Below are 72,089 nucleotides of genomic sequence, written 5' to 3' on the forward strand. Positions count from 1 at the left end.
GGTGTAAAAGTATACACTTATAAACATGACTCTGAATTGATCATAGATTAATGACCCTGCCATTGAAAATACCTACAAAAGAAATAAAATGAGAAGGCAATTGATAAAACACAGAAATATGTTTAACTCTGCAGGTAATGTTTGATAAAGAATTCAAATGATGTTATCACAACAGATTGTTGCTGTATGACAAATTGGAGACAATCCACCCAGTGCTTTCTTAACCTATGGTGGACAGTTGAGGGGCTAGGGTGCTAATTGGCTCATAGACTGTATTGAATGCCTCTGAAAGATCCTGTGATGAAGGCAGATTTTGATGCCAAAGGGTGTAAAAGGTTCCTCTGCGTGATACCCGTCCAGACCCTCTCTCTACTTTGAGAAATAATGCATACATGAGTATGACACCATCTGGAGACCTGTTCATGGCCAAATGTAGCAGTTTGTTCTTAAATCCTGGTTGGGCTGGGACAAAGGCATTCATAAGTGATGCGCAGTGAGTAAATAGCATGATGGTGGGCTCTGACCTAGGTAAATTCATCTCTGAATCTTGAACTTTTATTTAGAAAATAATTGGTAGCAGGCCTTTTGCCCAGTGAAAGAAAACACCAAAAGTATGTTTATTCTGCAAGCAGCACATTCACTATAAAAAGTGGAAATGGTGAAGGCCAATTGGGACCAACATGCTTTGGTTCATGGCATTCTTTTGTGATGAAGAAGGAAAGCACAAGGGTTCCCCCTCACTGCTTTAAAGATTTGTCTCATCGCATCCAGGCGCTGGCACTGCGACCAGTGGGGCATATTAGCAAGGCAGGCGTTATGAAATTATCGCCCTATTAGCAAGCTGTCGCTAACATCAGTTAGCAACAGCTTTTAGGTGATAGCAAGCGGTTTGGGGCCTGCATGTCAGCGATATTTATCGCTAATGACATGCAAAGTGGGCGTACTCAACCTGTTAGCGACTGAAAGCAGTCGCTAACAACGCTATCGCCTATTATCAACGCAGGCATAGCGATGTAAAAATTCGTGCTAAGCGCGAATATCGCTGAAAACTAACGCCTGCTCAGACCACTTCTTAACCTGTATATCCAATGGGAGGTGGATATACAGGTTAATGCCTGAATATCGCTGGTCACGCATTAAGCCGCTATCGCTGGATATTTTAACGCATTTGAGATAAGCGTTGCTAATAGCACGTTATCTCTGCGATAAAATCTGGTGATGCACGGCGATGGAAAAATTGTCGCTAAGCTTATTTAGCGATAAATATCGCTAGTTGTTGATAATATGCCCCAGTGTTCTTTCTTTCCCCTCACTACCCATAACCTCCCGCCCATTCATTTATCCCCTACTGCTTGCTCCCTGATCATTTGCTCCCCCATGGCTTCACAATCCATCTCACCATATATGCAGAAATGTCTCAGACATCAGGCTCATAGGGAAGATAGCACATTTTACCATATGTTTCTCAGTTAAATGTGAAAAACCATTTAGGGAGCTTTGCGAGCATGAAGCAGATGTGTGGACTGTAACAGCTCTAGAACGGCACTGCATGGGTTAAGGGACAACATTTGTTGTTGTCTTTACTGTCCAAGGGTTAATGGAGAATAATGTAGCACTGCACCTGCCTTCAAGCCTGCCTGTTACTCTATGACGGCTCTCTGGTGCATTGCAATAAGGAAATCACGTATGTCAGGAGGTTGCTTTTCAGTTTCACTTGTCTGAAAATGACACCTTGCTGTGTAGGAGCACAGTGGTGTGCTTCTTATTCCTGTTAGCAAATTGTCACCTGTCAGCCTCTGCATGGTATTCCCCAAACGTTTTGCCTTCGCCCCCTGACTTTTGCTACACTCGTTTTTGTCGGCCTTTAGCACTGTGTGTTAACCTGTACTAAAGTGTAGAAAAATGAAGATAAGCACCAGAAAAGAGGAAAGAGGAAGGAGAGGAAACATGAGTCCCGCCAGGATTCATGCATGAATTCTGCACTTTTTATGAACTGCACAGTTCAATAAAGCTGCTCCAAATGCCATCAAAAAATTCTTATCTGTCCCTCAGGATGCCAATTCCAGACTTGACAGAGAAATACGAATTTCGACTATACCGCAGTTGATAAACATTATCATGGAACTCTAGGTAGATGGTGATTGCAGAAAAATAGGTTTTTTTACTTGCCATTACAAGGAATCCCAAAACTAACCAAATCACTTACTGGGTGGAGTGCCAGATTTTTAAGACCCACCTTATCTGGTAATGTCACAGTTGTGTGCTGCTTTAGCCGCCCAGAATCTCACTTTCTTTGTTTATCGCTACTTTACTTGGATTTAATGAGGATCAAGCAATTTAGAAATGAAGAAACATCTGCATTTGAGTATTTGAGTAGCCAGCATTTAAAATGTTTTAACCAAGCCTCTTGTCCTTTACCGTAAGGAGCATTGTATAACCAAAGTAGGAGCACTCTGAACTTGACTCCTACTTGGAAGGAACTTAGCATCAGGAGAAATAATATGCTCCCAGTTTGGCACTCTCCTTTAACCATGTGGTCTATACCTAATTGGCACATTTAATTTTCATGTGGCTCACTAGTAAATGGTACTACACGTACTCGGGGCACGTAAATTGAATGCTACTAGTGGGCCTGCTGTGGCAGCAAATAATGGACGGAATGCTGAATGAATCAAACATTCACCCCTGGTTAAGAGTTATGGGTTAAATCCATTGTTCTTTCGCTCAGTACACCACCCTAGTGTGGTCCCAGCCATATGCAAATCAGTCTTAACCCTGCTTCCCATGGGAACAGTCCAGCCCAAATCGACAGCCCTGGTCCTCCCTTGACCGGACACATGCATCCTGGGATCGTTTTTGGGGAACACCCCTCATCAGCCAGGCTAGCTTGAATCCAGTGGCACAGCGATCAAGGAACCCACGTCTGGGCATACCCATCCCACTTAGGGTGAAAAGTGCTGCGGCAACAAATGATGGCGGAATGCTGAATAAATGAAACATTCATCCCCAGTCAAGAGATCTGGGTTAAATCTATTCTTTTGCTCGCCACGCCACCCTAGTTTGGACCCAGCCATATGCAAATCAGCTTTGATCTTGCTCCTCATGAGGACAGTCCAGCCCAAACTTCCAAGCCAGACCCTCCTTGGACCAGAAATAAACATCCTGGGACCGGTTTCAGGGTAACACCCCGCATCAGCTAGGCTAGCTTTAATCCAGTGGCACAGCAAGCAAGGGGCACACGTCCGGGCATATGCATTCCACTTAGGATGAAAAGTGCTGTGGCAACAAATGGTGAACGGAATACTGAATAAATGAAACATTCACCCCCAGTCAAGAGATCTGGGTTAAATCCATTGTTCTTTTGCTCACTAAGCCACCCCAGGTTGGACCCAACCATATGCAAATAAGTCTTGCCTCTGCTCTTCATGGGAACAGTTCAGCTCAAAATGCCAAGTAAGGTCCTCCTTGGACCGAAAACAAGCATACTGGGGCCGTTTTCAGGGTAACACCCCTCATCAACCAGGCTAGGTTGAATCCAGTGGCACAGAGAGCAAGAGACTCACGTTTGGGCAGACCCTTTCCACTTAGGGCAATAGGTGTTGTGGCAAAAAAATGGTGGACGGAATGCTGAACAAATCAAACATTCACCCCCAGTCAAGAGATCTGGGTTAAATCCATTGTTCTTTTGCTCACTACGCCACCCCATGTTGGACCCAACCATATGCAAATAAGTCTTGCCTCTGCTCTTCATGGGAACAGTTCAGCTCAAAATGCCAAGTAAGGTCCTCCTTGGACCGAAAACAAGCATACTGGGGCCGTTTTCAGGGTAACACCCCTCATCAACCAGGCTAGGTTGAATCCAGTGGCACAGAGAGCAAGAGACTCACGTTTGGGCAGACCCTTTCCAATTAAGGCGAAAGGTGCTGTGGCAAAAAATGGTGGACGAAATGCTGAACAAATCAAACATTCCCCCCCAGTCAAGAGACCTGGGCCTGCAGCACTCATTGTGCCCCATCTAAAGTAGTATTTTAAAAAAGTGTCTCAGGCCTGCCAATGCAGTTTGTGTGTGCAGTTTTAAACTGTCATTTTGACCCGGCAAAATAAACTTTTTGTCATGCCTAAACCTTCCTCTTTAGTACTCATTTGTCACATTTAAGGTAGGCCCTCAAGGCTGATAGGTCAGGGTGCATTGTATCAAAGACTTAGGAAAGGTGTACTTTCGTTTTACATGTCCTGGCAGTGAAAACCTCCTAAAGTCCTCGTTAATGAGGACGTTGGATTCCATGTTTCCAGTTTTAAAAATGTTTCCTAACCAACTGTGCCTCTTTGCCAATGTTCTTGGTTACATCAGTGTGAATGGCTCTGCTGTTGGAGTTTGTGTGTTACTACCTGTTAGAAATTGAGTTTCTGGTAGGCTAGGGTATGCACCCAAACCAGGCAGAACCCACCACTCTAATCAGAGCAAGTAAGTTACACACCAAAGTAAACCTGTGCTCATCCCTTTGGTAGCTTGGCAAGAGCAGTTAGGCTTATCCCAGGGGCAATGTGTAAAGCGCTTGCTTAACATACTCATACCAGTGATCAAATAAATACACAGCATAAGAGACACAACCGGATTATATAAAATATTTTATATATATATATAATACATAACACATAGACACAAAAATATTGCGCAGATTAAGCAATTTCTGAGTTAGTACTCGTTATACTTACCAAACAAGAATCAGAATGACATGCATAGTAACATCAGGACATAAAATGCGACAGTTGGGTTAAAGCAGAAAACACCATGCACCATGAGTACTGTGAATACCATGCAGGTCCTGAATTGGTTCTTATCCTGAATAAAAAGAGTCCAAACAATATACTGTAGACATAAGGACTGGAAATGCAGTTGTTTAGTTGGAGCAAAACATATGAATAACTAAAGTATCACCATAGTACATAAATCTCTGTATTATCACTAGAAACAGCTACCACAATGAGCCCATATTAGCGAGGTAATGGTAGGTTCTTGTGGACCTTGTGGCACCTTGGCATTTAATTATAACACGTGAGGCACTGGAACACCTTTGTGCCTTTTCCACAATATGCAGTAATGGGAGTATCTAGGTTAGGGGCCCCCGACGAGGACTCATCCATCAGGCAAGAACCATGGCACCAGTAAATGTGAGTGCCCCCCCCCCCGCATTTGAGATACCTTAAATGTCACTGCCAGTACCTGGCAATGCATAGATGCCGAGATGTCGACGGGCCTCGACCGCTTGGCAGCAGCAGGAGTTGTGCTCTGGAGCGGCTCCAAGAAAGGGGTGAGTCAGCAACCCTGTTGGCGATAGTGGGGCACTCCGCTGGCAATTCACGCAGTCTTGAGAAGGCGTGCCACGCACACTACACTGGTGGGTATCCCAGGCATGGACACCCATGGAGAGCTCTGTGGTTGCAGTGGTGCGTCAATTTGGGACACTTCAACATGCACTTGGAGATTAGAGACAGCAGTGCTCTGCACACACAAAAAGTTGAAAGTGCTCACCACATGTTTGGCCAAGGTAACATGCTCTCCAAGCGCAAGGGCCTTCCAAGTGGGAAATTGGTTGCCTAAAATAGCACTCCCTGGAGAACACTTGAGCACAAGAGGTACAGTAGACAGGCCGGCCAGCATGGCAGGGTGTCGGTTAACCAAGTGGCAGTTTTCCTTGAAGCCCAGCAGGCCATCGATCAGCATAACTAAGCAAGCAACTCTGATGGCGTTTCTCCTGGTAGCAACACAGTGTTTTTGCAGGCTAGAGTCAGGGAACAGCTAGCAGCAGGGCAACAAAACAGAAAAGCACTCCAGTGAGTCTGTTGCATCACCAAGCATATAGCAGGCAGAAGGGCAACAACAGAAGAGCAGTCCTGATGAGCCCTTTATGCAGCGCAGCAATTACTCTGACAGAGATTTAGTCCTGTTTCCGAAAGTGCTCTGCCATATGGGGTCAGACCCCCTGTACTTATACCCTGGTTCCCTGCTCTAGAAGGGAGAAGTTTCCTGCAAAGCCTGTGAAGTTGCAGGAGTTTCCCTTCTCTGCTGCCTTGGCTACAGACAACAGTAGGGGGGGGTACAAAAACCCTTTGTTTGCTGGCACGACACAGCCTATACAAATGTAACTGTGGCCGCCTCCCTCTTTCCCAGCCCAGGAAGATTGTCAGTATGCATATGCCTCTCTTGTCACACACAGGCTTTCCTGTGTTGTGGCTGTCTGGGAAGTTTGTACAAAGTTTAGCTGCCACTTTGCCCTAGATGCTGATTTAAGTCAGGCTGCAAAGCACATATAGTAATAAGTACAGGGACATGCTCACTTTCTAAAAGTGGCATTTCTAAAATGGTAATTAAAAAATCCACCTACACCAGAAAGCATGATTTTTCACTACCATTCTAAAATGTACAAAGCATGGCAATGCTACTCCTTTCAGATCAGTAATTACCACTTGTAAGGGGATTCCCAATGTTAGCCTATGGAAGGAGCAGGCATCACAGTATTAAGAAACGACAAAGGGGGTGTTTATCACCACCAGGACATGCCACACAATGAAGGGACATGCCCAAACTTTTACTTACACAGGACCCTGTCCATAGGCCTACCTAGGACTTACCTTAGGGATGACCTATATGTAGTAAAAGGGGAGTTTAAGGCTTGAAAAGTAATTTGAAATGCCAGGTCAAGGTGGCAGTAAGCTGTGCAAGCCCGCACTGCAGTGGCATGTCTGAGACAGGTTTGTAAGGCTAACTCTGTGGGTGGCGCAAGCAGCGCTGTAGGCCCACGTGTAGCATTTAATTTACATGCCCTGGGTGTATGGGATATCACTGTACAAGGAATTTACATGTAAATTAGATTTGCCAAACAGGTGTAAGCCAATAATACCATGTATTAGGGGGAAACCACATGCACTTTAGCACTGATTAGCAGTGGTAAAGTGCTCAGATTCCTAAAGGAAACAAAAAGAGGGTCAGAAAAATACAGGATGAAGGCACACTGTTAGGGCAAAACTCTGCAAAAAGGACCAAGACCAACACTGCCAGACACAAATGAGGCTTAGGCGTGGCAAGGATGGGCCATCCTGATAGGATGACTGTGAAGGGGCTGAACTCTGCCCCACTAACAGTTCAAAAGGCATTGCCTCCACACATGCAAAAAGAGCCAGACTCCAGACCAGTCATGCCTTTTGTCACCCCAGAAAGTTTGGAGCCTTGACCAGTGAAAGAAAAAAAACTTTCCCGAACCAGTGTTAGGGGTAGGATAGGGAGTCCATCCACACAAATGTTGGCACCAGTTATAACTATTGGACTTCAAGAGACACTTCTGGACCTGTGGAAGGATCAGAAGGACTACCCTACTGCCAGAGGACTGTGTGCCTGCTTGAAGAACTGCCTAGCTGTCTGAAGAAGGAAGACTGGACCAGCTTGCATTGCTCCCAGGCTACACAGAATGATTCCAACGGTCAGTTTGTTGACCTCCTGTGTGAGCTACTGGGACATAATACGCTTCAGATGATTCCCTGTAGCCGATCAGCTGACCAGATGCAACTGGACCTGCTGGGACCTGTCTGAGCTGTGCTGCTGACCTTTTCTGTATTGAGTCCAGATCCCCAAGAGGTGCCCCCCCCACCCAGGTCCTAGGTCCTTAGCTGACATCAGTGGAAGCACCTCCAAGAAGAAAATGTGAATTTCCAGAAGATTGCATACCTCTCAATCATGAATGGGTCTGTTTGTGCTGATACTCTGTCGCCTGTGACAACCACCAATGTGAAGATCCAGTGGGACCTGCTCTTCACTCTGACAGCAACCATCCATGATAACCAGCGACATGAGATCTGCACTTTATGCTACAGAAATGACAGTCAATGACAGCTGCAAACGTGAAGTTCCAGTGACAATCAGATCTTCACACTCCAGCAACGACCACCCGCAAAAGCTCAACGTGCTCATCGCGTGGCAAGCCTCCTCCAATGCAAATGGAACACTTCCAGCTGGAATTGAGAATGTAACTTATCAGCTGCACTAATCTAGTCTCTGTATCTGACCTGTGCTCCATTGCAGTCACCATAAACATGTGACTTTCCCTCAGTCTAATGTGACCAGATTACTCAATTTGTGCTTTTAGCCCCTATTTTCACTGAAACATTTAATAATGAATATCTCTGGTTCTACTGATTGGATAATTATTGTTCTGGTATAATTGTTTATTAAAATGTACATTATTTTTCAAAATTGGTTTGGGATTTGTTGTGTTCTCACTTTATTGCTATTTGTGTGCTTCATAAATACTTAACACATTGCCTCTAAGCTAAGCCTCTCTCTTTTTGTCACATTTTGTGCCAAGCTACCAGAGGGTTAAGCACAGGTTGATTTAGTGGATTTTGCCACTCAACCTGACAAGGATTGTGGTTGTTGCCTGAGTGTGCCTTACACATCCTCTCAACCAAAACATAAATATGCTCCAGCTCATAAAAGTATACCTCAATTTATGTTATATTTTACAGATGTATAGACAGAACATTTCTGCCCCTTGTGGCATAAACATGCATGTCAACAGATTCTGCAGCCGGCTGTTCACGTGAGCAAACATATGTCTCCTCCCTACCGAGCTCGACTGCACAGTGAAATATTATTCCAGTCTAGCTACCGCCTCCAGATATTCGTCAGATTCTGCATCTGTGGACAAGTTACATACGAGCAACTGCTCAAAGATGGTTTGCATTTCAATTTCTCAGATAGTGCTCCAATAAACTTCTTTTCCATTATGGTTTGAATTTAAAATTAAAATTGCACGCTGGAAGAAGCAAAATGTATTAGCACCACCTCAATGCACCTGGAGACTGGCTCCCAGAACTGGCATCAAGAACAGCTCATCAAGGTCTGGGTGAGTTTGCTTGCACTCCTGCTGTGCTGGCCTTGCACCGTGCATTGATTTTTGACACGGCAACCACAGGACCACTATTCGCACACGTCCTAACACTTACCTGATGGAAGCCTTAGAACGACTATGCACTCACAGCTTTGAGATACTCACCACTTCGGGTGATGACCAAACGAAGCACCTATATTGTGTGTCAGCCTGACCTGTAAATACCTGTGATCGGCAAAGCATGAAAGATCGAGAGGTCAATCTTTGAAGTTTACTCACCCTGACCTGCTCCCCTTTATAATATACACATTAGGTAGTGTCCGATCGCCCTTTTTCTATGTTTCAGCGTTTACCGCACAGTCATTACCACAACATGCATTTACAACAACGTCTTTACACTTCATGTGATATTACCACGTATGGCATTAAAGCGAATAAGCCTTTACAACAAATCCTTACCATGCATGCATTTACCACGCAGATATGTGTAAATAAATAGGTAAGTATTGTGGTACGTATATTGAAGGAGTATATGGGCGTTTGAAGGGCTGTGTATTAATTCTCAATTCTTCTTCTTAATACTTGGGTATTAAATTATCTCCTAGTGTTAATAGTAATATGATAATAACAAAAACTATAACAATTGTTATAATTAATATTTATTTATTCATTAAGTTATGAAGAGTTATGGGATGCATGGTATAAAGGAGTTTTGGGGGAAGTGTATTACAACTCTAGTATTAATCTAAACTATGGGCCCGATTATGATGTTGGGCAGACCGCCACCGACAAGCCATGGTCTGCTTGACATCCAGAGTATTGGTCTGACTGCCGGATTACAAGTCGGCTGTCTGACCGATTTGGTCAGGGGAAAGACCGCCACCTACTACAGCCTCAAGGGCCATCGGGGCAGTCAGACCATAATCCCTACAATGGGGGCAGTGACTGTGCAGGCACCTCCGTTGGGATAACAATGTCCATATCCCTCTGCCTTTACATGGTGGTCCAAGCGCCATGCTAAGGCAGATGCAAAGGGACTTTGGGTACCCCTAGCATGGCTCCCGTCCCCTGTGGGCCTCTGCGATAGGGCCCAGGGGGCACATGTTGTGCCCCCCTAATATCTAGACACCTTGTGCCAGGCACCACATGGTGCCTGGCACACGGTGCATGGCTGTTCAAAAACACCCCTTTTTCCATTGCGGCCTGTGCTGCGGCCTGTTTCTGGCCTGCAGCACAAGCCACAATGAAAAAAGGGATGTTTACGACTGCCTGCCCGGCGGTTGTATTGTAGATGTGTTGTCGGGGCAGCTGCCTCCTTGTCGGACGGTTTCGTACCCGACACGATGGCAGTCGGATAAAGCCCGATATTTTTAAAAGTAAAACATTTTCTTTTTATGTGATTATAAAGGTCAGCAAATGATTTTAGGAATGGGATGTAAGGGATGTAGTAGTTTTAGGGTGGGAAGTGCATTAATACTCAGTTATTACTTTGAATACCTAAGTATTAGCCTCTATTACTTTTCTAAAAGTTGCACATTTACTTTATATGTCCCTTCCAACAGACCTTCGATATATGTGCTGACTGTGCGCATTTTTGCTACTTATTTAATTTTTTGTCATTAATTCTATATACTATACAGACCAGAGTGACACATATATTTTCACCCACCAGGAGATAGTTTTATTAACTTTTTTTCTTCTCTCAATTTACGTTTTTACTCTGTCCCTCTCTCCCCACATAGAAGGTAGTACCTATCGTGCTGTAGAACACCCATGCAACTTTCCTGCAAGAGAGTTGTAGCCCACATTGCAGCTCCAGTATAAGGAGGGGACCCTATGATGAAGCATGTAAACCTAGCGTGAGTAAGGGGTTCTCGTCCTAACACAGTAGTGCTCTCTTGGTTCCTTCCCTTTCCACCCACGTACATTGTGTGTGTTCATCATGTTTCCAAATATGCCTTTTTTTATTGCGGCTTGTGCTGCAGCCCTTTTCTGGGCCGCAGCACAAACCTCAATGCAAAAAGGCATGTTTCCGGCTGCCTACATGACGGTCAGACCATGATTTGGAGGTCAGGACTGCTGCCTATTTGTTGGACGGTCCAGAAACTATGTCAATCGGACTCGTCCGACTGGAATCATAATCAGGGCCATAATCCTCAAATAAGGATGTTTGTTGGATTTTATGCCAAAATGCGCAAGAAAAGTGGAAAAAACATTCTTGAATTTGGGTAGTGGCATACTCTTTAGTAATGGTATTAATCATTGATATTTCAAAGTTAATAATCACTTTTGTAGGGCTTTTATTTAAGTTTTTGGATTTTATCACTGACAAAAATTGTTGAGAATTGTTTGTCTGGGAGTAAATTGTATGCCAAAGGTTCAGTTGTGTTATTAATTTTGGCATGAATTGTGTATATTTGGGCAAATGGATGGGGTGGGGATTTAAAAATACCAAGTCTAGAAAGTGGTGTGTATGACTGAGCAAGTGAACATGCAACCAACGAAAATGCATGCAGGTGATACCCACTACTGTTGACTACCCGAGGTTTGAATAAAACCCATCAGACCGCCCATTTGGCGGAGATTCATCATTTAGGGCTTGGTACATATTCAAACCTCTACCTGGCCATTTTAGTGCCAGGGTAGCATGGAACCCCTATGTACAATGTTCCTCACTATAATGGTGTTGGTAAAGTGCAGTGCTCAAATAATAATGGTGAGTAAAATTGACTACTGAGCCTTCAGGAAATTTCAGAGTGAAGGACAGAGTGTCAAAGCTTAAAAATACGCCCTGTAGTTGAAGATGGATACTACTCAGTGGCGCTACGCAAGGTGGTCGACATGTTTCTGCCTACTGGGGAACGACCCCGGCTTTCTTCAGGACCTTTTGATGTAAACTTGCTACTGCGAACAAACATTGATATGTGATTGTGAGGAATAATGAAAAATAGTGCTTATAAAAAGTCACATAGCTACCAGGAACTTCACATTTCCAACGATCACTGGAAGATGAGAGACAGGACTTCTTCCTATCGTGAGACAAAAGTTCACACAGTCAAACAGGATCAGGTCATCTCCATGCACCTGTATGATTCCATATGCACCACTCAAATAAACACACAAGCATGAACAAATTAAATTCCGATTAACTAGAACCAATTGTATCCCGCTTTACTAAGATAAATAGGCATATTAACCGCATCACTCAGAGGCATTTCCCCTAGTGATACTCACCCAGCTTTGTGTGGGTGACGACCCCACCTCACCCGGCAACCGCTCGGGGGAATGAGGCCCCGCTCTATAATGTAGACAAAGGACACAGTAAGTGAAAAACATCTTCTGTGTCCAGCCAAATAGCGCTACATAACAACCCAACAAACATGCGACAAAAACACAGAAATCAGCCCACTAAGTTGTTAGCTCTGAGTTGAGTAATCAGGTCACAAGGGACCCCAGGCACCAAAGAAAGGAACTCTACTGATTAAAAATGCCCAATAGTATATCTCAGGTAACTCACATTGGAGTATGGGGGCATCTTTTATTGGAAAAACAAGTAGTGACTATCAAGTATGAGCTCTATCTGTACAGCAACCTACTTCTTACCTGTCCGTCGGTACCCCTGATGTTGAACGAGCGGAAGTGGAGGTGTGTCTCCTGCCGCCCGCCTTCATTTTATAGGGGAAGTGCGTGTTAATTAGTCACCCGGGGACTCAATTGAGCGCTCACAACGGCACGCTCGTGATGGCCAAATTGAATAGTTCTCGAAGTTTTAAGGAGAGCGCCTCATCGCCACCTCTTCGCCGGTGGGGAGAATACTGTCTCACCCGCCGAGCACGACTGCGCATGCGCAAGGCCGAAATCACTACTCGGCCGAGTCTGCGCACTGCACGCGGGGCAACCTGTAATTAAAACAGAAGCTCACGCGAAGAACACGCTAGCAATCATCAAGGTATAAACGCTGGGCAGAAATTGTCTGAACCGAGGTACATTTGTCAAGGTGACAGAGCCAAAAGATATTTAAAGGCTATGGATGCCATAATGGATCAATTGGGAAACCGAACAAAAACAACATTTTGTGTACACAGAGCAACCCATAAGTGGTGTTTAGGACGGACTGGTTGGAGATCAAAACAGCTGTAAACATTTTTCACAATGTGATGGAAAGTTGACAGAAGGCCAGGAAAAGGTGGACTGGACTGTGTAGGGTATCATCGCATGTAGGTTGGGTGAGCTACATATGCATGCGAGGGTGCGCACACAACAAAACAATGACCCGCAGCCATACAAGCTGCACTAGAAACTCAAGAAACAAACAGTGTGGAGGGTCAAGGGGATAGTTTACCGACCTGTCTACTCATTCCCCAGAATACGAATATATAACAACCATAGAGTAGACCAAGTCTAGAAAGTGGTGTGTATGACTGAGCAAGTGAACATGCAACCAACGAAAATGCATGCAGGTGATACCCACTACTGTTGACTACCCGAGGTTTGAATAAAACCCATCAGACCGCCCATTTGGCGGAGATTCATCATTTAGGGCTTGGTACATATTCAAACCTCTACCTGGCCATTTTAGTGCCAGGGTAGCATGGAACCCCTATGTACAATGTTCCTCACTATAATGGTGTTGGTAAAGTGCAGTGCTCAAATAATAATGGTGAGTAAAATTGACTACTGAGCCTTCAGGAAATTTCAGAGTGAAGGACAGAGTGTCAAAGCTTAAAAATACGCCCTGTAGTTGAAGATGGATACTACTCAGTGGCGCTACGCAAGGTGGTCGACATGTTTCTGCCTACTGGGGAACGACCCCGGCTTTCTTCAGGACCTTTTGATGTAAACTTGCTGGTGGCCCATAGGAATGAATGTCAATTACCGGTAAAAGGGGGAATACATTGAAGGGTGGCAGGGTGTCACTTTGACACCGTGTTGCACCCCTCAATTGTGTATGGGTGTACATATTTCAGACATACATGCCCTAAGGGCATGTATGTCTGCAACATGGCACTGAAGCAATTTGCATAAAATTGCTTTTTGTTTTTTTTTCTTTATTTACCACCAACTTGTAGTAAATAACGAATCTCAAAAAGGTGAAAGCACTCATTTGAGTGCTCCCTACATTGCTAATTCGGTAATTTACTGATTCGATATTTTAAGGAATAGGTAATTTACAGATTCCTTAAAATACTGAATCGGTAAATTACAGAATTAGCAATTTGGGCACCTACATCTCAGTAGCCTAATTCCAGTCGGGAATGGCCGAAATTCAGTAATTTCGGCCGTTACCGACCGGAATTAGGCTTCCTACATCTGGCCCTTAGTTAGTTGTGAGATTCATTGTAATGACAAATAAAAAAAATCGATTTTTCAGTAATCAGAATCTACCTAGAGTTCCATGAAAATGTTTAAACATTGTGGTCTAGTCGAAATTCGTAAATCACTGTCATGTCTGGAATTGGCATCTTAAGTGACATTTAAGAATTTCTGAATACTTTGATGGCATTAGGAGCAGCGTTGTTGAACTGTGTAGTTCATAAAAAGTGCAGAATGCATGCATGAATCCTGACAGGACTTTTGTTCCAACTCCTCCTCCTTACTCTTTTCAGGTGTTTATCGCATTTTTCTTTCAAATCATTATCTTATATATCAACTTTTTCCGATTTTATCTTATTCCTGTGCTTTTTTATGTTGTCATTCTCAAAACTGTTATAATGTTCCACAAGTCTCTCTGGAGGCGGCCGGGCAATTCATGTCTAATGACCACCCCCACGTACACCCACCATCCAGTCACATTATTCACTCCAGAAGATGCTGAAGAATCTTCGTCTAGTTTTTTGGTGTAAAAGTATACACTTATAAACATGACTCTGAATTGATCATAGATTAATGACCCTGCCATTGAAAATACCTACAAAAGAAATAAAATGAGAAGGCAATTGATAAAACACAGAAATATGTTTAACTCTGCAGGTAATGTTTGATAAAGAATTCAAATGATGTTATCACAACAGATTGTTGCTGTATGACAAATTGGAGACAATCCACCCAGTGCTTTCTTAACCTATGGTGGACAGTTGAGGGGCTAGGGTGCTAATTGGCTCATAGACTGTATTGAATGCCTCTGAAAGATCCTGTGATGAAGGCAGATTTTGATGCCAAAGGGTGTAAAAGGTTCCTCTGCGTGATACCCGTCCAGACCCTCTCTCTACTTTGAGAAATAATGCATACATGAGTATGACACCATCTGGAGACCTGTTCATGGCCAAATGTAGCAGTTTGTTCTTAAATCCTGGTTGGGCTGGGACAAAGGCATTCATAAGTGATGCGCAGTGAGTAAATAGCATGATGGTGGGCTCTGACCTAGGTAAATTCATCTCTGAATCTTGAACTTTTATTTAGAAAATAATTGGTAGCAGGCCTTTTGCCCAGTGAAAGAAAACACCAAAAGTATGTTTATTCTGCAAGCAGCACATTCACTATAAAAAGTGGAAATGGTGAAGGCCAATTGGGACCAACATGCTTTGGTTCATGGCATTCTTTTGTGATGAAGAAGGAAAGCACAAGGGTTCCCCCTCACTGCTTTAAAGATTTGTCTCATCGCATCCAGGCGCTGGCACTGCGACCAGTGGGGCATATTAGCAAGGCAGGCGTTATGAAATTATCGCCCTATTAGCAAGCTGTCGCTAACATCAGTTAGCAACAGCTTTTAGGTGATAGCAAGCGGTTTGGGGCCTGCATGTCAGCGATATTTATCGCTAATGACATGCAAAGTGGGCGTACTCAACCTGTTAGCGACTGAAAGCAGTCGCTAACAACGCTATCGCCTATTATCAACGCAGGCATAGCGATGTAAAAATTCGTGCTAAGCGCGAATATCGCTGAAAACTAACGCCTGCTCAGACCACTTCTTAACCTGTATATCCAATGGGAGGTGGATATACAGGTTAATGCCTGAATATCGCTGGTCACGCATTAAGCCGCTATCGCTGGATATTTTAACGCATTTGAGATAAACGTTGCTAATAGCACGTTATCTCTGCGATAAAATCTGGTGATGCACGGCGATGGAAAAATTGTCGCTAAGCTTATTTAGCGATAAATATCGCTAGTTGTTGATAATATGCCCCAGTGTTCTTTCTTTCCCCTCACTACCCATAACCTCCCGCCCATTCATTTATCCCCTACTGCTTGCTCCCTGATCATTTGCTCCCCCATGGCTTCACAATCCATCTCACCATATATGCAGAAATGTCTCAGACATCAGGCTCATAGGGAAGATAGCACATTTTACCATATGTTTCTCAGTTAAATGTGAAAAACCATTTAGGGAGCTTTGCGAGCATGAAGCAGATGTGTGGACTGTAACAGCTCTAGAACGGCACTGCATGGGTTAAGGGACAACATTTGTTGTTGTCTTTACTGTCCAAGGGTTAATGGAGAATAATGTAGCACTGCACCTGCCTTCAAGCCTGCCTGTTACTCTATGACGGCTCTCTGGTGCATTGCAATAAGGAAATCACGTATGTCAGGAGGTTGCTTTTCAGTTTCACTTGTCTGAAAATGACACCTTGCTGTGTAGGAGCACAGTGGTGTGCTTCTTATTCCTGTTAGCAAATTGTCACCTGTCAGCCTCTGCATGGTATTCCCCAAACGTTTTGCCTTCGCCCCCTGACTTTTGCTACACTCGTTTTTGTCGGCCTTTAGCACTGTGTGTTAACCTGTACTAAAGTGTAGAAAAATGAAGATAAGCACCAGAAAAGAGGAAAGAGGAAGGAGAGGAAACATGAGTCCCGCCAGGATTCATGCATGAATTCTGCACTTTTTATGAACTGCACAGTTCAATAAAGCTGCTCCAAATGCCATCAAAAAATTCTTATCTGTCCCTCAGGATGCCAATTCCAGACTTGACAGAGAAATACGAATTTCGACTATACCGCAGTTGATAAACATTATCATGGAACTCTAGGTAGATGGTGATTGCAGAAAAATAGGTTTTTTTACTTGCCATTACAAGGAATCCCAAAACTAACCAAATCACTTACTGGGTGGAGTGCCAGATTTTTAAGACCCACCTTATCTGGTAATGTCACAGTTGTGTGCTGCTTTAGCCGCCCAGAATCTCACTTTCTTTGTTTATCGCTACTTTACTTGGATTTAATGAGGATCAAGCAATTTAGAAATGAAGAAACATCTGCATTTGAGTATTTGAGTAGCCAGCATTTAAAATGTTTTAACCAAGCCTCTTGTCCTTTACCGTAAGGAGCATTGTATAACCAAAGTAGGAGCACTCTGAACTTGACTCCTACTTGGAAGGAACTTAGCATCAGGAGAAATAATATGCTCCCAGTTTGGCACTCTCCTTTAACCATGTGGTCTATACCTAATTGGCACATTTAATTTTCATGTGGCTCACTAGTAAATGGTACTACACGTACTCGGGGCACGTAAATTGAATGCTACTAGTGGGCCTGCTGTGGCAGCAAATAATGGACGGAATGCTGAATGAATCAAACATTCACCCCTGGTTAAGAGTTATGGGTTAAATCCATTGTTCTTTCGCTCAGTACACCACCCTAGTGTGGTCCCAGCCATATGCAAATCAGTCTTAACCCTGCTTCCCATGGGAACAGTCCAGCCCAAATCGACAGCCCTGGTCCTCCCTTGACCGGACACATGCATCCTGGGATCGTTTTTGGGGAACACCCCTCATCAGCCAGGCTAGCTTGAATCCAGTGGCACAGCGATCAAGGAACCCACGTCTGGGCATACCCATCCCACTTAGGGTGAAAAGTGCTGCGGCAACAAATGATGGCGGAATGCTGAATAAATGAAACATTCATCCCCAGTCAAGAGATCTGGGTTAAATCTATTCTTTTGCTCGCCACGCCACCCTAGTTTGGACCCAGCCATATGCAAATCAGCTTTGATCTTGCTCCTCATGAGGACAGTCCAGCCCAAACTTCCAAGCCAGACCCTCCTTGGACCAGAAATAAACATCCTGGGACCGGTTTCAGGGTAACACCCCGCATCAGCTAGGCTAGCTTTAATCCAGTGGCACAGCAAGCAAGGGGCACACGTCCGGGCATATGCATTCCACTTAGGATGAAAAGTGCTGTGGCAACAAATGGTGAACGGAATACTGAATAAATGAAACATTCACCCCCAGTCAAGAGATCTGGGTTAAATCCATTGTTCTTTTGCTCACTAAGCCACCCCAGGTTGGACCCAACCATATGCAAATAAGTCTTGCCTCTGCTCTTCATGGGAACAGTTCAGCTCAAAATGCCAAGTAAGGTCCTCCTTGGACCGAAAACAAGCATACTGGGGCCGTTTTCAGGGTAACACCCCTCATCAACCAGGCTAGGTTGAATCCAGTGGCACAGAGAGCAAGAGACTCACGTTTGGGCAGACCCTTTCCACTTAGGGCAATAGGTGTTGTGGCAAAAAAATGGTGGACGGAATGCTGAACAAATCAAACATTCACCCCCAGTCAAGAGATCTGGGTTAAATCCATTGTTCTTTTGCTCACTACGCCACCCCATGTTGGACCCAACCATATGCAAATAAGTCTTGCCTCTGCTCTTCATGGGAACAGTTCAGCTCAAAATGCCAAGTAAGGTCCTCCTTGGACCGAAAACAAGCATACTGGGGCCGTTTTCAGGGTAACACCCCTCATCAACCAGGCTAGGTTGAATCCAGTGGCACAGAGAGCAAGAGACTCACGTTTGGGCAGACCCTTTCCAATTAAGGCGAAAGGTGCTGTGGCAAAAAATGGTGGACGAAATGCTGAACAAATCAAACATTCCCCCCCAGTCAAGAGACCTGGGCCTGCAGCACTCATTGTGCCCCATCTAAAGTAGTATTTTAAAAAAGTGTCTCAGGCCTGCCAATGCAGTTTGTGTGTGCAGTTTTAAACTGTCATTTTGACCCGGCAAAATAAACTTTTTGTCATGCCTAAACCTTCCTCTTTAGTACTCATTTGTCACATTTAAGGTAGGCCCTCAAGGCTGATAGGTCAGGGTGCATTGTATCAAAGACTTAGGAAAGGTGTACTTTCGTTTTACATGTCCTGGCAGTGAAAACCTCCTAAAGTCCTCGTTAATGAGGACGTTGGATTCCATGTTTCCAGTTTTAAAAATGTTTCCTAACCAACTGTGCCTCTTTGCCAATGTTCTTGGTTACATCAGTGTGAATGGCTCTGCTGTTGGAGTTTGTGTGTTACTACCTGTTAGAAATTGAGTTTCTGGTAGGCTAGGGTATGCACCCAAACCAGGCAGAACCCACCACTCTAATCAGAGCAAGTAAGTTACACACCAAAGTAAACCTGTGCTCATCCCTTTGGTAGCTTGGCAAGAGCAGTTAGGCTTATCCCAGGGGCAATGTGTAAAGCGCTTGCTTAACATACTCATACCAGTGATCAAATAAATACACAGCATAAGAGACACAACCGGATTATATAAAATATTTTATATATATATATAATACATAACACATAGACACAAAAATACTGCGCAGATTAAGCAATTTCTGAGTTAGTACTCGTTATACTTACCAAACAAGAATCAGAATGACATGCATAGTAACATCAGGACATAAAATGCGACAGTTGGGTTAAAGCAGAAAACACCATGCACCATGAGTACTGTGAATACCATGCAGGTCCTGAATTGGTTCTTATCCTGAATAAAAAGAGTCCAAACAATATACTGTAGACATAAGGACTGGAAATGCAGTTGTTTAGTTGGAGCAAAACATATGAATAACTAAAGTATCACCATAGTACATAAATCTCTGTATTATCACTAGAAACAGCTACCACAATGAGCCCATATTAGCGAGGTAATGGTAGGTTCTTGTGGACCTTGTGGCACCTTGGCATTTAATTATAACACGTGAGGCACTGGAACACCTTTGTGCCTTTTCCACAATATGCAGTAATGGGAGTATCTAGGTTAGGGGCCCCCGACGAGGACTCATCCATCAGGCAAGAACCATGGCACCAGTAAATGTGAGTGCCCCCCCCCCCGCATTTGAGATACCTTAAATGTCACTGCCAGTACCTGGCAATGCATAGATGCCGAGATGTCGACGGGCCTCGACCGCTTGGCAGCAGCAGGAGTTGTGCTCTGGAGCGGCTCCAAGAAAGGGGTGAGTCAGCAACCCTGTTGGCGATAGTGGGGCACTCCGCTGGCAATTCACGCAGTCTTGAGAAGGCGTGCCACGCACACTACACTGGTGGGTATCCCAGGCATGGACACCCATGGAGAGCTCTGTGGTTGCAGTGGTGCGTCAATTTGGGACACTTCAACATGCACTTGGAGATTAGAGACAGCAGTGCTCTGCACACACAAAAAGTTGAAAGTGCTCACCACATGTTTGGCCAAGGTAACATGCTCTCCAAGCGCAAGGGCCTTCCAAGTGGGAAATTGGTTGCCTAAAATAGCACTCCCTGGAGAACACTTGAGCACAAGAGGTACAGTAGACAGGCCGGCCAGCATGGCAGGGTGTCGGTTAACCAAGTGGCAGTTTTCCTTGAAGCCCAGCAGGCCATCGATCAGCATAACTAAGCAAGCAACTCTGATGGCGTTTCTCCTGGTAGCAACACAGTGTTTTTGCAGGCTAGAGTCAGGGAACAGCTAGCAGCAGGGCAACAAAACAGAAAAGCACTCCAGTGAGTCTGTTGCATCACCAAGCATATAGCAGGCAGAAGGGCAACAACAGAAGAGCAGTCCTGATGAGCCCTTTATGCAGCGCAGCAATTACTCTGACAGAGATTTAGTCCTGTTTCCGAAAGTGCTCTGCCATATGGGGTCAGACCCCCTGTACTTATACCCTGGTTCCCTGCTCTAGAAGGGAGAAGTTTCCTGCAAAGCCTGTGAAGTTGCAGGAGTTTCCCTTCTCTGCTGCCTTGGCTACAGACAACAGTAGGGGGGGGTACAAAAACCCTTTGTTTGCTGGCACGACACAGCCTATACAAATGTAACTGTGGCCGCCTCCCTCTTTCCCAGCCCAGGAAGATTGTCAGTATGCATATGCCTCTCTTGTCACACACAGGCTTTCCTGTGTTGTGGCTGTCTGGGAAGTTTGTACAAAGTTTAGCTGCCACTTTGCCCTAGATGCTGATTTAAGTCAGGCTGCAAAGCACATATAGTAATAAGTACAGGGACATGCTCACTTTCTAAAAGTGGCATTTCTAAAATGGTAATTAAAAAATCCACCTACACCAGAAAGCATGATTTTTCACTACCATTCTAAAATGTACAAAGCATGGCAATGCTACTCCTTTCAGATCAGTAATTACCACTTGTAAGGGGATTCCCAATGTTAGCCTATGGAAGGAGCAGGCATCACAGTATTAAGAAACGACAAAGGGGGTGTTTATCACCACCAGGACATGCCACACAATGAAGGGACATGCCCAAACTTTTACTTACACAGGACCCTGTCCATAGGCCTACCTAGGACTTACCTTAGGGATGACCTATATGTAGTAAAAGGGGAGTTTAAGGCTTGAAAAGTAATTTGAAATGCCAGGTCAAGGTGGCAGTAAGCTGTGCAAGCCCGCACTGCAGTGGCATGTCTGAGACAGGTTTGTAAGGCTAACTCTGTGGGTGGCGCAAGCAGCGCTGTAGGCCCACGTGTAGCATTTAATTTACATGCCCTGGGTGTATGGGATATCACTGTACAAGGAATTTACATGTAAATTAGATTTGCCAAACAGGTGTAAGCCAATAATACCATGTATTAGGGGGAAACCACATGCACTTTAGCACTGATTAGCAGTGGTAAAGTGCTCAGATTCCTAAAGGAAACAAAAAGAGGGTCAGAAAAATACAGGATGAAGGCACACTGTTAGGGCAAAACTCTGCAAAAAGGACCAAGACCAACACTGCCAGACACAAATGAGGCTTAGGCGTGGCAAGGATGGGCCATCCTGATAGGATGACTGTGAAGGGGCTGAACTCTGCCCCACTAACAGTTCAAAAGGCATTGCCTCCACACATGCAAAAAGAGCCAGACTCCAGACCAGTCATGCCTTTTGTCACCCCAGAAAGTTTGGAGCCTTGACCAGTGAAAGAAAAAAAACTTTCCCGAACCAGTGTTAGGGGTAGGATAGGGAGTCCATCCACACAAATGTTGGCACCAGTTATAACTATTGGACTTCAAGAGACACTTCTGGACCTGTGGAAGGATCAGAAGGACTACCCTACTGCCAGAGGACTGTGTGCCTGCTTGAAGAACTGCCTAGCTGTCTGAAGAAGGAAGACTGGACCAGCTTGCATTGCTCCCAGGCTACACAGAATGATTCCAACGGTCAGTTTGTTGACCTCCTGTGTGAGCTACTGGGACATAATACGCTTCAGATGATTCCCTGTAGCCGATCAGCTGACCAGATGCAACTGGACCTGCTGGGACCTGTCTGAGCTGTGCTGCTGACCTTTTCTGTATTGAGTCCAGATCCCCAAGAGGTGCCCCCCCCACCCAGGTCCTAGGTCCTTAGCTGACATCAGTGGAAGCACCTCCAAGAAGAAAATGTGAATTTCCAGAAGATTGCATACCTCTCAATCATGAATGGGTCTGTTTGTGCTGATACTCTGTCGCCTGTGACAACCACCAATGTGAAGATCCAGTGGGACCTGCTCTTCACTCTGACAGCAACCATCCATGATAACCAGCGACATGAGATCTGCACTTTATGCTACAGAAATGACAGTCAATGACAGCTGCAAACGTGAAGTTCCAGTGACAATCAGATCTTCACACTCCAGCAACGACCACCCGCAAAAGCTCAACGTGCTCATCGCGTGGCAAGCCTCCTCCAATGCAAATGGAACACTTCCAGCTGGAATTGAGAATGTAACTTATCAGCTGCACTAATCTAGTCTCTGTATCTGACCTGTGCTCCATTGCAGTCACCATAAACATGTGACTTTCCCTCAGTCTAATGTGACCAGATTACTCAATTTGTGCTTTTAGCCCCTATTTTCACTGAAACATTTAATAATGAATATCTCTGGTTCTACTGATTGGATAATTATTGTTCTGGTATAATTGTTTATTAAAATGTACATTATTTTTCAAAATTGGTTTGGGATTTGTTGTGTTCTCACTTTATTGCTATTTGTGTGCTTCATAAATACTTAACACATTGCCTCTAAGCTAAGCCTCTCTCTTTTTGTCACATTTTGTGCCAAGCTACCAGAGGGTTAAGCACAGGTTGATTTAGTGGATTTTGCCACTCAACCTGACAAGGATTGTGGTTGTTGCCTGAGTGTGCCTTACACATCCTCTCAACCAAAACATAAATATGCTCCAGCTCATAAAAGTATACCTCAATTTATGTTATATTTTACAGATGTATAGACAGAACATTTCTGCCCCTTGTGGCATAAACATGCATGTCAACAGATTCTGCAGCCGGCTGTTCACGTGAGCAAACATATGTCTCCTCCCTACCGAGCTCGACTGCACAGTGAAATATTATTCCAGTCTAGCTACCGCCTCCAGATATTCGTCAGATTCTGCATCTGTGGACAAGTTACATACGAGCAACTGCTCAAAGATGGTTTGCATTTCAATTTCTCAGATAGTGCTCCAATAAACTTCTTTTCCATTATGGTTTGAATTTAAAATTAAAATTGCACGCTGGAAGAAGCAAAATGTATTAGCACCACCTCAATGCACCTGGAGACTGGCTCCCAGAACTGGCATCAAGAACAGCTCATCAAGGTCTGGGTGAGTTTGCTTGCACTCCTGCTGTGCTGGCCTTGCACCGTGCATTGATTTTTGACACGGCAACCACAGGACCACTATTCGCACACGTCCTAACACTTACCTGATGGAAGCCTTAGAACGACTATGCACTCACAGCTTTGAGATACTCACCACTTCGGGTGATGACCAAACGAAGCACCTATATTGTGTGTCAGCCTGACCTGTAAATACCTGTGATCGGCAAAGCATGAAAGATCGAGAGGTCAATCTTTGAAGTTTACTCACCCTGACCTGCTCCCCTTTATAATATACACATTAGGTAGTGTCCGATCGCCCTTTTTCTATGTTTCAGCGTTTACCGCACAGTCATTACCACAACATGCATTTACAACAACGTCTTTACACTTCATGTGATATTACCACGTATGGCATTAAAGCGAATAAGCCTTTACAACAAATCCTTACCATGCATGCATTTACCACGCAGATATGTGTAAATAAATAGGTAAGTATTGTGGTACGTATATTGAAGGAGTATATGGGCGTTTGAAGGGCTGTGTATTAATTCTCAATTCTTCTTCTTAATACTTGGGTATTAAATTATCTCCTAGTGTTAATAGTAATATGATAATAACAAAAACTATAACAATTGTTATAATTAATATTTATTTATTCATTAAGTTATGAAGAGTTATGGGATGCATGGTATAAAGGAGTTTTGGGGGAAGTGTATTACAACTCTAGTATTAATCTAAACTATGGGCCCGATTATGATGTTGGGCAGACCGCCACCGACAAGCCATGGTCTGCTTGACATCCAGAGTATTGGTCTGACTGCCGGATTACAAGTCGGCTGTCTGACCGATTTGGTCAGGGGAAAGACCGCCACCTACTACAGCCTCAAGGGCCATCGGGGCAGTCAGACCATAATCCCTACAATGGGGGCAGTGACTGTGCAGGCACCTCCGTTGGGATAACAATGTCCATATCCCTCTGCCTTTACATGGTGGTCCAAGCGCCATGCTAAGGCAGATGCAAAGGGACTTTGGGTACCCCTAGCATGGCTCCCGTCCCCTGTGGGCCTCTGCGATAGGGCCCAGGGGGCACATGTTGTGCCCCCCTAATATCTAGACACCTTGTGCCAGGCACCACATGGTGCCTGGCACACGGTGCATGGCTGTTCAAAAACACCCCTTTTTCCATTGCGGCCTGTGCTGCGGCCTGTTTCTGGCCTGCAGCACAAGCCACAATGAAAAAAGGGATGTTTACGACTGCCTGCCCGGCGGTTGTATTGTAGATGTGTTGTCGGGGCAGCTGCCTCCTTGTCGGACGGTTTCGTACCCGACACGATGGCAGTCGGATAAAGCCCGATATTTTTAAAAGTAAAACATTTTCTTTTTATGTGATTATAAAGGTCAGCAAATGATTTTAGGAATGGGATGTAAGGGATGTAGTAGTTTTAGGGTGGGAAGTGCATTAATACTCAGTTATTACTTTGAATACCTAAGTATTAGCCTCTATTACTTTTCTAAAAGTTGCACATTTACTTTATATGTCCCTTCCAACAGACCTTCGATATATGTGCTGACTGTGCGCATTTTTGCTACTTATTTAATTTTTTGTCATTAATTCTATATACTATACAGACCAGAGTGACACATATATTTTCACCCACCAGGAGATAGTTTTATTAACTTTTTTTCTTCTCTCAATTTACGTTTTTACTCTGTCCCTCTCTCCCCACATAGAAGGTAGTACCTATCGTGCTGTAGAACACCCATGCAACTTTCCTGCAAGAGAGTTGTAGCCCACATTGCAGCTCCAGTATAAGGAGGGGACCCTATGATGAAGCATGTAAACCTAGCGTGAGTAAGGGGTTCTCGTCCTAACACAGTAGTGCTCTCTTGGTTCCTTCCCTTTCCACCCACGTACATTGTGTGTGTTCATCATGTTTCCAAATATGCCTTTTTTTATTGCGGCTTGTGCTGCAGCCCTTTTCTGGGCCGCAGCACAAACCTCAATGCAAAAAGGCATGTTTCCGGCTGCCTACATGACGGTCAGACCATGATTTGGAGGTCTGGACTGCTGCCTATTTGTTGGACGGTCCAGAAACTATGTCAATCGGACTCGTCCGACTGGAATCATAATCAGGGCCATAATCCTCAAATAAGGATGTTTGTTGGATTTTATGCCAAAATGCGCAAGAAAAGTGGAAAAAACATTCTTGAATTTGGGTAGTGGCATACTCTTTAGTAATGGTATTAATCATTGATATTTCAAAGTTAATAATCACTTTTGTAGGGCTTTTATTTAAGTTTTTGGATTTTATCACTGACAAAAATTGTTGAGAATTGTTTGTCTGGGAGTAAATTGTATGCCAAAGGTTCAGTTGTGTTATTAATTTTGGCATGAATTGTGTATATTTGGGCAAATGGATGGGGTGGGGATTTAAAAATACCAAGTCTAGAAAGTGGTGTGTATGACTGAGCAAGTGAACATGCAACCAACGAAAATGCATGCAGGTGATACCCACTACTGTTGACTACCCGAGGTTTGAATAAAACCCATCAGACCGCCCATTTGGCGGAGATTCATCATTTAGGGCTTGGTACATATTCAAACCTCTACCTGGCCATTTTAGTGCCAGGGTAGCATGGAACCCCTATGTACAATGTTCCTCACTATAATGGTGTTGGTAAAGTGCAGTGCTCAAATAATAATGGTGAGTAAAATTGACTACTGAGCCTTCAGGAAATTTCAGAGTGAAGGACAGAGTGTCAAAGCTTAAAAATACGCCCTGTAGTTGAAGATGGATACTACTCAGTGGCGCTACGCAAGGTGGTCGACATGTTTCTGCCTACTGGGGAACGACCCCGGCTTTCTTCAGGACCTTTTGATGTAAACTTGCTACTGCGAACAAACATTGATATGTGATTGTGAGGAATAATGAAAAATAGTGCTTATAAAAAGTCACATAGCTACCAGGAACTTCACATTTCCAACGTTCACTGGAAGATGAGAGACAGGACTTCTTCCTATCGTGAGACAAAAGTTCACACAGTCAAACAGGATCAGGTCATCTCCATGCACCTGTATGATTCCATATGCACCACTCAAATAAACACACAAGCATGAACAAATTAAATTCCGATTAACTAGAACCAATTGTATCCCGCTTTACTAAGATAAATAGGCATATTAACCGCATCACTCAGAGGCATTTCCCCTAGTGATACTCACCCAGCTTTGTGTGGGTGACGACCCCACCTCACCCGGCAACCGCTCGGGGGAATGAGGCCCCGCTCTATAATGTAGACAAAGGACACAGTAAGTGAAAAACATCTTCTGTGTCCAGCCAAATAGCGCTACATAACAACCCAACAAACATGCGACAAAAACACAGAAATCAGCCCACTAAGTTGTTAGCTCTGAGTTGAGTAATCAGGTCACAAGGGACCCCAGGCACCAAAGAAAGGAACTCTACTGATTAAAAATGCCCAATAGTATATCTCAGGTAACTCACATTGGAGTATGGGGGCATCTTTTATTGGAAAAACAAGTAGTGACTATCAAGTATGAGCTCTATCTGTACAGCAACCTACTTCTTACCTGTCCGTCGGTACCCCTGATGTTGAACGAGCGGAAGTGGAGGTGTGTCTCCTGCCGCCCGCCTTCATTTTATAGGGGAAGTGCGTGTTAATTAGTCACCCGGGGACTCAATTGAGCGCTCACAACGGCACGCTCGTGATGGCCAAATTGAATAGTTCTCGAAGTTTTAAGGAGAGCGCCTCATCGCCACCTCTTCGCCGGTGGGGAGAATACTGTCTCACCCGCCGAGCACGACTGCGCATGCGCAAGGCCGAAATCACTACTCGGCCGAGTCTGCGCACTGCACGCGGGGCAACCTGTAATTAAAACAGAAGCTCACGCGAAGAACACGCTAGCAATCATCAAGGTATAAACGCTGGGCAGAAATTGTCTGAACCGAGGTACATTTGTCAAGGTGACAGAGCCAAAAGATATTTAAAGGCTATGGATGCCATAATGGATCAATTGGGAAACCGAACAAAAACAACATTTTGTGTACACAGAGCAACCCATAAGTGGTGTTTAGGACGGACTGGTTGGAGATCAAAACAGCTGTAAACATTTTTCACAATGTGATGGAAAGTTGACAGAAGGCCAGGAAAAGGTGGACTGGACTGTGTAGGGTATCATCGCATGTAGGTTGGGTGAGCTACATATGCATGCGAGGGTGCGCACACAACAAAACAATGACCCGCAGCCATACAAGCTGCACTAGAAACTCAAGAAACAAACAGTGTGGAGGGTCAAGGGGATAGTTTACCGACCTGTCTACTCATTCCCCAGAATACGAATATATAACAACCATAGAGTAGACCAAGTCTAGAAAGTGGTGTGTATGACTGAGCAAGTGAACATGCAACCAACGAAAATGCATGCAGGTGATACCCACTACTGTTGACTACCCGAGGTTTGAATAAAACCCATCAGACCGCCCATTTGGCGGAGATTCATCATTTAGGGCTTGGTACATATTCAAACCTCTACCTGGCCATTTTAGTGCCAGGGTAGCATGGAACCCCTATGTACAATGTTCCTCACTATAATGGTGTTGGTAAAGTGCAGTGCTCAAATAATAATGGTGAGTAAAATTGACTACTGAGCCTTCAGGAAATTTCAGAGTGAAGGACAGAGTGTCAAAGCTTAAAAATACGCCCTGTAGTTGAAGATGGATACTACTCAGTGGCGCTACGCAAGGTGGTCGACATGTTTCTGCCTACTGGGGAACGACCCCGGCTTTCTTCAGGACCTTTTGATGTAAACTTGCTACTGCGAACAAACATTGATATGTGATTGTGAGGAATAATGAAAAATAGTGCTTATAAAAAGTCACATAGCTACCAGGAACTTCACATTTCCAACGTTCACTGGAAGATGAGAGACAGGACTTCTTCCTATCGTGAGACAAAAGTTCACACAGTCAAACAGGATCAGGTCATCTCCATGCACCTGTATGATTCCATATGCACCACTCAAATAAACACACAAGCATGAACAAATTAAATTCCGATTAACTAGAACCAATTGTATCCCGCTTTACTAAGATAAATAGGCATATTAACCGCATCACTCAGAGGCATTTCCCCTAGTGATACTCACCCAGCTTTGTGTGGGTGACGACCCCACCTCACCCGGCAACCGCTCGGGGGAATGAGGCCCCGCTTTATAATGTAGACAAAGGACACAGTAAGTGAAAAACATCTTCTGTGTCCAGCCAAATAGCGCTACATAACAACCCAACAAACATGCGACAAAAACACAGAAATCAGCCCACTAAGTTGTTAGCTCTGAGTTGAGTAATCAGGTCACAAGGGACCCCAGGCACCAAAGGAACTCTACTGATTAAAAATGCCCAAGAGTATATCTCAGGTAACTCACATTGGAGTATGGGGGCATCTTTTATTGGAAAAACAAGTAGTGACTATCAAGTATGAGCTCTATCTGTACAGCAACCTACTTCTTACCTGTCCGTCGGTACCCCTGATGTTGAACGAGCGGAAGTGGAGGTGTGTCTCCTGCCGCCCGCCTTCATTTTATAGGGGAAGTGCGTGTTAATTAGTCACCCGGGGACTCAATTGAGCGCTCACAACGGCACGCTCGTGATGGCCAAATTGAATAGTTCTCGAAGTTTTAAGGAGAGCGCCTCATCGCCACCTCTTCGCCGGTGGGGAGAATACTGTCTCACCCGCCGAGCACGACTGCGCATGCGCAAGGCCGAAATCACTACTCGGCCGAGTCTGCGCACTGCACGCGGGGCAACCTGTAATTAAAACAGAAGCTCACGCGAAGAACACGCTAGCAATCATCAAGGTATAAACGCTGGGCAGAAATTGTCTGAACCGAGGTACATTTGTCAAGGTGACAGAGCCAAAAGATATTTAAAGGCTATGGATGCCATAATGGATCAATTGGGAAACCGAACAAAAACAACATTTTGTGTACACAGAGCAACCCATAAGTGGTGTTTAGGACGGACTGGTTGGAGATCAAAACAGCTGTAAACATTTTTCACAATGTGATGGAAAGTTGACAGAAGGCCAGGAAAAGGTGGACTGGACTGTGTAGGGTATCATCGCATGTAGGTTGGGTGAGCTACATATGCATGCGAGGGTGCGCACACATCAAAACAATGACCCGCAGCCATACAAGCTGCACTAGAAACTCAAGAAACAAACAGTGTGGAGGGTCAAGGGGATAGTTTACCGACCTGTCTACTCATTCCCCAGAATACGAATATATAACAACCATAGAGTAGACCAAGTCTAGAAAGTGGTGTGTATGACTGAGCAAGTGAACATGCAACCAACGAAAATGCATGCAGGTGATACCCACTACTGTTGACTACCCGAGGTTTGAATAAAACCCATCAGACCGCCCATTTGGCGGAGATTCATCATATAGGGCTTGGTACATATTCAAACCTCTACCTGGCCATTTTAGTGCCAGGGTAGCATGGAACCCCTATGTACAATGTTCCTCACTATAATGGTGTTGGTAAAGTGCAGTGCTCAAATAATAATGGTGAGTAAAATTGACTACTGAGCCTTCAGGAAATTTCAGAGTGAAGGACAGAGTGTCAAAGCTTAAAAATACGCCCTGTAGTTGAAGATGGATACTACTCAGTGGCGCTACGCAAGGTGGTCGACATGTTTCTGCCTACTGGGGAACGACCCCGGCTTTCTTCAGGACCTTTTGATGTAAACTTGCTACTGCGAACAAACATTGATATGTGATTGTGAGGAATAATGAAAAATAGTGCTTATAAAAAGTCACATAGCTACCAGGAACTTCACATTTCCAACGTTCACTGGAAGATGAGAGACAGGACTTCTTCCTATCGTGAGACAAAAGTTCACACAGTCAAACAGGATCAGGTCATCTCCATGCACCTGTATGATTCCATATGCACCACTCAAATAAACACACAAGCATGAACAAATTAAATTCCGATTAACTAGAACCAATTGTATCCCGCTTTACTAAGATAAATAGGCATATTAACCGCATCACTCAGAGGCATTTCCCCTAGTGATACTCACCCAGCTTTGTGTGGGTGACGACCCCACCTCACCCGGCAACCGCTCGGGGGAATGAGGCCCCGCTCTATAATGTAGACAAAGGACACAGTAAGTGAAAAACATCTTCTGTGTCCAGCCAAATAGCGCTACATAACAACCCAACAAACATGCGACAAAAACACAGAAATCAGCCCACTAAGTTGTTAGCTCTGAGTTGAGTAATCAGGTCACAAGGGACCCCAGGCACCAAAGGAACTCTACTGATTAAAAATGCCCAATAGTATATCTCAGGTAACTCACATTGGAGTATGGGGGCATCTTTTATTGGAAAAACAAGTAGTGACTATCAAGTATGAGCTCTATCTGTACAGCAACCTACTTCTTACCTGTCCGTCGGTACCCCTGATGTTGAACGAGCGGAAGTGGAGGTGTGTCTCCTGCCGCCCGCCTTCATTTTATAGGGGAAGTGCGTGTTAATTAGTCACCCGGGGACTCAATTGAGCGCTCACAACGGCACGCTCGTGATGGCCAAATTGAATAGTTCTCGAAGTTTTAAGGAGAGCGCCTCATCGCCACCTCTTCGCCGGTGGGGAGAATACTGTCTCACCCGCCGAGCACGACTGCGCATGCGCAAGGCCGAAATCACTACTCGGCCGAGTCTGCGCACTGCACGCGGGGCAACCTGTAATTAAAACAGAAGCTCACGCGAAGAACACGCTAGCAATCATCAAGGTATAAACGCTGGGCAGAAATTGTCTGAACCGAGGTACATTTGTCAAGGTGACAGAGCCAAAAGATATTTACAGGCTATGGATGCCATAATGGATCAATTGGGAAACCGAACAAAAACAACATTTTGTGTACACAGAGCAACCCATAAGTGGTGTTTAGGACGGACTGGTTGGAGATCAAAACAGCTGTAAACATTTTTCACAATGTGATGGAAAGTTGACAGAAGGCCAGGAAAAGGTGGACTGGACTGTGTAGGGTATCATCGCATGTAGGTTGGGTGAGCTACATATGCATGCGAGGGTGCGCACACATCAAAACAATGACCCGCAGCCATACAAGCTGCACTAGAAACTCAAGAAACAAACAGTGTGGAGGGTCAAGGGGATAGTTTACCGACCTGTCTACTCATTCCCCAGAATACGAATATATAACAACCATAGAGTAGACCAAGTCTAGAAAGTGGTGTGTATGACTGAGCAAGTGAACATGCAACCAACGAAAATGCATGCAGGTGATACCCACTACTGTTGACTACCCGAGGTTTGAATAAAACCCATCAGACCGCCCATTTGGCGGAGATTCATCATTTAGGGCTTGGTACATATTCAAACCTCTACCTGGCCATTTTAGTGCCAGGGTAGCATGGAACCCCTATGTACAATGTTCCTCACTATAATGGTGTTGGTAAAGTGCAGTGCTCAAATAATAATGGTGAGTAAAATTGACTACTGAGCCTTCAGGAAATTTCAGAGTGAAATGTTGCATGTTCACTTGCTCAGTCATACACACCACTTTCTAGACTTGGTCTACTCTATGGTTGTTATATATTCGTATTCTGGGGAATGAGTAGACAGGTCGGTAAACTATCCCCTTGACCCTCCACACTGTTTGTTTCTTGAGTTTCTAGTGCAGCTTGTATGGCTGCGGGTCATTGTTTTGATGTGTGCGCACCCTCGCATGCATATGTAGCTCACCCAACCTACATGCGATGATACCCTACACAGTCCAGTCCACCTTTTCCTGGCCTTCTGTCAACTTTCCATCACATTGTGAAAAATGTTTACAGCTGTTTTGATCTCCGACCAGTCCGTCCTAAACACCACTTATGGGTTGCTCTGTGTACACAAAATGTTGTTTTTGTTCGGTTTCCCAATTGATCCATTATGGCATCCATAGCCTTTAAATATCTTTTGGCTCTGTCACCTTGACAAATGTACCTCGGTTCAGACAATTTCTGCCCAGCGTTTATACCTTGATGATTGCTAGCGTGTTCTTCGCGTGAGCTTCTGTTTTAATTACAGGTTGCCCCGCGTGCAGTGCGCAGACTCGGCCGAGTAGTGATTTCGGCCTTGCGCATGCGCAGTCGTGCTCGGCGGGTGAGACAGTATTCTCCCCACCGGCGAAGAGGTGGCGATGAGGCGCTCTCCTTAAAACTTCGAGAACTATTCAATTTGGCCATCACAAGCGTGCCGTTGTGAGCGCTCAATTGAGTCCCCGGGTGACTAATTAACACGCACTTCCCCTATAAAATGAAGGCGGGCGGCAGGAGACACACCTCCACTTCCGCTCGTTCAACATCAGGGGTACCGACGGACAGGTAAGAAGTAGGTTGCTGTACAGATAGAGCTCATACTTGATAGTCACTACTTGTTTTTCCAATAAAAGATGCCCCCATACTCCAATGTGAGTTACCTGAGATATACTATTGGGCATTTTTAATCAGTAGAGTTCCTTTGGTGCCTGGGGTCCCTTGTGACCTGATTACTCAACTCAGAGCTAACAACTTAGTGGGCTGATTTCTGTGTTTTTGTCGCATGTTTGTTGGGTTGTTATGTAGCGCTATTTGGCTGGACACAGAAGATGTTTTTCACTTACTGTGTCCTTTGTCTACATTATAGAGCGGGGCCTCATTCCCCCGAGCGGTTGCCGGGTGAGGTGGGGTCGTCACCCACACAAAGCTGGGTGAGTATCACTAGGGGAAATGCCTCTGAGTGATGCGGTTAATATGCCTATTTATCTTAGTAAAGCGGGATACAATTGGTTCTAGTTAATCGGAATTTAATTTGTTCATGCTTGTGTGTTTATTTGAGTGGTGCATATGGAATCATACAGGTGCATGGAGATGACCTGATCCTGTTTGACTGTGTGAACTTTTGTCTCACGATAGGAAGAAGTCCTGTCTCTCATCTTCCAGTGAACGTTGGAAATGTGAAGTTCCTGGTAGCTATGTGACTTTTTATAAGCACTATTTTTCATTATTCCTCACAATCACATATCAGTGTTTGTTCGCAGTAGCAAGTTTACATCAAAAGGTCCTGAAGAAAGCCGGGGTCGTTCCCCAGTAGGCAGAAACATGTCGACCACCTTGCGTAGCGCCACTGAGTAGTATCCATCTTCAACTACAGGGCGTATTTTTAAGCTTTGACACTCTGTCCTTCACTCTGAAATTTCCTGAAGGCTCAGTAGTCAATTTTACTCACCATTATTATTTGAGCACTGCACTTTACCAACACCATTATAGTGAGGAACATTGTACATAGGGGTTCCATGCTACCCTGGCACTAAAATGGCCAGGTAGAGGTTTGAATATGTACCAAGCCCTAAATGATGAATCTCCGCCAAATGGGCGGTCTGATGGGTTTTATTCAAACCTCGGGTAGTCAACAGTAGTGGGTATCACCTGCATGCATTTTCGTTGGTTGCATGTTCACTTGCTCAGTCATACACACCACTTTCTAGACTTGGTCTACTCTATGGTTGTTATATATTCGTATTCTGGGGAATGAGTAGACAGGTCGGTAAACTATCCCCTTGACCCTCCACACTGTTTGTTTCTTGAGTTTCTAGTGCAGCTTGTATGGCTGCGGGTCATTGTTTTGATGTGTGCGCACCCTCGCATGCATATGTAGCTCACCCAACCTACATGCGATGATACCCTACACAGTCCAGTCCACCTTTTCCTGGCCTTCTGTCAACTTTCCATCACATTGTGAAAAATGTTTACAGCTGTTTTGATCTCCAACCAGTCCGTCCTAAACACCACTTATGGGTTGCTCTGTGTACACAAAATGTTGTTTTTGTTCGGTTTCCCAATTGATCCATTATGGCATCCATAGCCTTTAAATATCTTTTGGCTCTGTCACCTTGACAAATGTACCTCGGTTCAGACAATTTCTGCCCAGCGTTTATACCTTGATGATTGCTAGCGTGTTCTTCGCGTGAGCTTCTGTTTTAATTACAGGTTGCCCCGCGTGCAGTGGGCAGACTCGGCCGAGTAGTGATTTCGGCCTTGCGCATGCGCAGTCGTGCTCGGCGGGTGAGACAGTATTCTCCCCACCGGCGAAGAGGTGGCGATGAGGCGCTCTCCTTAAAACTTCGAGAACTATTCAATTTGGCCATCACGAGCGTGCCGTTGTGAGCGCTCAATTGAGTCCCCGGGTGACTAATTAACACGCACTTCCCCTATAAAATGAAGGCGGGCGGCAGGAGACACACCTCCACTTCCGCTCGTTCAACATCAGGGGTACCGACGGACAGGTAAGAAGTAGGTTGCTGTACAGATAGAGCTCATACTTGATAGTCACTACTTGTTTTTCCAATAAAAGATGCCCCCATACTCCAATGTGAGTTACCTGAGATATACTATTGGGCATTTTTAATCAGTAGAGTTCCTTTGGTGCCTGGGGTCCCTTGTGACCTGATTACTCAACTCAGAGCTAACAACTTAGTGGGCTGATTTCTGTGTTTTTGTCGCATGTTTGTTGGGTTGTTATGTAGCGCTATTTGGCTGGACACAGAAGATGTTTTTCACTTACTGTGTCCTTTGTCTACATTATAGAGCGGGGCCTCATTCCCCCGAGCGGTTGCCGGGTGAGGTGGGGTCGTCACCCACACAAAGCTGGGTGAGTATCACTAGGGGAAATGCCTCTGAGTGATGCGGTTAATATGCCTATTTATCTTAGTAAAGCGGGATACAATTGGTTCTAGTTAATCGGAATTTAATTTGTTCATGCTTGTGTGTTTATTTGAGTGGTGCATATGGAATCATACAGGTGCATGGAGATGACCTGATCCTGTTTGACTGTGTGAACTTTTGTCTCACGATAGGAAGAAGTCCTGTCTCTCATCTTCCAGTGAACTTTGGAAATGTGAAGTTCCTGGTAGCTATGTGACTTTTTATAAGCACTATTTTTCATTATTCCTCACAATCACATATCAATGTTTGTTCGCAGTAGCAAGTTTACATCAAAAGGTCCTGAAGAAAGCCGGGGTCGTTCCCCAGTAGGCAGAAACATGTCGACCACCTTGCGTAGCGCCACTGAGTAGTATCCATCTTCAACTACAGGGCGTATTTTTAAGCTTTGACACTCTGTCCTTCACTCTGAAATTTCCTGAAGGCTCAGTAGTCAATTTTACTCACCATTATTATTTGAGCACTGCACTTTACCAACACCATTATAGTGAGGAACATTGTACATAGGGGTTCCATGCTACCCTGGCACTAAAATGGCCAGGTAGAGGTTTGAATATGTACCAAGCCCTAAATGATGAATCTCCGCCAAATGGGCGGTCTGATGGGTTTTATTCAAACCTCGGGTAGTCAACAGTAGTGGGTATCACCTGCATGCATTTTCGTTGGTTGCATGTTCACTTGCTCAGTCATACACACCACTTTCTAGACTTGGTCTACTCTATGGTTGTTATATATTCGTATTCTGGGGAATGAGTAGACAGGTCGGTAAACTATCCCCTTGACCCTCCACACTGTTTGTTTCTTGAGTTTCTAGTGCAGCTTGTATGGCTGCGGGTCATTGTTTTGATGTGTGCGCACCCTCGCATGCATATGTAGCTCACCCAACCTACATGCGATGATACCCTACACAGTCCAGTCCACCTTTTCCTGGCCTTCTGTCAACTTTCCATCACATTGTGAAAAATGTTTACAGCTGTTTTGATCTCCAACCAGTCCGTCCTAAACACCACTTATGGGTTGCTCTGTGTACACAAAATGTTGTTTTTGTTCGGTTTCCCGATTGATCCATTATGGCATCTATAGCCTTTAAATATCTTTTGGCTCTGTCACCTTGACAAATGTACCTCGGTTCAGACAATTTCTGCCCAGCGTTTATACCTTGATGATTGCTAGCGTGTTCTTCGCGTGAGCTTCTGTTTTAATTACAGGTTGCCCCGCGTGCAGTGCGCAGACTCGGCCGAGTAGTGATTTCGGCCTTGCGCATGCGCAGTCGTGCTCGGCGGGTGAGACAGTATTCTCCCCACCGGCGAAGAGGTGGCGATGAGGCGCTCTCCTTAAAACTTCGAGAACTATTCAATTTGGCCATCACGAGCGTGCCGTTGTGAGCGCTCAATTGAGTCCCCGGGTGACTAATTAACACGCACTTCCCCTATAAAATGAAGGCGGGCGGCAGGAGACACACCTCCACTTCCGCTCGTTCAACATCAGGGGTACCGACGGACAGGTAAGAAGTAGGTTGCTGTACAGATAGAGCTCATACTTGATAGTCACTACTTGTTTTTCCAATAAAAGATGCCCCCATACTCCAATGTGAGTTACCTGAGATATACTATTGGGCATTTTTAATCAGTAGAGTTCCTTTGGTGCCTGGGGTCCCTTGTGACCTGATTACTCAACTCAGAGCTAACAACTTAGTGGGCTGATTTCTGTGTTTTTGTCGCATGTTTGTTGGGTTGTTATGTAGCGCTATTTGGCTGGACACAGAAGATGTTTTTCACTTACTGTGTCCTTTGTCTACATTATAGAGCGGGGCCTCATTCCCCCGAGCGGTTGCCGGGTGAGGTGGGGTCGTCACCCACACAAAGCTGGGTGAGTATCACTAGGGGAAATGCCTCTGAGTGATGCGGTTAATATGCCTATTTATCTTAGTAAAGCGGGATACAATTGGTTCTAGTTAATCGGAATTTAATTTGTTCATGCTTGTGTGTTTATTTGAGTGGTGCATATGGAATCATACAGGTGCATGGAGATGACCTGATCCTGTTTGACTGTGTGAACTTTTGTCTCACGATAGGAAGAAGTCCTGTCTCTCATCTTCCAGTGAACGTTGGAAATGTGAAGTTCCTGGTAGCTATGTGACTTTTTATAAGCACTATTTTTCATTATTCCTCACAATCAAATATCAATGTTTGTTCGCAGTAGCAAGTTTACATCAAAAGGTCCTGAAGAAAGCCGGGGTCGTTCCCCAGTAGGCAGAAACATGTCGACCACCTTGCGTAGCGCCACTGAGTAGTATCCATCTTCAACTACAGGGCGTATTTTTAAGCTTTGACACTCTGTCCTTCACTCTGAAATTTCCTGAAGGCTCAGTAGTCAATTTTACTCACCATTATTATTTGAGCACTGCACTTTACCAACACCATTATAGTGAGGAACATTGTACATAGGGGTTCCATGCTACCCTGGCACTAAAATGGCCAGGTAGAGGTTTGAATATGTACCAAGCCCTAAATGATGAATCTCCGCCAAATGGGCGGTCTGATGGGTTTTATTCAAACCTCGGGTAGTCAACAGTAGTGGGTATCACCTGCATGCATTTTCGTTGGTTGCATGTTCACTTGCTCAGTCATACACACCACTTTCTAGACTTGGTCTACTCTATGGTTGTTATATATTCGTATTCTGGGGAATGAGTAGACAGGTCGGTAAACTATCCCCTTGACCCTCCACACTGTTTGTTTCTTGATTTAAAAATACCACCCATCATCAAAATATCACTGTTGTTAGCAGGTAATGGGTTGTTGAAAAAATTGTATTCTTTTGTTAGGGTTTTCGTTATCATGCAGTAGGAAAGTTTCATAAGTGAAAGTAATTATAAGTTCTTGGGGAATGTTAATATGAAAAAGGTCTGCGGGGGTCACATGTTTGGAATTACCTGCCTGTTTTCACCTCTGGATCATCCTTCTAAGGTACAGTATTGCAGGCATGCTACCATGGATGAGAATGTTTCGTGACACCTCCCTCAAGACTGCACCACAGGGTTCATTGTAGTTGAAGCAAGATTTTTTATTTGTTGGACGTTCTCTCTTACTACTATTTTCATTGCAGAGGCAGAGGGGTTATGTTCAAAGGTGCTCAACACAGTCAGATAGAATAACTGCTCTGCCTGTGCAAGGGGAGGGCACATTTTCAACACACCTCCAATGACTCCCAGGCTCAGTCAATGTATACTTACAATAAAGGTTGCAACTATATTTTAGCAGTTGGTTGCCCCTTCCGGATTTCACATACACAGCTTGTCTAGCTGTGGCCAGTTCTGGAAATGCTGATGACAAAAAGGAAAGAGAATGTGTTTTTGCAATATTTACATTTGTTGGTAATTCTTTTATGGCTATATGGAAAGAAAGACAACTTCTCTGTTTAATTTTGGATAGCAATCGAGAAATGGAACATGATAGAAACTGAGTTTGAAATTGTAAAATGACATTGCTACTTTTTACATTACGTCCTAGAAAAAAATGTTTTTTTTTAGATAAGGATAAATGGAAAGGTAAGATTAAGTTACTGGCAGTATAGTTTGTAATGTTTAAAAGTAGGTTTGGGCTTTCTGTTTGTTGCCTTTAAATATTGTTGGTTTTCTATTTCTGAAGACAAAAAGCAAGACAGAAAAGGATAAGCTACAGTGTTTTTTACATTCTTTATACTTTTTTTCACACTGTGTTTATGTCTGTTTGGGAAAAGAGACAAAATGTTTGGGTAATTTTAGCTTAGCAAGATAGAAAAAGAACAGTTTTCAAACATGGTTAACAATTGGAAATTGCTTTGTAACTTTCTACATTGCAACCCAGAAATAAATGCTGTTTGTTACTGTTAGAGGAGTGGAAAGGTGAGATTTGTTTACATGAAGTGTAGTCTGTTTTGGTACTTTTCTAGAAAGTCTTTGATGTCCAAATTCGGTTAGGGCTAACTGTTTTTCACCGTTCAATGTTCTTGGTTTTCTACATGTGGGGAGAAAAAGAAAGTGAAAAAAGGATATGCTACTGTGTTTTTTTACATCGTTTTAAATTTTCTCCACTCTGTATTTATGCTTGTGTGCTAAAAAAGTAAAAATGTTTGCTTAATTTTGCCTACCAAGAGAGAAAAAGAACGTTTACAAATCATCGTGAAAATGTGAAATTGCATTGATAATTTTAAAATGCAATGTGGAAATAAAATATTCTTTTTTTTTTTGTAAATCTTTTTATTATTATAACACAAGAGGAAAATACACATAGACATAACGGGTGTCAATGAATGAAGTACAGCACAGTTGTGGACGGACAAATTAAGGTACGAAATAATTTACAGTCATAAGCAACAGAAAATCAAACGCAGCGTGAACCAAAAGCAAGCAGTGGACAGCACCGACAGCCATCACCAATCAACAACACCCGCCCACCAAAAGTACAGGATATACGGGGCAAACATGGGACACCCGAATGCTCTGTAGGGAAAAAACAGGAGAATACGCACACATCTCTTGTGAAGAAGGAAAAGGGGAAATAGAAAGGTCATAGAAAATAACAAAGAAAAATAAAACCCCCCCCCACCCTACACCCCTGCCGATGGCTACGACCTAACCCCACTAGCAGCGTGCCTGTCGCCCCTTAAACTACACCCCAAGGAAGGGAAAAAAGATGGAGGAGGAGAACGTAACAAATCAATAAGAGCCCCCTTACTCCCATCCCCCGGCAGAGAGCAAACACCCCGTACCAGAACGTTAAGCAAATTATAGCAAATCGAGAGACATTTCGTAGGGGAATGGCAAGCAAAAGGGAGAACATCCCGCCCGATCCCCGGCACCACAGAAGCATCAAATCCGTCCCGCGTACAGCAGACAAGGAAGTCAAACACTCAGAACCACGCCTGGCTCCCGCTCCCATAGATGTAACCCATCAAGGACAAAGGAAATATTGCTTCAATGTCCAATCAAATTCAACTCCAACCCGCACGGTCCATCACGTAAACCCCTTCAAATACTAATGAGTTGTCGCAATGTCCACACGGAGCAAACTGGGGAATAATAAACAATCGACATACAATAATGCAAGCCATACAGTGCCACAGGACGTTAGACGTAATACCATTATAAGCGTGTCCCACATTTTCACCGGCCAAACAAGCACTAGAAAGCACCAAAGCACTCAGCCCAGGCCCGCACGATCAAGAGAAGAGACAACGTCCAGCTGGCCATCCGCCATTTTGGGTATTTCAGGAGACCAGGGCGACCAGGATAATCCGTTGGACCGCCCACGACAGCCGGGCGGGAACAACAATGTGAAGGCAAAGTCAATGTGTAAATGCACCCTGCACGACTGTAAGTCCCCAATGCGTGATATCTGGTTCAAGAACACCAAGTCCGGGAGAAGAGGGAGAAGCATCCCATCAATCCACAGCTGAAATGGCGGCAGTTGTCTCACAGCATCTAGTGATCCGTCAATCAGGCCAAAAGCAACACCATCTGAACGATCCTCCCGCACAATAGCATCCAGAGCGCTCCCCACGGTCTGCATCTGATGTTGCAAGGCAAAATGCAAGTCCGATATGGCCGCCATAACATCCCCCAGTCGCAGTTCCTTCGTCTCGCCCCCGGTAGCGGCAGTCGCGCCCTCCAGCAAAGCTCCGACACGCCAGGTCAACCCAAGGCAGGCGTCTGAGCGCACCATTTTCGTGGCCCCCGCAGTATAACACAGGATATATCCGTTCAGTACGGTTTGCGCAGGGCACACCGGCACAAAATCACAGGCTGGGAGGGGGGTTGTCGTTACACGACCGCAAGAGGCAGCAGAGCAAGCATCACCATTGATGCGGCAGCGTGCGGGAATAGCCAGCAAAGATCGAGAAAATCCAAGACTCCATCTCCCCAGACCGGCACTTCCGGTGCACTACTTGCCGTTGTTGTTGCATTCAGGGCCGGGCGCGTCATCACTCTAGACCCCGGCATTCAGGGAGGGGCGGGCCGCAAACATCGAGACGACGTATCTCCAGCTGGGAAGCCGTCAGAGCTCCCGGGCGCGCATGGATCCGCACCGCTCCATCTCAGCCGTGCGGGAGGACTGCAAGGGCGCCGGTTAGGAAGCTGGTTGTGGTGGCGGGGGACAGCGGCCGACGGAGCCGAGAGTCCGAGCGGCCATCTTGGTCCGCGCCTTGGCTCCTCCAATAATAAATAAAATATTCTTTGTTACTATTACAGAAGAGGAAAGGTGAGATTTGACGTATAGTGTGTCTTCATACTTTTGTAGAAAATCTGTGATGCCCAAAATCTGGTTTGGGTTTACTTTTACTGTTTTACACCGTGCGATGTTGTTGCTTTTCTAGTAGGGGAGAAAAATAGAATACATGATTAGCTTTTATCCTTTACTATTGGTATGTTTTGGTTCGCTGATGACTCCATTTTAAACGTTAGTTTACTTCAATTCGTGGAAGGCCTCCTTTTGTTCTGGGGTACAACGCTGAATCTTTACAGAGTCTCCACAGTACTGGGAGTATGTGTTTGACACTGCAAGAAAAGAAAACATACATGTTTCTGTTTTTCCAAAGTTAATTTTGATCCCCACTCACTGTCCAGCACCTGCCCTGAGGGACACACCCAGCGGAGTTAGAATACTAATTTTCCCTCACTCATTGTCCACCACTTGCCCTGAGGGATGCCCACAGTGGAGTTAGAATATACTTTTTGACTCCAGTCACTGCCCAGCACCTGCCCTGATGGATGCTCTGAGCGGAATTAGAATAGTCTTTTTGCTCCAGTCACTTTCCAGCACCTGCCTTGAGGAACGCCCCCAGTGGAGTTAGAATACAAAATTTGCCACCAGTACCTGTCTAGCACCTGCCCTGGGGAACGCCCTCAGCAGAGTTAGAATAGTTATTTTATCCGCAGTCACTGTCCAGCACCTTCCCTGAGGGACTCCCCAACTGCAATTTGAATAGTAATTTTCCCCTAATCACTGTCCAGCACCTGCCCTGAGGGACTCTCTCCCAGCGCATTTTGAATGGTAATTTTGACCCCAGTCACTGTTCATCACCTGTTCTGAGGGATGCCCCCAGCAGAGGTATATTAATAATTTTCTTTTAAGAACCTGTCCAGCACCTGCACCAAGGGAACCCCCAGCAGAGGTTAAATAGTGTATGTCTAGCATCTAGCATCTATCTTGAATGTCACCCCCGGTGCTGTCAGAACAGTTATCTTAAAAGAAGACATTTAAGAAATAATTTTGAATTAATTCACATTTGTGTCATGAAAAATGTAATTAATGGCTAATCACATTACGGCAATTGATTACTGTTAAGGGTAAAACATTTTTAGGAAATGTCTCAATTTGAGAAAAAAAAAGAAAAAAATGTATTATTAATTTTTCAGAATATTTTGCTCATGCTAGGTATGCTGGTTGCTTAAAAGCAATACTTACTTTGCCTGGTAGATGGCAGTGTCTCAACAGCAAACTGTCACTGGCCAGAGAGAGCCGTAGAGATTTGTGGTCATGAGCACTATCAATGTGCCACTGGTCACAAAATGGTGGACGGCTCATTTTATACTTCTCTTGAAGGAATAACCACATTTCGAATAAAAAAAATGGCATTGGTATGTACATTTTAATATTTTTAATATTCTGACTGATAGTTTATTTATTCGAAATGTTTGAGGATTTTTTTTTTTAAAGACATCACTTACTATGAGAGCCAGTTTAGTTTTGCTTAGTTGCTAATACAAGTAGAGAAACAACGGAAGGACAGCAGTTTTACAACACGTTACCTACTGTTGTTTAGACTGGAGTGGAAATAGGAAATTCAACCCCTCCGAAGTCCTGCGTCTTCCCTACTCTTGCACTGACCGGAGTAGAAATAGTAAATGTTACCCTTTTGAAGTTCAAGAATTTACCTACTGTTGTACAGACTGGGGTGCGAAAACAAAATGTTATCCCTTCGAAGTCCAACACTTTCCCTAGTGTTGGGCTGTTTGGTGTGAGAATAGTTAATTTAAGCCCTCTGAAATCCAACACTTCCCCTACTGTTGCGCTGTTTGCAGTGCAAATAGTAAATGTAACCCCTCTGAACTCCAACACGTTACCTACTGTTGTTGTTTAGACTGGAGTGGAAATAGGAAATTCAACCCCTCCGAAGTGCCGCGTTTTCCCTACTCTTGCACTGACTGGAGTAGAAATAGTAATTGTAACCCCTCCGAAGTCCAACACATTCCCGACGTTGCATAAACAAGAGAGAATTTTTATGCGTGTAGTATTTTTTGTAAATGTGTTTTGAGCTTTTACATTTTTTATATTTGAAATGTTTGAGGAATTTTTTTTTTAAAGACATCACTTACTATGAGAGCCATTTTAGTTTTGCTTAGTTGGTAATACAAGTAGAGAAACAACGGAAGGACAGCAGTTTTACCATGATAGTTTCCAAAACATTGCTGTTACATATATATCTTTTGTTTATTTTGTTTGGATAAATATTATCGGTGAAAAGTTTTAAGAAAGTAAAATAACTTATTTTCTGTCACTTTTACTCCATTTTAGAAGATGTGTAAAAAGATTTATCTCTCAAAAAAAATATTCATCAGCGTAGAAACCCTTTTTAAATATGTCCCATAAATTTGTGTTGCAAAGGTATGCGTGGTAATGGTAGTTTTCATGTATCTCAATGGGCTTGCTTGGTAGTGGTATGCGTGGTTCAGATTTATTTGTGGTTTAGTCCACGTTGTAAAGGCATGCGTGGTTCCATCATACATCTGCCCGGACTTGCCAGAACAATAGTACTATATAGCGAAGGTGGGTAAAGGAATGTACAATCTTGCCTGGTCTGTGAGGGAATATACCATCGTGCCAGGTATACAAAGGAATGCAACACTGACATCAGGCCCAAAATGTCACAGGTATTCTAGACCTGCATTTAGCCTAGTATGTTGCCCACATGTGCAGTCTGCTCACCGGAGAACAGCCAATGACAGATCATATAGTGAGAAAAACACAAACGACTAGAAGGAGTAATGTAGCAGGACTGGCTTTCACTCTTTGGGGCTCATTTACAAACTTTTGGCATAGGGCAGTGCCGCAAGCCTTCCTGCTGCACTGCCATATGTCAAAAGAACATCCTGTCCTTTGTTACTGGATGTCATGCAGCAACGCAGGCACCCTTGCACCAGGGTGCTAGGGTGTGTGCTTTGTAGAGGTGATTGTTTTTGTGTATGAAGGGACACCTCCCTGCACAAAAACAATCAATGGAGGTGATTACCTCTTTCTCTGTGTGCGGCAGCACACATAGAAAGAGGAAATAACGAGAAGGAATAATTCTATTCCTCCTCGTTGCGCATCCTCTACACCTCTCCCGGGGGAGGAAAACGCTTTTGACGCATTGCCAGATTTGAAGCTTGTTGTAAATCTGGGAATGTACCAAATGCCATGAGTGTTATGCGGGAACATGCACCGTAACGCCAATGGCAAGCCTCCCCATTGTACTGTGAGGCAACACAACGACTTGCACTGCGTTGCCTCACTCCGGAGCTTATTTACAAGCCCCCTTGTCACTTTTTCCCAATTTAAAAGTGACGCACCAGTTTCGCAAGGGGCTTGTAGATAAGCCCCTCCATATCTACACAGCCATGAAAAGCAATGCAGGGCAGGTTGTTCCGGTAGTGCACCGGGCTGGTAAATAAGCTCTTGAGTGTGTAGGTCCGCTGTAACCAATATTCAGCGCAACCCAGACTTCAGTAACATTTTAGCACTTTAATGGACCCACACATGTAGCAGCATCTGAGATGTACTTACATAGATCACATGGAGGGAAGACACCTCACAAAGAACCTCCAGATGTAAGACAGAATATAACACTAATATTTTAAACGTTATCTCCATATTTGCAATATGGTTTGGAAAGCTCATTCACCCCTTGAAACTAACTCCTGCTGCCTGTCATCCAGAGCCTGTAGGTTCTGCAGTTTCTCAACATAGCAATAATATAAAAAATACGTTTTCCATGTCTGATTCGAGAGCCTGTATTGGCAGGAGTATATGTTGCGACAACTAACATTTATTTTTCACAACATGTTAGTGACATTTTGAAGGAATGCAATGCCAGGAGCTTTGCTCCCAAAATCAATTTTTGCCAAGCAGTCTTCAAGAAAAATGCTCTTCCGGAATGGGGCTTCTTTAAAATTGACGGACTGAAATTGATTTAGTGAGCCACCAAAGGAGCTCAAACGAACAGCATGGAATGGACATAAAGAGCTCCTGTGATACCAAACATTGAAAGTCAGGGGTGACTGACTTGCAGATAAGGAGGAATCGAACAATAGACCCACCAAGGGATTTGCTGGTTCCCTCCATGCACTCTGTCAGTACTAATAGTGTATGTTTTTTGCAAAACATTTTTCATGTGTTTAAACTGTTTTACAGCACCACAGGACGATGATTTAATCAAATTCCCTTTTAAATGATATTTTCTCCATTCAGCCTAAAAGTGTTGTACAACGTTAATCCATCTACCATCCACTATTGCGCAATCAAATGGAATAATATCTTAATACAGTGCAATAAGATATTTGAAAGGTGGAAATAGTGGTGGACGGTAATATAAACAATGTGTCACAAGTAGTAATAAATCAATGGAGTACTTGATCTTTCTATTGGTTATCTATATTGAAAGATGGCCAACTTTTCATGTTTGGTATCGATATTGTGTATTGAGTAAGAAGACACCGGTAATAACAAAAGAACCTTAGGCATAACAACTGCTGCTGTTCAAGATGAGAGCTGAAATCCCCAGGCATGGTACCACACACAATATGAACAACAACACCAGCTTTAATAGTACTTGAAATCAAAAAACTTAAAATATCTATTAACAACAAATTTCAGCCAGAGTACTAGTGTCCATTAGAATTCAATGGTGCATATATACGGGAGAAGTGGTGGAGCGTGGCGTTAGCCTCCTTGGCTTAACGCCACGCTCCACCACTTCTGAAATGCAGGGCTGCACTGTATTTACAAGAATTCGGTGAAGCCCTGTGTTTCCCCCTGAGCTGGCGCTAATTTAGCTGCCTAGCACCAGCGCACGCACCTTTGCACCATAGCGCAAGGGTGTCTGCATTACAGGGCACTGATTGTTTTCCTGACATAAACAATCACTAATGATGCTTTGTTACTTCTGTGTGTGCTGCTTAATGCATAAATAAAGCATTTCTCGTTGTTTCACCTTTTTAAGACCCGGTTTTCCCTGGTCTTAATTTTGGTGCTGACTCCTATTTATGTCACCCTTGTAAATAGGGGGAAGCGTCAAAATCAATGGGTGTTGCGGGGGAACGCCCACAGCAACACCCATTGCCCTCCCATGAAAAGGGCTGCAGCACAAGCCGCAGTGGAAAAGGGCAGTTCTCAAACATCCATGCACCTTGTGCCAGGCACCATGTGGTACCTGGCACACAGTACATGGATGTTTGGATGGGCACATATGTGGCCTCCTGGGGCCATAGCACAGGCCCACAGGGGCAGGGACCCTGCTAGGGGCCTCCAAAGTCCCATTCCATCTGCTGTTAAATGGCAGTCGGGCCACCATGTAAAGGCAGAGGGAAAAGGGTCAACGTAATTCCTACAGCAGTGCCTCCTCAGGCACCTCCCCTATTGTAGGCATTACGCTCAGACCAATCCTCCGACGGACACCTTGGGCCTGTCGAAGGCATTGGTCAGACCGTCCGCCCGTCTTGCTCCGACCGACTGCATCACTATGCGGCAGTCAGACTGCAGCCACAGATGTCAGACAGACAGCCACTGACAGCCGGTCGGTGGCAATATGCCCAACATCATAATCAGGCACTTAGAGTTTAACATTCTTTTTTACATTAATGGGGTTACTCATATATGTAATGTGCTTAAAGTGGTATATTTCCCTACTCTTGCTTAGACTACAGTACGAGTGAAATGAATGTCTTTGCAATTCAACACTTTCCTTATGGTTCTGCTGTTTGGAGTGGGAATAGTGAATTTCAGCCCTCCAAAATTCAACAATTTCCCTACTGTTGCAGAAACTAGAGTGGGAATATTAAATGTTACAGCTCCAAATACGAATACTTCCCTATTGTTGCCCTGTTTGGAGTGGGAATAGTACATTGCTCACTCTAAAGTCCAACACTTTCCCTACTGTTGTGTTGTTTGGAGTAGAAATAGTAAATGTAACCACTCTGAACTCCAACACGTTACCTACAGTTGTTGTTTAGACTGGAGTGGAAATAGGAAATTCAACCCCTCTGAAGTCCTGCGTCTTCCCTACTCTTGCACTGACTGGAGTAGAAATAGTAAATGTTACCCCTTTGAAGTTCAAGATTTTACCTACTGTTGTACAGATTGGGGTGGGAAAACACATTTTTTTCCCTACGAAGTACAACACTTTCCCTAGTGTTGGGCTGTTTGGTGTGAGAATAGTAAATTTAAGCCCTCTGAAATCCAACACTTCCCCTACTGTTGTGCTGTTTGCAGTGCAAATAGTAAATGTAACCCCTCTGAACTCCAACACGTTACCTACTGTTGTTGTTTAGACTGGAGTGGAAATAGGAAATTCAACCCCTCCGAAGTACCGCATTTTCCCTACTCTTGCACTGACTGGAGTAGAAATAGTAATTGAAACCCCTCCGAAGTCCAACACATTCCCGACAGTTGCATAAACAAGAGAGATTTTTTTTTTTTTTGTTAAACCTTTATTGTACAAAGAAGGCTCACAAATACGGGCCTACAACCCAGCGGGCCGGCCACCACAAATAAGGAACATAGTCAACAATACAGAAACGCATACAGAATATCACAACAAATCATACAGAAAATAAGGGCTAAAAGCCATATAGCAACCAACAGGAACAGGATACGAGAAGGTTGATTTTCTAATATAGAAACGGGTACAACAGGATAATAACAGGTAAGAAGTCTCGGAGGGCCGTGGTGGGCCGCGAACAGCCGCGGTAGAAGATACAGGATAACTCAATAATGACAAACACCTATCGGTAAAGGCAGAATATGAGTCGCACCAGAAAAACAGTGGCAACCGCCGTTCAACGCCCACCCACCACAATACGAACGTATCATATCAAACAGAGTCGAAAAAAGCTTATCAAATAAAGCCCTCCGTCACACAACCCAGGGAAGAAGGAAAAAAAAAACCCTCGAGAGGGGGGAGGAAGGGAGGAAAAAGAGGGAGAAGGGGACAAAAGGCGAAAGGAAGAACGCCATCTCAAGCACGCGCCCCATGGCAAACGAGGCCGGAAACCACAAATCGGTATACAGAACCGGTAGTAACCAGAACAAAATTAAATAGTGAGCCAAAGTCACAATAAGACCAAACGGCCAGCGCATCAATAATAACCCACCCAGGGGGACACATGCTGAGACCGCGTCCCGAAAAAGAGGACACACAAGAGCCATAGAACCAAAAAAATTAGAAAAAAGAGGGGAGAAAAACCCCCCAAAGAAATGACAGACCCCCCCCCCCCGCCCCGCAAGCCCACCCTGCACCCCTGCAGAAGGCTATGGCCCACCCCCCAGCAGCGTGCCTGTCGCCCTAATCAGAACCCGAAATATAGAAGAGCTAAAGCAAGATAGAACCATAAAGACAAAAAAAAAAAAAGGGGGGGAAAGAAGGAATAAGGGAGGAAAGAACACGGGAGAGGGCCATATAACAGAATCATCGGCTCCCACCCTCCCGTCCGAAACATCAGTGTCCACGGGAAGACAAAGAATCGAAGGATACAGACCAGGAATACGACAAAAAACCGACATGGTCATACCGTACTAATCGATCATCCAACCATTGCAAGACAACAGTCCACAAAAGCAAGATCGTCTCATCCCTGTCCTTTTCTTTCCAAATCTGTAGCAGTCCGCCTCACGAAGAACCAGACCACAAGGAACAGGAGGCAGAGAACAGGGAGGTCAAACTTCAGTCCGCATAAGATGTTTCGTGCACAACTCGAATGATCCGGAGCAGTCAGAAACCATTGTACACAATGCAGGCACAGTTCCGAAGATGGTCTGAGGAAAGCCGACCCAGCGGAGTCAGCACAGGATCTACGCTCGGCCATTCGAGGAGATGAAGAACAGGAAGAACCACCAAGACCGGCCCGGACAGGACCCGGCCCACCGACCCACAGCACAGGAGAGGATACATCACGACGGAGGGCAGCGGAACTCCGCAGAGCAGCAGAAACGGCAGCCACCGGGTCCATAATTTCCAGGATAGAACCAGCCGCACCCAGCAGCGACGGAGCCGCACACGCCAGGGGGGGCTCAAACGGCCCAGCAAAACGAGCCTCCTCCAGGTTAACAGCAGGTGCGGCCACAGGAGTACCCCAGGAGCGCAGGGCGGCGAGGATGTCCGCAAGTGTAGGAACACCTTTACAGTATCCAGTTTCTGTGCCACATCGTGGACCACCGCCGTCCATCTCGGCCCGGCTGAGACATACAGGGTCGGCCGCCATCTTGGAAGCCCGGCGGGGTCGCAGCGATCCCCGATCCCCGACCGGGCCACAGCAAGGCAAACGGAATTCAGTCAACCATCAGCAGAGGCACGTCCAGAGCAGGGAGGGGGGCCACCAGAAGAAGGAGGATCGCCGGCCCCCCAATGCCACCGGCCCCGTTCTCCGAGTCCGGGCGGAGGCACTCAAAATGGCCGGACCGGAGAACAAAGGGGGGGACAAGCCACATTTACGGTCAGTCCCGTCAACAGAAGGCAGCGCCTCCACTCCAGGCCGCGGGACCGCCCGATCAAACCAGAAAGCCGCGACCGGCCTCTCTGCACAACCGCCTCGTCGGCCGAGCCCACTGCGCCATCAAGGGCCGGCCATAGCGTAGCGCCCCGTCCGGGCACCGCCAAGGAGACTCAGGCCAGTCCGCTCCGGAGGTCCCGAAGCGAGCGAAGGCACAGTTCCGGAACCACGGCACCCAGAGACAACCGGAACAGACGGTAAGTGTCTATAAATCGCCGTAGATCCACAGCGTAGCAGAAATTGTCTTCCCGGGGCAGGATAAAGGCAGGATTTATGTTTCGAACAGGAAAGTTGACGGAGCCGAGCTAAAGTGCGGCCATCACGGACGCGAGCTTGGCTCCTCCCCAAGAGAGAATTTTTATGTGTTTAGTATTTTTAGTAAATGTGTTTTGAGCGTTTACATTTTTTATATTTTCTTAGGTGCCTAAATTAATTAATATATTTTGGTATTTAATTGCTTATATTTTTTATGTTCTCTCTTGTGTATGTATGAATATATTTATACATATTCCCTACTGGCGGTCGCCAGTAAGTATTTATAGTTAGGACCTAGTTTCCCTAGGAAAAGCATTTTTTCTTTTCCCAATAACTTTAGCGCCGTTTGATGAATCTTCGCAAAATATTCAGAAAAAGTGGCCTGCTCCGGTCAGCTTCTGTCTTGAAATTTTCGGGGTGATTCGCCAAGCGGGGGCTGAGACTAAAGGGTATTTCAAAATGCGTTCTCCCCATGTGGATTTCCATAGGAAACTTTAGACAAAGCTACAGCCCGAACTGCTGAACAAAATTACACCAAATTTGGCAAAAAGGTAGCTCTTGGTTCAGAAAGAGCCCTTTTTTTTAAATGGTGTAAATCCGTTCGGTAGTTGCTGAGTAATTATAAAAAGAAAGTTTCGATATCTGAGAACCGAGGAGGGTTTGCGAACCCTCCCCGGCACAAGCTTCACTCTGATTGGCTGCCAACACTCCAAACCAGTAAGTGTTGGCAGCCATCTTGTGACTCTGTAGAACCGAGTCACAAGAAAACAGTAAAATAAAGGTTAAAAAACAAGAAAAGGGGTCAGGCTAGAAACACCCTGACCCCTTAGGCCACAAGGACCCCTGGGCAAAAAAAAAAGAAATATTTTTTGTAAGTTTGGCGGAATTCGCGTTGGGGTCTCGAATCCCACCAAAATTACAAGAAAAATTGCGCCCGCGCTTCATATTAACAAGGCCCAGGGTGGGCCAGGTCTCGGGGTCATTGTCTAAAAATAATAGTGTGGTAAGCGGGGCCCCCATAGCCCAGTGGGGTCCCACGGGGGCCCCCACAGTCCCAGGGTCCTCTACCTCCACTGGGCTATGCAGATTATGTGTGGGGGCACGCAGCCCACTGCAGCCCCGGGGCTTATTGAAGAAATAATAATGTGGTAGGGGTCCCACCCTCCCACACTGCCTCGGGGACAGCCACCTCCCCAGGGCATTGTTAATTGAATGCGGGGGCACATGGCCCCCTGCAGCCCCGCGGACCACCACCTCCCCAGGGCTAGTGATTTGCCTCCCCGGGGAACATACTTATTTAAATTCTGGAGTCCGTAGTGGAACCCCATCCCCGGGGACCACCACCTCCCCAGGGCTATTTTGACAAAGGGAGGGGGGCTGTGCAGCCCCACTCCAGGAGCCCTTGATGGCCTGAGGACCACCAGTGCAGGCTCCTGCAGTGTCCTGGGGTGCCATAGCTGTTTGCTATGGCAGGGGATCCATGCGGCTCCCGTCCTGTCATAGCAAACTCTACTCTACGCCAGAAAGCAGCGTTTGCAGCATGGTGTAAAAAGGGGCATGGCCTAGGAATACCTCTCTGCAACGCAGCTCTGTGGCGCTTACTGGAGGTACCTGGTGGGCTACTTGGCCACCAGAGACCTTCAGGATTCAAGGGGACTTAACAGGGATGTTATAGTTAGAAATTAGCATTAATAAAACCTTAGAAATTAACTAAAAAAACATAGGATTGAGGCACATTATAATTAGAAATTTTTGTTTAAAAACCATTGAAATTCACTGAAAAAACCATAGGTTTCAGAGACGTTATAGTTAGAAATTAGCATTCAAAAAACCATTGACATTTACTGAAAGAACCATAGATTTCAGGCACATTGTAGTTAGAAATGAGGATTTAAAAAAACCTTGAAAATTCACTGAAAAAGCGTAGGTTTCAGGGACGGTATAGTTAATTGGACATTTCACTCGTACAAAACAATAGAAATTCCGCCGTTATACTTAGTTCAGCTAACTATACCTTGTGCCCCCGCAATGCACTGCTGATGATGTCTCATAGTACATCCTTAATGACATGGTCAGTGATCTCACTGATGACATCCCAAATGAAATCACTGATGACATCATTCAGTGACTGTATGTTTCTGTAAAGTTTAAATATGTTTTACATATATGCCAAGGTGTATTGAAGAATGAGTGGGCGTATAAGTGGCCATTTTTAAAAAGTGGGCGTATAAGTATAAGTGGCCATTTAAAAAAAAAACAGTACATGACGTGCATTGCTCAGCAACTAAACAAGAAAGTACATGAAAAACAGACTCATAGTTTTCAACCATGCTTTGGAAGTTACCATTCTGTGAATTTGCAAAATAAACATTCAAATGTCATTGTGCTTACTCAATATATCTGTGCACTTTGGCTGAATTTTAAAACATCGTTTATGTCAATTACATTGTCATATGTGTTCGGGCACTTTTTCAAATCAAATTGAAAATAACTTTATTAGCAGTTCTTACAACACTCGATTCTTATGTGCTATGCTATCTCATGCAGCTCAAGTGGGCTTTGTTGGCTCAGCTCATTAATACCACCAATAATGCTCATGTGAGCCCATAGGGACACGCGCATGTTAGGAATTGTATAAGCATGCATATCGCTGATAATGTTTCAACAGGACAATAACGCTCATGTGAACAATTATACAGTACGCTGTTAACAACCATATTTAGACAACACTACATCGTCAATTGTATAACGCCCAAGTGGGCTGAAGCACAACCAAATAGAATGCGTAACTTCCACTGATCTACTTTATGCATATGGAGTCAGTTTAAAAAAAACAAATCGTGTGCATTTTACTCTCAATTGTAAAATATCATGGATGGCTCTTCAAGTATCATTACAGATGTGTATGTAAGTCCTCTTCTATATTTAAACCTCCTGGTTTCTTGGAATTGAGTTCTATGATATAACGGGATTCAAGTTTCCTCAACTTTTTCACCCGATTACCACCTCTTATGTTCATTATCACAGAGTCATTCACATAATAAGTGAAACCTTTGGTGTCTTTATTGTGGACTTGCTCAAAATGCCTGGCCACTGGGTATGGCCGGTCTCCATTTTTATCGCCCTCAGATGTTGTAAGATGCGCTTGTGTACTTCAAGGATAGTGCTCCCTACGTACCGCAGGCCACATGGGCACTACAGCACGTAGACGGCAAAATCCGATAGATTCTTTTTGCTCCTCCAATAGTTCAACTGGCTCTTTCTCAGAAAGAACGTGCTCATCCGAAATAAACCCTTCCACTGAAAGACCTGGAGGCAAAGGGGGTTGTTATGGATCCATCAATTATTTTCAAGATTTGAATTCTTATCTTTTCCTTCACTCAGTCATTCATTTAATTTACCTTCTTCATCCTATCTTAAATATAACTCACTTAAGACAGCTGTGATGGATGCAGTTACTCAATTCACTAGTACATCCTACACATCTACTGTTTTGGACACTCATCCACATCTCCACACCTTATTATAAACCAAACCCAGAGCATCTACCATATATAGTTATTTACAAGGTAAACACTCTACTAGACTAAAATCTAAAATAGAGGAGGCATGGGAGACTGACTTCAAAACATCCTGGTCATTGTCAATTTGGCAGAATATATGGATTAAATTATGCAATTCATCCAGAGCAGCGAACACAACGCAAACATTGTTTTTTGTGTATAATAGGCTTCTATTAACACCGAATGCTTTAAGTAAAATAATTTCGACCATATCAGACACTTGTTGGACGTGCTCATCCTCAAATGCAGATTTATTTCATATGTTATTCTCCTGTTCATGTGTGCATAATTTTTGGAAACAAGTTTGGAATCAAATTACCTTAATTTGTGGTACTAATTTTTCTTTTGCCTTTATTCATATATTTTTAGGAAGTCTCTCATCTATTTGGGAAAATGTCACGTTTGCTATTAAAATTCTTGATTTGTTGCTAGCAGTTGCCTTCCAGCAGATTACCATCAACTGGAAAAGACTTTCAAAGAATCTCTTTTGAGACCTGGTGGTATGCTGTTTGCCATAATCATAGGTTGGATACTTCATTTGTTTACCCCTTACAATTGGCAACCAAACAATGGTCACCTGTTACAATTTTTTTTGATGCACGTTTCAAATGACAATTATCTCAACAGGAAGTTTCTAAACCTCCCTGACTCCCTCAAGTGTTCCCCAAAAACTTTTATACTCCATTAAGGCTACTATCGTATTTATATGCTATGTTATCTCTCATTTTTATTACTTAGTCCAATTCATCTAAAATAAATTTAACAATCTTATTCTGTAATGATGTGACGTGCTTTTATGTATTGCTTATTGACACCTCTATTACTCTTAATAAACTTTTCTTTGAACTTAAAAAAGATGAAGTCAGTTGCCATTTTGTACAAAAAGCATCCTATTCAGCAAAGGTGGAAGAGATAATGGTTAGATGTCAGTTTCAGAGCATTGTCATAAATATATTATATGGTGAAGAGAGTGCCCGATCCGTATCACAAGGAGGTATATCCTCAAATGACTTGCAATTATGTTAGCTGTACACTGTTGGTTTCAGTATGTGGTCAGCTGCCCTGAAGTACCTTGTTCTCTTAGAAAGATTGACACCCCTACAGAGCTTTAAATGAGCAGGTACTGCCCAGTACTGAGCACCTGCCTATCTTTAATTTGAAAGGGAGAGTACCTGCACTTTTCAGCACTGCAGACATCTAATGGGACAATACTGTTGCCTCTGTGGAGCAAACAGGTACTCTAGCTAGTGAGTACCTGCACTTCTAAATTTCCATTTAAAGGACTGCCCCCAGGTGTCTAAAATGAATACCAGATGCCAAGTTTTCTTCAATAAATACATGAATAGGGCGTTCTTCCCTGGCATCCACTCATTTCACCAAAAAATAACCTTCAGATGGGTGTACTGTTGGTCATGTAGTTGTATTCGCAAATTTGGGAAAATTCAGGCTTCATTATGAAGTCCCCTCTAGTGTCTACCTCAGAGATGTCACGTCCTACAACATATGCTATCCGCATCCTCAGTGGGACTGATGGAAGATGACATATCACCAGCATGCTTACATCCTTCACTCGCATACCTGTCACCATAATTCTATCAGCCTATATGGTTTCACTCATTCAAACAAGTTTTATTTCCCTTGCTTCATGTGATCCAAAATAGAGATGTGCTGTCAATGCAGTGCTGTGATTTGTCTCCCACTTGTTAATTTGTTACACACCATGAGGCCTTAAAAAAAATATCTTTAAAGCCGTGGTTGCTCGGCATGTATTTCTGCATTACTTTCAAATTCTCTGTAATATGAACTTTGTTTCAGCCACTTATATCCCCTGGAGCGAAAGCGCTTTAAGGTAGCCCTAAAACAGCATTTCAGAACCATACTTTAGTACAATTACGTTGTAAATAGCTTCAGTTTTTCATAGGACCACCAGGAAACATCTGCCATACCTGGATGTGATTGAACTTAGATTGCTCAGTTCTTCTTGGGAGTCCAACTGAGAGAACATTATTTCTCCAGTTGCTAAGTTGCTTCCAAGTAGTAGTCAAGATTAGAGTGCTCCAATTCTTTGTATACAATGCTCCTTGCTGTAAAGGACATGCAGCTTGGTAAAAACATTTTACATGCTGGCTACTCAGATACTCAAATGCAGATGTGTGTTCATCGCTAAATTGCTTGATCCTGATTACATCCAATTAATGTAGGGATAAACAAAGAAAGTGAGATTTCAAGAGGCTAAAACAGCAAAAAACTGTGCAATTACCAGCTAAGTTGAGTCTATAAAACCTGGCACTCCACCTAGTAAGTGTTATAGGGCTAGATGTAGGTAAATAGGATTTACAGATTCTAAAATACCGAATCATACCGATTCGGTATTTTAGAATCGGTAAATGCTATGTAGATAATCATTCGGTAAAAAATAGGTACCGATTCGGTAATTGCCATTCATTCCTATGGGCCTGGTGGCCCATAGGAATTAATGTCAATTACCGGTAAAAGGGGGAATACATTGAAGGGTGGCAGGGTGTCACTTTGACACCGTTTTGCACCCCTCAATTGTGTATGGGTGTACATATTTGAGACATAAATGCCCTAAGGGCATGTATGTCTGCAACATGGCACTGAAGCAATTTGCATAAAATTGCTTTTTTTTTTTTTTTCTTAATTTACCACCAACTTGTAGTAAATAACGAATCTCAAAAAGGGGAAAGCACTCATTTGAGTGCTCCCTACATTGCTAATTCGGTAATTTACTGATTCGATATTTTAAGGAATCGGTAATTTACCGATTCCTTAAAATACTGAATCGGTAAATTACAGAATTAGCAATTTGGGCACCTACATCTCAGTAGCCTAATTCCAGTCGGGAATGGCCGAAATTCGGTAATTTCGGCCGTTACCGACCGGAATTAGGCTTCCTACATCTGGCCCTTAGTTAGTTGTGAGATTCATTGTAATGACAAGTAAAAAAAATCGATTTTTCAGTAATCAGAATCTACCTAGAGTTCCATGAAAATGTTTAAACATTGTGGTCTAGTCGAAATTCGTAAATCACTGTCATGTCTGGAATTGGCATCTTAAGTGACATTTAAGAATTTCTGAATACTTTGATGGCATTAGGAGCAGCGTTGTTGAACTGTGTAGTTCATAAAAAGTGCAGAATGCATGCATGAATCCTGACAGGACTTTTGTTCCAACTCCTCCTCCTTACTCTTTTCAGGTGTTTATCGCATTTTTCTTTCAAATCATTATCTTATATATCAACTTTTTCCGATTTTATCTTATTCCTGTGCTTTTTTATGTTGTCATTCTCAAAACTGTTATAATGTTCCACAAGTCTCTCTGCAGGCGACCGGGCAATTCATGTCTAATGACCACCCCCACGTACCCCCACCATCCAGTCACATTATTCACTCCAGAAGATGCTGAAGAATCTTCGTCTAGTTTTTTGGTGTAAAAGTATACACTTATAAACATGACTCTGAATTGATCATAGATTAATGACCCTGCCATTGAAAATACCTACAAAAGAAATAAAATGAGAAGGCAATTGATAAAACACAGAAATATGTTTAACTCTGCAGGTAATGTCTGATAAAGAATTCAAATGATGTTATCACAACAGATTGTTGCTGTATGACAAATTGGAGACAATCCACCCAGTGCTTTCTTAACCTATGGTGGAGAGTTGAGGGGCTAGGGTGCTAATTGGCTCATAGACTGTATTGAATGCCTCTGAAGGATCCTGTGATGAAGGCAGATTTTGATGCCAAAGGGTGTAAAAGGTTCCTCTGCGTGATACCCGTCCAGACCCTCTCTCTACTTTGAGAAATAATGCCTACATGAGTATGACACCATCTGGAGACCTGTTCATGGCCAAATGTAGCAGTTTGTTCTTAAATCCTGGTTGGGCTGGGACAAAGGCATTCATAGGTGATGAGCAGTGAGTAAATAGCATGATGGTGGGCTCTGACCTAGGTAAATTCATCTCTGAATCTTGAACTTTTATTTAGAAAATAATTGGTAGCAGGCCTTTTGCCCAGTGAAAGAAAACACCAAAGGGTATGTTTATTCTGCAAGCAGCACATTCACTATAAAAAGTGGAAATGGTGAAGGCCAATTGGGACCAACATGCTTTGGTTCATGGCATTCTTTTGTGATGAAGAAGGAAAGCACAAGGGTTCCCCCTCACTGCTTTAAATATTTGTCTCATCGCATCCAGGCGCTGGCACTGCGACCAGTGGGGCATATTAGCAAGGCAGGCGTTATGAAATTATCGCCCTATTAGCAAGCTGTCGCTAACATCAGTTAGCAACAGCTTTTAGGTGATAGCAAGCGGTTTGGGGCCTGCATGTCAGCGATATTTATCGCTAATGACATGCAAAGTGGGCGTACTCAACCTGTTAGCGACTGAAAGCAGTCGCTAACAACGCTATCACCTATTATCAACGCAGGCATAGCGATGTAAAAATTTGTGCTAAGCGCGAATATCGCTGAAAACTAACGCCTGCTCAGACCACTTCTTAACCTGTATATCCAATGGGAGGTGGATATACAGGTTAATGCCTGAATATCGCTGGTCACGCATTAAGCCGCTATCGCTGGATATTTTAACGCATTTGAGATAAACGTTGCTAATAGCACGTTATCTCTGCGATAAAATCTGGTGATGCACGGCGATGGAAAAATTGTCGCTAAGCTTATTTAGCGATAAATATCGCTAGTTGTTGATAATATGCCCCAGTGTTCTTTCTTTCCCCTCACTACCCATAACCTCCCGCCCATTCATTTATCCCCTACTGCTTGCTCCCTGATCATTTGCTCCCCCATGGCTTCACAATCCATCTCACCATATATGCAGAAATGTCTCAGACATCAGGCTCATAGGGAAGATAGCACATTTTACCATATGTTTCTCAGTTAAATGTGAAAAACCATTTAGGGAGCTTTGCGAGCATGAAGCAGATGTGTGGACTGTAACAGCTCTAGAACGGCACTGCATGGGTTAAGGGACAACATTTGTTGTTGTCTTTACTGTCCAAGGGTTAATGGAGAATAATGTAGCACTGCACCTGCCTTCAAGCCTGCCTGTTACTCTATGACGGCTCTCTGGTGCATTGCAATAAGGAAATCACGTATGTCAGGAGGTTGCTTTTCAGTTTCACTTGTCTGAAAATGACACCTTGCTGTGTAGGAGCACAGTGGTGTGCTTCTTATTCCTGTTAGCAAATTGTCACCTGTCAGCCTCTGCATGGTATTCCCCAAACGTTTTGCCTTCGCCCCCTGACTTTTGCTACACTCGTTTTTGTCGGCCTTTAGCACTGTGTGTTAACCTGTACTAAAGTGTAGAAAAATGAAGATAAACACCAGAAAAGAGGAAAGAGGAAGGAGAGGAAACATGAGTCCCGCCAGGATTCATGCATGAATTCTGCACTTTTTCTGAACTGCACAGTTCAATAAAGCTGCTCCAAATGCCATCAAAAAATTCTTATCTGTCCCCCAGGATCCCAATTCCAGACTTGACAGAGAAAGACGAATTGATAAACATTATCATGGAACTCTAGGTAGATGGTGATTGCAGAAAAATAGTTTTTTTTACTTGTCATTACAATAAATCCCCAAACTAACCAAATCACTTACTGGGTGGAGTGCCAGATTTTTAAGACCCACCTTATCTGGTAATGTCACAGTTGTGTGCTGCTTTAGCCGCCCAGAATCTCACTTTCTTTGTTTATCGCTACTTTACTTGGATTTAATGAGGATCAAAACATTTAGAAATGAAGAAACATCTGCATTTGAGTAGCCAGCATTTAAAATGGTTTAACCAAGCCTCTTGTCCTTTACCGTAAGGAGCATTGTATAACCAAAGTAGGAGCACTCTTAACTTGACTCCTACTTGGAAGGAACTTAGCATCAGGAGAAATAATATGCTCCCAGTTTGGCTCTCTTGTTTAACCATGTGTCTATACCTAATTGGCACATTTAATTTTCATGTGGCTCCCTAGTAAATGGTACTACACGTACTCAGGGCACGTAAATTGAATGCTACTAGTGGGCCTGCTGTGGCAGCAAATGATGGACGGAATGCTGAATGAATCAAACATTCACCCCTGGTCAAGAGTTATGGGTTAAATCCATTGTTCTTTCGCTCAGTACACCACCCTAGTGTGGCCCCAGCCATATGCAAATCAGTCTTAACCCTGCTTCTCATGGGAACAGTCCAGCCCAAATGGACAGCCCTGGTCCTCCTTTGACCGGACACATGCATCCTGGGATCATTTTTGGGGTAACACCCTTCGTCAGCCAGGCTAGCTTGAATCCAGTGGCACAGCGATCAAGGGACCCACGTCTGGGCATACCCATCCCACTTAGGGTGAAAAGTGCTGCGGCAACAAATGATGGCGGAATGCTGAATGACTCAAACATTCACCCCCAGTCAAGAGATCTGGGTTAAATCTATTGTTCTTTTGCTCGCTACGCCACCCTAGTTTGGACCCAGCCATATGCAAATCAGCCTTGATCCTGCTCCTCATGAGGACAGTTCAGCCCAAACTTTCAAACCAGGCCCTCCCTGGACCAGAAATAAACATCCTAGGACCGGTTTCAGGGTAACACCCCTTATCAGCTAGGCTAGCTTGAATCCAGTGGCACAGCAAGCAAGGGACACACGTCTGGGTATATGCATCCCACTTAGGATGAAAAGTGCTGTGGCAACAAATGGTGGACGGAATGCTGAATAAATTAAACATTCACCCCCAGTCAAGAGATCTGGGTTAAATCCATTGTTCTTTTGCTCACTACGCCACCCCAGGTTGGACCCAACCATATGCAAATAAGTCTTGCCTCTGCTCTTCATGGGAACAGTTCAGCTCAAAATGCCAAGTAAGGTCCTCCTTGGACCGAAAACAAGCATACTGGGGCCGTTTTCAGGGTAACACCCCTCATCAACCAGGCTAGGTTGAATCCAGTGGCACAGAGAGCAAGAGACTCACGTTTGGGCAGACCCTTTCCACTTAGGGCGAAAGGTGCTGTGGCAAAAAATGGTAGACGGAATGCTGAACAAATCAAACATTCACCCCCAGTCAAGAGACCTGGGTCTGCAGCACTCATTGTGCCCCATCTAAAGTAGTATTTTAAAAGTGTGTCTCAGGCCTGCCAATGCAGTTTGTGTGTGCAGTTTTAAACTGTCATTTTGACCCGGCAAATTAAACTTTTTGTCATGCCTAAACCTTCCTTTTTAGTACTCATTTGTCACCTTTAAGGTAGGCCCTCAAGGCTGATAGGTCAGGGTGCATTGTATCAAAGACTTAGGAAAGGTGTACTTTCGTTTTACATGTCCTGGAAGTGAAAACCTCCTAAAGGCCTCTTTAATGAGGACGTTGGATTCCATGTTTCCAGTTTTAGAAAATGTTTCCTAACCAACTGTGCCTCTTTGCCAATGTTCTTCGTTACATCAGTGTGAATGGCTCTGCTGTTGGGGTTTGTGTGTTACTACCTGTTAGAAATTGAGTTTCTGGTAGGCTAGGGTATGCACCCAAACCAGGCAGAACCCACCACTCTAATCAGAGTAAGTAAGTTACACACCAAAGCAAACCTGTACTCATCCCTTTGGTAGCTTGGCAAGAGCAGTTAGGCTTATCCCAGGGGCAATGTGTAAATACACCGCATAAGAGACACCACCAGATTATATAACATATTGTATATATATATAATACATAACACATAGACACAAAAGAGTTAGTACTCATTATACTTACCAAACAAGAATCAGAACGACATACATAGTAACATCAGGACATAAAATGCGACAGTTGGGTTAAAGCAGAAAACACCATGCACCATGAGTACTGTGAATACCATGCAGGTCCTGAATTGGTTCTTATCCTGAATAAACAAGAGTCCAAAAAATATACTGTAGACATAAGGACTGGAAATACAGTGGTTTAGTTGGAGCAAAACATATGAATTACTAAAGTATCACCATAGTACATAAATCGCTGTATTATCACTAGAAACAGCCACCACAATGAGCCCATATTAGCGAGGTTATGGTAGGTTCTTGTGGACCTTGTGGCACCTTGGCATTTAGTTATAACACATGAGGCACTGGAACACCTGTGTGCCTTTTCCACGATATGCAGTAATGGGAGAATCTAGGTTAGGGCCCCCGACGAGGACTCACCCATCAGGCAAGAACCATGACACCAGTAAATGTGAGTGCCCCCTCCCGCATTTGAGATACCTTAAATGTCACTGCCAGTACCTGGCAACACATAAATGCCGGGATGTCGACGGGCCTCGGCCGCTTGGCAGCAGCAGGAGTTGTGCTCCGGAGCGGCTCCAAGAAAGGGGTGAGTCAGCAACACTGTCGGCGATAGTGGGGCATGCCGCTGGCAATTCACGCAGTCTTGAGAAGGCGTGCCACGCACACTACACTGGAGGGTATCCCAGGCATGGACACCCACGAAGAGCTCTGTGGTTGCAGTGGTGCGTCAATTTGGGACACTTCAACATGCATTTGGAAATTAGAGACAGCAGTGCTCTGCACACACTTAAAGTTGACAGTGCTCACCACATGTTTGGCCAAGGTAACATGCTCTCCAAGCGCAAGGGCCTTTCAAGTGGGAAATTGGTTGCCTAAAACAGCACTCCCTGGAGAACAGTTGAGCACAAGAGGTACAGTAGACAGGCAGGCCAGCATGGCAGGGTCTTGGTTAACCAAGTGGCAGTTTTCCTTGAAGCCCAGCAGGCCACCGGTTAGCATAACAAAGCAAGAAACTCTGATGGCGTTTCTCCTGGTAGCACCACAGTGTTTTTGCAGGCTAGAGTCAGGGAAGAGCTAGCAGCAGGGCAACAAAACAGAAAAGCACTCCAGTGAGTCTGTTGCATCACCAAGCAGGCAGAAGGGCAACAACAGAAGAACTGTCCTGATGAGCCCTTTATGCAGCGCAGCAATCCCTCTGACAGAGATTTAGTCCTGTTTCCGAAAGTGCTCTGCCATATGGGGTCAGACCCCCTGTACTTATACCCTAGTTCCCTGCTCTAGAAGGTAGAAGTTTCCTGCAAAGCCTGTGAAGTTGCAGGAGTTTCCCTCCTCTGCTGCCTTGGCTACAGACAACAGTAGGGGGGTACAAAAGCCCTTTTCTTTGATGGCACAACACAGCCTTTACAAATGTAACTGTGCCCGCCTCCCTCTTTCCCAGCCCAAGAAGATTGTCTGTATGCAGATGCCTCTCTTGTCACACACAGGCTTTCCTGTGTTGTGGCTGTCTGGGAAGTTTGTACAAAGTGTAGCTGCCACTATGCCCTAGATGCTGATTTAAAGCACATATAGTAATAAGTACAGGGAAATGCTCACTTTCTAAAAGTGGCATTTCTAAAATGGTAATTAAAAAATCCACCTACACCAGAAAGCATGATTTTTCACTACCATTCTAAATATACAAAGCATGGCAATGCTACTCCTTTCAGATCAGGAATTACCACCTGTAAGGGGCTTCCCAATGTTAGCCTATGGAAGGAGCAGGCATCACAGTAGTGAGAAACAAAAAAGGGGCTGTTTATCACTACCAGGACATGCCACACAATAAAGGGACATGCCCAAACCTTTACTTACACAGGACCCTGTCCATAGGCCTACCTAGGGCTTACCTTAGGGATGACCTATATGTAGTAAAAGGGGAGTTTAAGTCTTGAAAAGTAATTTGAAATGCCAAGTCAAGGTGGCAGTAAGCTGTGCAAGCAGGCACTGCAGTGGCAGGCCTGAGATAGGTTTATAAGGCTAATTCTGTGGGTGGCGCAAGCAGCACTGTAGGCCCATGTGTAGCATTTAATTTACATGCCCAGGGTGTATGGGATATCACTGTACAAGGGATTTACATGTAAATAAAATATACCAAACAGGTTTAAGCCAATAATACCATGTATTAGGGGGAAACTACATGCACTTTAGCACTGATTAGCAGTGGTAAAGTGCTCAGATTCCTAAAGGAAACAAAAAGAGTTCAGAAAAATACAGGATGAAGGCACACTGTTAGGGCAAAACTCTGCAAAAAAGACCAAGACCAACACTGCCAGACAGTGACACAAATGAGACTTAGGTGTGGCAAGGATGGGCCATCCTGATAGGATGACTGTGAAGTGGCTGAACTCTGCCCCACTAACTGTTCAAAAGATATTGCCTCCACACATGCAAAAAGAGCCTGACTCCAGACCAGTCATGTCTTCCTTCACCCCAGGAAGTTTGGAGCCTTGACCAGTGAAAGAAAAAAAACTTTCCCGAACCAGTGTTAGGGGTTGGATAGGGAGTCCGTCCACACAAAGGTTGGCACCAGTTATAAATATTGAACCTCAAGAGCCACTTATCAGAACACTCCTGGACCTGTGGAAGGATCAGAAGGACTACCCTACTGCCAGACGACTGTGTGCCTGCTTGAAGAACTGTCTAGCTGTCTGAAGAAGGAAGACTGGACCTGCTAGCATTGCTCCCAGGCTACACAGAATGATTCCAATGGTCAGTTTGTTGACCTCCTGTGTGAGCTACTGGCACACAATACGCTTCAGAGGATTCCCTGTAGCCGATCAGCTGACCAGCTGGAACTGGACCTGCTGGGACCTGTCTGAGCTGTGCTGCAGACCTTTGCTGTATTGAGTCCAGATCCCCAAGAGGTGCCCCAACCCCAGGTCCTAGGTCCTTAGCTGACATCAGTGGAAGCACCTCCAAGAAGAAAATGTGAAGTTCCAGAAGATTGCGTGCCTCTCAACCATGAATGGGTCTGTTTGTGCTGATACTCTATCGCCCGTGACAACCACCAATGTGAAGATCCAGTGGGACCTGCTCTTCACACTGACAGCAACCATCCATGATAACCAGCGACATGAGATCCGCACTTTATGCTACAGAAATGACAGCCAATGACAGCTGCCAACGTGAAGCTCCAGTGACAATCAGATCTTCACACTCCAGCAACGGCCACCCGCAAAGCTCAACCTGCTCATCGCGTGGCAAGCCTCATCCAATGCAAATGGAACACTTCCAGCTGGAACTGAGAATGTAACTTATCAGTTGCACTAATCTAGTCTCTGTATCTGACCTGTGCTCCATTGCAGTCACCATAAACCTGTGACTTTCCCTCAGTCTAATGTGACCAGATCACTCGATTTGTGCTTTTAGCCCCTATTTTCACTAAAACATTTAATAATGAATATCTTTGGTTCTACTGATTGGATAATTATTGTTCTGGTATAATTGTATTTATTAAAATGTACACTATTTTTTCAAAATTGGTTTGGGATTTGTTGTGTTCTCACTTTATTGCTATTTGTGTGCTTCATAAATACTTAACACATTGCCTCTAAGCTAAGCCTCTCTCTTTTTGTCACCTTTTGTGCCAAGCTACCAGAGGGTTAAGCACAGGTTAATTTAGTGGATTTTGCCACTCAACCTGACAAGGATTGTGGTTGTTGCCTGAGTGGGGCTTCCACACCCCCTCAACCAAAATATAAATATGCTCCAGCTCATAGAAGTATACCTCAATTTATGTTGTATTTTACAAATGTATAGACAGAACATTGCTGCCCCTTGTGGCCATATATGAGGCAGTGATATAGAAGCTCAGAAGCTGTTTGCAATTGCACCCCTACTGGGTCCAGTTCTTTTCACCACAAAATCTATTTGAACACAAAATCTACTATGATGAGCTATAGGTCTCCTCAGGAGCAGAACTCTTAAAGTCTTACCAGTGGAAACAAAAGTCAAAGGCATAATAAACCAAAAGAGATCATCCAAGAACCGGCATTCCACAAGTTATCAGGAATGCCTATGACACAAAGAGCACATTTTTATTGCTGTTAATTTGCATTTACATGGCTTTTTGAGAGCATTTATATAACCTTTACAAATAACAACTAAACCGCTGCACAATGAAAAATATACTTATATGATTAATGAGTGTTTCATTCTTTAACCTTTCAGTAATGCATCTTCTAAAGTGTAGCTCAGCAGTAAAACAAGGCAAAGCCCTCTATGCTGTTACGTATGTAATAGCCTATTGTCTTGCACAGATTGTGGTGGAATGGAGAGTAGAAATGTTTATGCGCACGTGAAAGTTTAGCTAATTTCACAAACCTTGAAAATTCCATTGGCTTTTTCTGGCGGCACAATTTTGCAAGTACCAAGCAATCACAGTGCAGACGCTCCATCATCATTTAAACCTTAGTCTCCTTGTCAATAAGCGAGTGAGGGTAATAGATTAACAAAATACTTTGAAAGGACATTCAGGGAATTTTCCTCAGCAGTTTTTTTCAAAGAGAGCTAAATGCTGTATTTTAAAGCACATTTCTCAAATATACTGCTGAAGATAACTATTGCCTTTCCAGAGTCCACCTACACTCCGAACTACTGGGACTAGGGGACTTGGCATCCAAGGGAACATTCGAGAATTGATTTCCTCTTACCTATGTAACAGATCTAGCATTATCTTGCTTGCCATTTACAACACCTCCTTTCAACACCAATACTGGTTTAATAATCTAACCACTTCTCGTAGACAATTATTCCAGCTTCTATGGAACATCATCAGGTTCTTCAATATGACCTTCTAGAACTACACTAAAGACACTTAGGGCATCAAATAGTTGGAGGATCCGATAGAGCTAAATACCTCATGACTAACAGCTGCCTTGAGCTAACAGTCAAGGGATGCTGAAGAACCAACTTTAAATTAAACATTCCAAAGTAGAGATCCTTATCTACAGAGAAAGGAGGGACTTCCATGTTGAAACCAGGAATTCGATCCACACCCAGGAACATCAACTAAGGTTAGAAATATAGAGGGATCATGGACTTCAGCCTATCAGTGTCATCAAAGGAACTAAGTGACAAGAAGTGCTTTCCACATCATGACAACTATGACACATTTTTTCTAACCCAAGTTACCAACAGATGCTAAAGATGACCATCACATTTACCTAGTCTTCTGTAGACTACACACATGAACATTATCTAGGAGCCCAGTTTTTGCTACTCCAAAGACTGAAAAGAATCCAAAATGCTGCAACAAGACAATTCCTACACCTTTGCCTAATTGACCACCTTACAATAACCCTTCAATTGTTTCTACCTATGTACAGATGCTCCACCTTTTGGCAGATGACAAGGTCATCTATGGCAATAGCCCAATCATCATCCAAGTAAAATTGTAAAGATACCCACAGAACCCCTCACTGTAAACAAGAACCTGGGCCACACCGCCCCTTCTCACATGAGGTATGGTATCGGCATAAGATCCTTTTTCAGCCAAGCAATTAAATTATGAAACTCTGTCCTGGAAAAGAGAATAATAAATGCCACCTGAAATTCAAGAAGGCAGGACACATATGGGTCATCTGAAACAGGTGATGAAGGATCGTGCACGCAAATAGAGCCTGTGTCCTCTGCTGCCCAAACATTTGGATGGCACAGTATCTTTCCACCATATAATTGGAACCAATTGTTTCACATGGATGGTAGGCACAACCATGTGGTCAACAATCTTTAACTTACCTTTGCCCCATGTATAAGTGCAGCTAGACATTTGTCGCAACTTCAACAGCCACGTGCAATCATGAAAGACACCAAAACACTTCCCAAAAATGTCACTCCCACATTCCCACACCCTTTCACTCAGACATTACATAGACTGTTAAGTTTAAGAATCTGTAGTAACCTTCTCACAAATGGTTCATCTGTAAATCTTCTTTAGTTCAGTAGATGGTAAGTGCAAAATAAGGGTGCTGCTGCCTTGAGATGTAACTCAGAAGTGAAGCAACATTCCACAATCCTGTATTCATTACATTCTAAACATGTCATACATTCTACATTCTAACATCGCCATTTACATGACTAATAGATTACCACACATCTCCCTTCTTAATAAAAAATAAAAAATAAAATATCTAATAAACAAACTAATACTACAAGTATAAGTTTTAATTACAAACAAAATCTTGTAAAAATGTTGGTGTGACCACTTTTTTTTCCACTTTTGGTATAAACTTGTTGATAAGCACTCGAGTCATTAGTAGAGCAAGTTGGCACAGATTCTTGAAGGCCTGTATCTGTAATATTTTCTACATCCAATTCAATATTACCTGATTCACCTGGATTACAATCCTCTAAGGCAACATTTTCATGAACAGTAACAGTATCAGGTTGAACAGAAATAGAATCAGAAGAAGGCACAGGGCTCAACCACCAGTAATCACACCCATCTCCTTCCTTGAGACTATTTCCTGCATCAGAACATCAAGCTAATGCAATCCTGCTCATGTGATGAATGGTACCATCATCTAGCATGACCGTATTACGCATCGCTTTGGTAATAGTCCTGGGATCTGAGAAACGCGGTTGAAGTTTTCCAACTTTCTTTGCGTTTTTGATCCTAACTAATTGACCAACCTTAACAAATGTTCCTTGGTCCCATGTTTCTTATCATAATACACTTTACTCTTGTCTTGTGATTTACAAATGTTTTCTCTAACTTTCTTACAATCCCCATTATATTTTCTGCCCCTGCCCATCCAAACAGGATTCATTTTGCAATAAGGAAACCTGCCTCTCATTAAACTAAAAGGACATTCACCGCAAGTATTGTGTACGGTTATTCTGTATGACCATAACATCTTATCTAGTTCAACACACCAATCTTTTCTTCATTTGTTGGCCAATTGTAAAGTTTCTTTTATTACCCTGTTGATTCTTTCAACCACAGAGTTCTCTTTAGGATGATATAACGCAGTAAACTTCTGTTTAATGCCCATAGATTCCATGAATCTTTTCGTAGCATCCGATTTTAACTGTACCTCATTGTCAATTAAAAGAGAAGAGGGTAATCCTTCTCTAATGAAACATTCATCTAGAAATTTGATGACTATATCAGTGTTAACATTCTCTACCACTTTAAGTTCAATCCATCTAGAAAACTGATCCACTAAAACTACAATATACTTACAAGAATCATCCGGCCAAATAAAGGGTCCCATGAAATCCAAAGCTAATTCTTCCCAAGGTAACTTGGGGCATCCTAAAGAAGACATTGGAGGATTGAGTGTTTTTTTTACTTTTATCTGAACATTCACAGCTGATACACTCTCTTACAGACCTTTAAATTTCTAGGTCAATTCCTGGCCACCAATACAAAGCCTTAACGTTTTTCTTGGTCTAGAAATTCCTGGATGATCATCATATCCCTTTGAAATTAATTTAGAACGGACACCTTTGGGCGGAATAAGATTATCACCACGACATACCAAGGTACCATCTAAGCTTAATTCATCTCTTACCTCCCAGAATGGTTTAAACTGAGAATCAGATTTGGAATGCGTGTGCCAACCGTTAGTGATTTTTTTTGACACCCTCAAGAACTTCATCCTTTGTACATTCACTTTCCCATTCGTCCTTAGATAAGCCTTGATGGAATACTTCTCCTCACATGGTAACAAGGAACGTGACGCAAAAGCAATAACTACCTCAACACTTTGTACTGACATTTGTGAGAGGACACTGTCTAAACCGGTACCACTGGCGTCAGTAGTGAGATAAGTTTGAGCTGTAGCGTCAAATCCTTGTAGCATGGGGGCATTGGCTATCGCTGATTTTATCTCCTGAAATGCTTTCCTACAACCCTCACTCCAAATGAAAGGTGATTTGTTTTTCAATAAAACACGTATTTCGTAGGTTTTATGAGAAAATTGGTTGACGAACTTCGAGTAAAATTCCGCCAGACCCAAAAACTATTTGAGTTTGTCCTTAGACTTTGGTTCTGGGGAATTGATGATAGCATCAACCAATTTTGCTTTGGGTTTAATACCTCCATCACAAATTTCGTGCTCTAGGTACGTGACCGATTTTTCTGCAAATTTGAACTTACTTAATTCAGCAACTAAACCTTTACCCAAAAGATTTTTTAGGACCTCCCTGAGTATAGAATATTGATGAGACTTGCTTTTACCCATTATTAAAATGTCGTTTTGGAAAAAAACTACTTCCTGTATGTGACCAAATAATCTTGACATTAATCTGTGGAAGACTGCGGCCGCCGAGGCTAAGCCAAAAGGCATTCGCTTGAACCTGAAGCAACCAAAAGGAGTACAGAATAATATCAAATGTCTGCTATCAGGATCAAGAACTATTTGATGGTATGCCGCAGATAAGCCCAAAGTGGAAAACCACTTAGCATCTCTAGTCAAAGACAACATTTCATCTATTCTAGGTAACGGGTATTGATCAATAAGTATTTGGCTATTCAAATACCTCAAATGTACACATAAGCAGGCCTTTCCGTTGGCCTTGTGTGCTACGACCAATGGGGAAACCCACTCCTCTGCTTTCACTGTCTCAATCACATTTGCATTTATTAATTTTTCTAATTCGGATTTGACTTCATCTCTAATGATCATTGGAATATTCCTTGCTTTGTGTATCTTGGGTACAGCATAATTTTTTTACTCGAATATGGTGAGTAAATCCTTTCAACTTACCCATCTCCTTTGAAAAGACAGCAGCAAATTCATCAAGAACCCATTTGTTAGTGTCTTCACCATCACAAGAGACCAACACTTGCTCTTTGCTATTAGGATGCAGAATGATATTCAGGCTTTTTTGATCTTTCCATCCTAATACGGACGGTCCCTCCTTAGAAATGTATACCTTACAAGTGGCATGTCTGCCCTTGAATCTAAAAAACTAGCACTCTAAAACCTTGAATATCAATTCTTTCTCCAGTATAGCTTTCCGGAGCAATATCAGGGGGTTCCAACCATCCTCCGATCTGGGAAACAAACTTTTCCTCCCACACATGTTGAGCAATAATTGTGAACGGTGACCCAGAATCTGCAGCTAACTGAGTGAGAACTCCCCCTAAAGAAACCTGGCACATAGGTTTATTGGCAGACCCAGCTGAAATATTTAAAACAGCTTTCTTCTTTAATGCAGATTGCATTTGAACACCATCTTCACTAGAAGATGAGCTATAGTCTAGCTCAGTTTCTTGGATACAGGATACTTTACCCTTATAATTCTTGTGCATTTTTTTCCTACACACTTTAGCAAAGTGTCCTACAACACCACAAACTAAACACTTAGTTGTTTTCGCAGGACATTTAGGGTAATTAGCAGAATGTGAACGACTACCACACCTAAAGCAAACCAAATCAGGGTACTTTTTTGACTCCACATTGTCTTTCTTAAAACTTCCTGACTTGAAATCTCTGTTATTCTTATGGCTAACTTTGCTATCTGAAATTTTATTAACAACATCAGCATCTTTTTTGTCATTGGCTAATGATGTTTTAGCACATCTTTCAGACAGTTCAGCTTTTTTCACCATAGCGATGATATCTTTCAAAGAACCTTCACCTTCCACCCACAACTTGTCTTGGATTGTTTTGATTTTTGTATACATAACAATTTGATCGCGTATATATTCATCATGAAGTTGCGTGAATCTACATTTGACAGCAAGTTTTCTCAATGCAGAGACATAATCCTCAATTGTCTCGTGCTTATCTTGTTTACGTTGAAAAAATGAATGTCTGGTGACAGCAATACACACACTTGGGGAAAATGGTCATTCAAATCGAGTAATGCTGCTTTGAAAACATCAATGTCTCCTCCAACTCTATCTTGTTTCTGTAGTTGATTATAGATTTGCAAACCATCAGGACCCAAACCCAACATAAGGATTCTTTTTTTCCTTTCTGGCGAAAATAACCCATTAACATCCTCCAAATGTGCAATATAATTGAGAAAGTACTCTTTCCAGTCTAACCAGGCAACAGGTGGATCACCTGAAATAGCTAAGAACTCTCTTGGAGAACTGAGGCGCATGCCATGCAATGATGTTTCACCAAAAGAAGTAGTGTCACTAGTGGAAGGCATGGTGAAGAAAAAAAATAACAGCCAGGAAATAACAACAAATAGAAAAAAATACAGTCAAGATATCCAGAGAAATGTCTTAGGCGATTGGTACTTGAACATGTTACTCGAATATCATGAAAAATACACTCACTTGGTTCTAGAATAGAGTATAAGCGCAGCACCCT

The sequence above is a fragment of the Lissotriton helveticus genome, chromosome 8, assembly GCF_964261635.1.
Source record: "Lissotriton helveticus chromosome 8, aLisHel1.1, whole genome shotgun sequence".
NCBI classification, from domain to species: Eukaryota; Metazoa; Chordata; class Amphibia; order Caudata; family Salamandridae; genus Lissotriton; species Lissotriton helveticus.